At 33.9% G+C, this 58,069-nt stretch overlaps 2 protein-coding genes and 1 long non-coding RNA gene across 4 annotated transcripts; 2 read left to right on the forward strand and 1 right to left on the reverse strand.

The window, feature by feature from the left end:
• The first annotated feature begins 13,971 nt into the window (after positions 1-13,971).
• LOC132744234 (uncharacterized) lies at positions 13,972-25,809 on the forward strand. Its single transcript, XM_060732885.1, has 2 exons — positions 13,972-16,803; positions 17,162-25,809. The coding sequence occupies exon 2, from the start codon at positions 17,168-17,170 to the stop codon at positions 24,947-24,949; it is 7,782 nt and encodes a 2,593-aa protein (XP_060588868.1). The 5' UTR covers positions 13,972-16,803; positions 17,162-17,167; the 3' UTR covers positions 24,950-25,809.
• A 6,609-nt stretch (positions 25,810-32,418) lies between these two features.
• On the reverse strand, positions 32,419-33,588 carry LOC132744235 (uncharacterized). Of its 2 annotated transcripts, XR_009627674.1 has the most exons (3): positions 33,316-33,588; positions 32,920-32,987; positions 32,419-32,618 (listed from the first exon to the last, which is right to left on the reverse strand). It is a non-coding gene; the product is annotated as an uncharacterized LOC132744235 (long non-coding RNA). The 2 variants fall into 2 exon arrangements; XR_009627673.1 differs by having other exon boundaries at positions 32,920-33,588.
• A 4,854-nt stretch (positions 33,589-38,442) lies between these two features.
• LOC132744236 (histone PARylation factor 1-like) lies at positions 38,443-43,339 on the forward strand. The gene is made up of 3 exons (XM_060732886.1): positions 38,443-38,573; positions 40,688-40,929; positions 42,854-43,339. Exons 1-3 carry the CDS (start codon positions 38,464-38,466, stop codon positions 43,153-43,155), a joined length of 654 nt encoding a protein of 217 aa, XP_060588869.1. The 5' UTR covers positions 38,443-38,463; the 3' UTR covers positions 43,156-43,339.
• The last annotated feature ends 14,730 nt before the right edge of the window (positions 43,340-58,069 follow it).

Genomic DNA, 58,069 nt, shown 5'->3' on the forward strand with positions numbered 1-58,069 from the left:
GAAAAAAAAAAACGGAATATAGGATATTCTTTGGACTTGAATTAGATAAGCGGGGAATTTCTAGTTCTTTTTTTGGTTTTTATAAATGCACAAATCCCCCCGGAATCCCTCAGGCCGAAACGACGATTCCCGTTTCCCATTGTTTGGCAAATGAACTATAGTAGGCTTTTCACCTTTCTAAACATTTTTTGATAGGGGAAAATTTTTTTTTTTATATAATTTCTTTTGGTTTTTTGTTTTTGGGTCCCTTAAGTAAGCTTAGATGTTGAATTTTTTTTTTTTTAGGTTTAGTAGGGGGGGGGCAAAGGGGTGGGTGCCCAAACATGATACCCCCTGTTTTCCCCCTCACCATTTTTTTAAATAAATAAAAAAAACCAACACATAATTTTTTTATATCTATCTTTTTTAATTTTTTTTAATATTATTTGATAATATTTTTTTCGTGGTTCGACCCCCGGAGATGCTTTGGTATTTAGGGGCGGGGGGAAGGTATTAGTACGGGTTAACCTCCAAAAACAGGGTTAAAATACCCGCCATATGACTGAAATACGTTGAAAAAAAAAAAGGCGAAAAATGAAACAAACAAAAAAAATAATATTTTTTGGGACAATTTACACATTTCCTCCATGTCTTGCCCATTTTCGACGCCCTTAAGGGATTTTTTGTATCGTCTTTAAAAACCATGTGATTATTGTAAAAAATTTTTAAAATTTTTTAAAAATCTTAACCTTTATAAAGGGGAAAATTTAAAAGCTTTTTTTTCCACTATTCTTTTCATGAAAAAAACCATTTCATTCACCAGGGGCGGCTTTTTTGGAGTGCACTAAACAACGCCATTGTTTGGGCTTTTTAACCCCCAAAAAAAATAAGAAAAATGTACACCAAATACTTTTCTTACAGTACGTTGTTACCCAATATAAAGCATAGACCCACAAAGTATCAACAGTGAAAAAAAGTTTTTTATTATTCAAAATTTTTCATAAAAAAACATAAATATCATAAAGATTTTTGTATTTTTTTACAGTGGTTTATGGTTGCCAGTTGTTTTGCCTCCACTGCTGAAAAAATAAAGGTTGGGAAAAAAAGCACCTTTTCTTTCTTTTTCCAACCTGCAAAAAAAATACATTAGTGGGCAAATAATTAAAAAATGGCAATTCAAATTTATTCCATCCAAATAAGAAAACGTATCCAATTAATTTTTAAAAAACATTCATTCATCGATTAATAAAAGTAAAAAAATACAACACATACAGGGTTGCTTTAGGTAAAAAATGCGCCAAAACACACTATTGGTAATTTTACTGCCATGACTGAGAAAAAAGGGAAAAGAGGGACAACGGGAAGTATTTTGCAGGAAAAAAGACAATAAAGTGAGGGTCAAAAAATTTCATTAATTTAAAACAACTAAAAAACTCTTTTTAATAAGGGGATAAACTAATCTACTTTGGGTCTTACTTTCTACATATTTTACCTAACCCAAATAAGAATCCCCTTTGCTATAGCGTAGTAAAGTAATATTAATCCGCTTATATCAATTGGACTAGAAACATGTTGGAATGTGAAAAAAGAATTATAGAAAAAAAATATTTAATGTATTTATATACAAAAAGGGGGTTAAACCACCAAATCAGCATTTTTCATAAATATAAAATACTGTAAAAAATATACTTTTTTTTTTTTTTTTTTTTTTTTTTTTTTTTTTTTTTTTTTTTTTGGGGGGTTTTTTTTTTTTTTTTTTTTTTTTTTTTTTTTTGTTTTTTTTTTTTTTTTTTGTTTGGGGGGTTTTTTTTTTTTTTTTTTTTTCTCTTCAGGGGGATGAACCCAAGTTTAAGAAAAAAAAAACTGAGACACAGCAAAGGGAAAAGGGAAAAACATTAGTGTTTTTTTTGGGGAAGAAGAAGGAAACACACAGAAAGGTCATGAATTGTGATGAAAGCCAGTTGTGAAAAATGAAACAGACAAGGGGGAATGAATACACATGGTAAGAATATATAAAATGATATGGTGACTTGAGTCTTTATTAATTTTAAATAACACTATTTTGTATATAACGAAAGTTTTCATAGATATAGGGAAAATTTAGGTTTTTTACACTACTATGTTTGTGCATGAAATTTTCCCCAAAACCCGGGGAAAACAAGTGAAATTTTTATGCAAAAACTGAAAGATATAATCGGGAACAAACCTTTTATCTCTCTTTTTGTTTTTTAAAGGATTAAAAATCCCTTTTAAAGGAAATACATAATTTTAAATACAAAAAATTTGGGACAACTGTGCCTGCCCAAAATTGAAACCTTTTTTTAAAAAAACATATTTTGAATAATAGCCAAAAATGATGAAGGGTTTTTTCAGTTAAATTAGGGACATTTTTTTTTCATTTAACTATTAAATATAAAGGTTAATTTAAAATTGTAGATAGGGGTAATGAATCAAAATTAGAAAAGGTTTAAATTTTAAAATTGTAGATAGGGTAAGGAATCCAAAAGACAAAAGAGTGCAAGTAAAAGAATAGATTAGAACCCCCAAAGCATCCCCTTAAAAATTCAAAAAAAATATTAAACAAAAGTTTCGGGGAAATCCAAAAGATTTTTACCTTTTGGGGATTTTGGGAAAAGTCAAAAAGGCTGATAACCCGCGGGTTAAAAAACCTTTTTTCCCCCTTGGGAAAAATTGATGAAGCCACCCATTTTTATAAAATTTTTTTTTTTTTGTGATTCTCCCGGTGTTTGTCTGTAAAACCCATAAGCCCAAGGACTGCCCTTTTGTCACCCCCTGATAAATATGTGCACCAAAAAATTGCCCTTGTTAAATCACCGGGTAAAATTACAACTTGCAAACACTGGTAATTTCTGCCCTCTTATTTTATTTAAGGGCTTTTTAAATTTTTTTTTCCCCCTTAAATTTTAAAAACTTTTTTAAAAACATTTTTATTGGGGCCCCTTTTTAAATTGGGTTTTTCCCGAATATTTAAATTTTATTTACAATCCTACAATTAAAATACAACTAATTCCCCAATTTTGAATAAACATGGGACAAAACCGGGGGGGGTGATAAATTAAAAACAGATAATTTTTTCCTTTCCCGAAATAGCAACTAACCTTTAAACAGTCCCATCTCTTGGTAATTGGGGACAAACGGGGAAACAAATTTTGGTTTTAAAGAATACTTAAACCAAATCAATGATACTTTATTAAGTCTTGAAGGATCTGTTGGCTTTTAAATTTTTGGGGCCCTTTGGGCATCCCCACCCGGGAAGCCCCAAAGGTTTTACCAAAAAATGTCAAAAGGAAAAAAAACCGAATTAAAACCCCTCACGGGCCATAATTAAACCCAAATTCCCAACTGTTATTTAAAACAAACCATTTTATTTGGAAAATTTAGGGAAATTTTTCTGAAATAAAAGTACCAAAAAATTTTAAAACATTTTTTTTGCTTTGAAAAGAACAGTTATTTTGAATTATAATTTTTTTCCCGAAATTTCAAAAAATATATAACCAAATTTTGAATTTTTTCGGGGAAAAGGTTTTATCCTAGAATTTGCAATAAAGGGGTTTTTCAAAAGGAATTCCCCCTACAAACAAATTTTTTCTGTAATAGTTTTAATGTCTACCCTTTTCAATAATAAATTTATCTCGTATCCTTTTTTAAAATTTTTAAAAAACTTCAAATGTAAAAATTTTTTTGTACTTTCTGGATTAACTGGGGAAAAACCCCCAAAAAATTTTTAACCGGGGGAAAGGGTTTTTTTTGCCCTTTTTTTTATCTTAATGGTATTTGCATGTCCTGACTTTTCACCATTACTTTAAAACTTTATCAAATTGTGTATGATATCACCTCAGCTTGCAGGCATAATATCTTGTAAATTTTAAGATGACAGTACTTCTTTTACTACTTTTAATTATGATTTCTGACGACCAAGTTTTTATACACTGTTTAGGATATTCCTTTGAAACCTTAGTGATGATATGACTTCCCCTATTTTTTGAAATATTCCCCTTAAACATTAAAAGAAGAGCGTTGATCATTATTGACCTCTTTGGCCTACAATCCCTAGATTTGGTGTGGAGGTTATTATGACTAGTGCATGACCCTTATTGATTTTGAGGTCAAAGGTTAAAGTCAACATGGCCTTAAACACTAAAAGCTTGTCCAACCATTGAGTAAAGAACGCAACAGCCTACCATCCTAAGAATTGATGTGAAGGTTAGTCATGACTTTCAAAAAAAAAAAAATATTAATTTGAAATTCCCAATATCCAAAACTGATTAATTTGCCCATTTATCCTGGTATTGTAATGCACAAATATTTACATTTATTGAGTCTCAACAATTTGTTGTTGGATTTTTCTTGCATTTTCATTCTAAGATTTCATTTGTTATGCTTCATTTGCAATTTTTGGTGGTTAAAATAAACAAAAGTGCACAATTCAAAATACTGTCAAAAAGGTACATAGACTTTTTTGTACCATACACAGTGGATTAAGAAAATTGAAAATTAAATAGTTTTCTCAATAAGGCAATTTTTGCTCGGACGGGACTAGGTAGTATTTTCCAACTGGCTAGGAAAAGTCCAGAATCATTAGTCGCTACCAATAACCAGAGAGGCTTTGTGGCCTTCAATCTTAATATTTTATGTAGAAGTTAATCATCACTTAAGAATACGCTCTATTGTTGAGGTTTTAGTTGGTTTTAAGTTCAAGGTCATATTTATATAAAATATAAGCTGGCTGTGGACATTCTCATTTTTTCTAATGACTGAAAAAAAATTGAATATAATATTTATATTATTGCATCAAAGTATGAAATAAAAGCATTGGTAGTAATGCATATTTTTATTGCATTTTTGTTGGGGTACAAGAAGACATTAACCAAAAGATACAGCCAATTTTATACAGCACAAGTAACCACACAGAGTGCAGGCACACAGATGGCTGCCCATCTCCTTCCGTTAAATAAAGCAGCATTCCGCACATCCACCCCCAGCAAGGCTGCAACAAATTTTCACCCCTTTGCCAGACGTCATCTCCCATTTCATTTTGCGGTAGTCGTGTTGACTGTCCGGAATATATTTATCACAAATCATCCCCCTATGCAGAAAATTGGGAGCAGTTGGTTTTTTTCATTTGGCATACTTTTTTTTCTTGACAAATTTTACTCCCCCACACTTGACCGAGCAATTTGGGCTATTTTTTTTGAAATATGAGGGATATTCAATAGCGGGGCCTTTAGTTTTGAAGGATTTGTCAATGTCATTATGAATTTGTAAATACTTGAGATATTTTCAAAGGGTTTTTTGGGGACGTCGCCATCTCTTTTCCCAGTAACAAAACATCTTCTAAGACACTTTTCTGCCTGGGGGTTGAAAAGTTTTCCCATCCTTTAAAAGGGGGTTTCAAAAGGGGGTTTTCTCTTAATTTCCCCATGGGAAAAAGGGATACTAGATCCAGTGCAAGAACTCAGCAGACTCGATTTTGAGCCTGGGGGAATAAATTATTAAATTGTTAAACTTGTGTAATACCCTAACCAATACCTGATATCTTTAAATGGACTTGTCTACCTTTTCATCTGAAACAAAACAAAAATTTAAAATAATGTTCTTTACTGAATAGGCAACCAGTATCTGCTTGACTCTTAATCAGAAAGCAAGTAAGTGCAAACTGCACTGGTTTACAGATGTAGAATTAGTTGCAGCTAGCAGGCAAAGAGTTCATTAATGTAAATAATGTATAATTAAGCATTGCTGGCAGTGACATCTTGTGATAGTACAAGCTTTTTTATTAAGTAAACCATCATGAAATGTTAAAAGCTTTAACAATAAATTTGAATAAGAAAATTCTTACTTATACACTCATTGTGCTTTGAACCTTGTACCACTGCTATGGCAAAATTAAGTTTAAATGATAAAAAAAATTGAAAAAAAAAAAAATAAAAAAAAAATTTGATTTCTTTAAAAATAAAATTTTAAATAAATGTTTTACCTAAAGTTTGACTTCTTTTAATCGCTTAATGAAATGTGGCTACACAAAGGCTTTGGACTATAAGAAGTTGTAATGAGGGGTTGGTGAAAAAGCGTTCTAAATTTTCTGTTTGTGGCAATTTTTTTAAAATCGATGCAAAGTTAGAATTGCTTATTATGTTAAAAACTTACAGATTATAAATTTGACTCAGCGATGCTTTACAGTAAATCGTTAAACAGTAATTACGTAGCTTGACTATTTTGTATTTTTGTAAAAATTGAAAATTTATTCTGTTTTTGTTTAGCCTCAGGTTGTGTAGGTCTGCACAGGAAGACTTTCGTTCTCAAAATGTTTTACAATAGAAAGTCAAACTATTATCGCAATAAAAAATGGAAATATTTAAAGTCGATAAGTTGGTTTGTTATATTGAATAATTGACCAAAAGAAAATGAAATATTTCCCCCATTCCACTGACATTCTCCCTGCTAAGTGTAAGCAACGCTTATTCCCCAATTGGGATGGAGGGCGCCTGTAAGCACAGGCATGCAAATATGTCCAGATTTTTACCTTCAGCCCTCATAGCGTATACTCTCTCCTTTTTAAAATGTTGATTTAAAATATTGTGTGCAGCTCACTAATCATTTTCAGGCAATCATGTGTGGATTTAATTTTTTTAAAATCTGGCTATCATTCATAGCAGAGTTATACGGCAGGGACAAACTTGAACCTTATATATGTGTACATACATACAGGGCCTTTACTTGCTTTAGTTGTTTCTAAACCATCTTTTTGGCGGAGCTCATTGCAGTAAACTGTTGGACTTGTGAAAAACTTCGAAAGTAGTATGTGTATGAAAATGTCTATTTCTACAATTAAATTAGAAAACAAACTCTTAAACCGTCCCCCTCTATGGTTTTTCACCAAATTTAGAATTATCTTAGATTTATACTAGGGCAGGTCACTGGTGCAAGGTAAGAGGTTAATATCCTATAGTTTTTGGATAATGTTGAAGTGGTAAAGAAAAATCTATGTCATAAAGAAACCACTATTATGGTAAAAGAGTCATAAAGAAACCATTGTTAGGGTAGTTGAGTCATAAAGAAACCATTGTTAGGGTGGTTTAGTCGTAAAAAATAAACTATTGTTAGGGTAGTTGAGTAGTAAAAGAAAACATTGTTAGGGTGCTTGATGCATAAGGAAACCATTGTTAGAGTAGTTGAGTGGTAAAGAATCATTGTTGTAGTAGTTGACTCGTAAAGAAATACATTGTATAAAAGGCTGTGTTTGAGTCATAAAAAAACAATTGTTGAGTAGTTGAGTGGTGAAGAAACCATTGTTAGAGTGGTTGAGTGTGAAGAAACCATTGTTAGAGTAGTGTTGAGTGGTGAAGAAACCATTGTTAGAGTGGTTGAGTGGGTGAAAGAAACCATTGTTAGAGTAGTTGAGTGGTGAAGAAAACATTGTTAGGGTAGTTGAGTGGTGAAGAAACCATTGTTAGAGGTAGTAGTTGAGTGGTGAAGAAACCATTGTTAGAGTATGTTGAGTGGTGAAGAAACCATTGTTAGAGTAGTTGAGTGGTGAAGAAACCTTGTTAGAAGTAGTTGAGGTGGTGAAGAAACCATTGTTAGAGTGGTTGAGTGGTGAAGAAACCATTGTTAGAGTAGTTGAGTGGTGAAGAAACCATTGTTAGAGTGGTTGAGTGGTGAAGAAACCATTGTTAGAGTAGTTGAGTGGTGAAGAAACCATTGTTAGAGTAGTTGAGTGGTGAAGAAACCATTGTTAGAGTGGTTGAGTGGTGAAGAAACCATTGTTAGGGTAATTTAGTTTATATCACCTTTAGATAAAAGCCTCAATATATAGCTGTTTTCAATGTGACCTTATTCAAAAATATGTCAAATATGAATCTATCTCACCGAGTTTGCTAGATTTTTCTGATAACGAACTGTTGTTGTCTTGCTTATCTTCTGTTAAAAATTAGAAAAATTTTAGATAAGAAGCTTGTACTGAAGTATGAATTGGTTTCATTTGAAATCATTCATGTTAATAAAAGTTCATTTTATATGTAGAATTGATTATGGGCGACCACTGTTTTAGCAAGGGCAGGTCAGTAATACGCTATTTGAGGTTAAGTTATCTTTATCAGCAGAAAATATGGTCATGTAACTGTACACACAGTTAAATTATCTCCCTTCTCATTAATCTATCGCTATGTGGCAGAGTTTGCTATGACAAATAGAGTGGCAAATTGTGGACTATTGGATCAACTTTATTTGTGGCCCTTAGAAGAAAGACAGGCCATTGGACAACTTTTTTTTCTGCTACATTTTCCACCAAACTGCCAGTACTAAGTTTCATATTTTTAGGGGTCCAAGTATGTTTTAGGCCAGTATTTGAACAGCAAAAGTTTGGTCATATTTGTTTACCCAGTATTTGAACAGGATTTTTGTTGCCTGCTAACACTAAAATATTTGAAATTTTTACATTTAATATAATGAGGTGCTTGCATTTTATATGCCCAAAAGAATTTCGGGCATATTGTGTTATATCCCCTGGGGTCCGTTCGTCTGTCCGTCCGCACTACCGAATAGGGAAAGGGGGCCATCTAACTGTAAACAGAACAAAAGAGAACAATAGAGTTCATTCCATAACAATAGAGTAAGGGGCCATTGGCCCTCTATTAAAGATTAGAAAATAACAAAAGATATGGCCCCTTATTCCATTTCAGCCGGATGTCCTTCCGTCATCATTTTGTTATCAGTGAATGATTTACTATGAAGTCCCAAATTACAATTTTCCCGAAGATGGATAAAATTTAAAGGGCCCGGTTTTTTTTTTTTCATAGTAAAATTTCAAAAAAATTTCATTTCTATATTGTACTTCTTTTAAAAAAGAGCAACTAAACAAAAAAAAAAAATTTTTTTTTGAACCCTTTAAAAGGGGTTTCCTAAAAGAATTTGTATTTAGAATTCAGTGTTTGGTTTTTGTTTTATTCACATAGTCTTTGGGCTGAAATAGGGCCCCCATTCACAAAACTGAAAGAGTGTCTTTTCTAAAAATCCTTTATTGTAAAATTGTAGTTTGTGACAAAATTGACAATAAATTTAAAGCATGAAAGACAAATATATTAAACTATAAGAATTTATATTTTAACAATTATGAAATAGCATATATTCACAAAAAAATGGCATTGATTGTGGTGCTAATGTTCAATCCTCAAAGGTCCCCTGAATCCATGTGCAAAAGTGTTGGAGGGAAAAACACTTAAGTCTTGTAGTATATTGTGTCAGAGGGGGCGTCCGTGGCCGAGTGGTTAAGGTCGTTGACTTCAAACCACTTGCCCCTCACCGCTGTGGGTTCAAATCCCTACATGGACTTTGGATTCTTTCATGTGAGGAAGCTATCCAGCTAGCTTACGGAACGTCAGTGGTTCTACTCAGGTGCCCGTTCGTGCCTGAAATAATGCACAGAAGGGCACCTGAGGTCTTCCTCCACCAGTAAAGCTGGAACGTCGCGATATGACCTATACTGTGTCGATGTGACGTAAAACCCAAAACAAAACAAACTAGAACTGTGTCCAAAGGACACGGATGCCCCCACTGACAATTTATATATGGTATATAGTGAAAAAATCAACAAAGGGCCATAATTCTGTTAAATTTGGTCACAGCAAAAATTCCTTCCTTTACTACCATCTACACATTAAGGTTGTTCATCCCTGGAAGTTTAAGCAAACTCTGCCATCCGGTTTAAGAGGAGTTGCGTTCACAAAATTTCTATATGGCATATAGTGAAAAAAATCAACAAAGGGCCATAATTCTGTTAAATTTGGTCGCAGCAAAAATTCCTTCCTTTACTACCATCTACACATTAAGGTTGATCATCCCTGGAAGTTTAAGCAAAATCTGCCATCCGGTTAAAGAGGAGTTGCGTTCACAAAATTTCTATATGGTATATAGTGAAAAAATCAACAAAGGGCCATAATTTAGTTAAATTTGGTGGCAGCAAAAATTCCTTCCTTTACTACCATCTACACATTAAGGTTGATCATCCCTGAAAGTTTAAGCAAAATCTGCCATCCGGTTTAAGAGGAGTTGCGTTCACAAAATTTCTATATGGTATATAGTGAAAAAATCAACAAAGGGCCATAATTCTGTTAAATTTGGTCGCAGCAAAAATTCCTTCCTTTAATACCATCTACACATTAAGGTTGATCATCCCTGGAAGTTTAAGCAAAATCTGCCATCCGGTTTAAGAGGAGTTGCGTTCACAAAATTTCTATATGGTCTATGGTGAAAAAATCAACAAAGGGCCATAATTCTGTTAAATTTGATCGCAGCAAAAATTCCTTCCTTTACTACCATCTACACATTAAGGTTGATCATCCCTGTAAGTTTAAGCAAAATCTGCCATCCGGTTTAAGAGGAGTTGCGTTCACAAGATTTCGGGACGTACGGACGGACGGACAGACGTACGGACGGACAAGTGCAACGCTATATGCTCCCACTCTGTGGGGGCATAACAAAAAAAAATATTGTGTCAGTGATTGTCCACTGATTTTGTTAAAGATCCTGTATGTTTTGTGATTGATATTGTTACTATGTGTATACCACAATTGCAAAAAAAATATATACCAATTAATTACATGCATTCATTTCTAATTGAAAAATTTGACTAAGAATTTATAGAAAATAAATTTCTTATTACCTCCCTTTATTTACATGAAATGTTAAATTTGGTAATATCTTTATAAATAATGCTTATTGGAACTTACAATATTGACAAATCTTAATTTAAGCATCATATTTATGAAATAAAACCATGAAAAAATTGTGTTACAGGATCTTTAACAAACATGATGGACCCTTTGAACGCATCTGAATTGTAATAAGATTTAAAACTATTTCTGAAAAAGTGGTCAATTGAAATACTATTTTGGTTTCCTAGTAAAAATTTGTCATTTCTTTGATATTCCTCCGCCTCTGTATCTTGCTTCCTTATATACATCAGAAACAAACATGTCAAAACTAGTGATAAATATGTTTCCGTACCTTAGTATTTTTCAACAAAATTAATTGTATCCATAATATTTTAAGATTGAAATCGCTCTTCCTTATTATTACATGGTTTTATCATCTCAGGTCCTTTTTTAACCATCAATCATGTTCAAGGTTGCTCTTTGTTGCTTTGTTGGATTACTTCCTACTACAAGGGTTGTCCAAAATAATTGTGCACTGCAGTTATTGTTGTGAGAGTTATTGATAAAAAACATGAATTATGTATCACTTGAAGAAGAAATCTGAAATCTGTCTCAAATAAGAAAACATAAGAAAAAACTTTGTAAGTGGTGTGTCGTGAAAAAGAATTGTCATTAAGTTACCAAAGTAACGTAATACCGGCCCACGACAAAAAAGTGGGATAGTGCATTACTGTGATTGTATTAATTTTTTGTCACTTTTAAAGCGGCATTTGCTTTTTATGACATAATTTGTTTTACTCTCAATAGAGGAATGATTGATGCGAAGTATTTTGTAGGTTTTTTTTGTTCTTATGCAACGTACATCTAACATATTCCACCAGTGCTTGAGTATATTGGACAACCCTTGTCACATGCGCCGGCATTATGGAAGAACATTTGCCTAACAAGTTGTCATCATCTACCTCCTCTCGACCCTCTACAGAGCATTTGTGCCATTCAAAAACCAGACTTCATGACACTGAACTTGTCAGCCTTGCCCTTTTAAATTCTTTGTAGGTACACTGTAGCCTCGATATATCACTCTTCGTTATAACGCTAATCTCAGTATAGCGCTCATAGACCTTGGCTCCCAAGAAAAATTTTTTTTCCAAAAAAATGAAAAAAAGATATTAAGTAGATCTAGATTTATATAACACTATAACACTTGTTCAATTTGTCAGTCAAGTACAATAAACAATTGTAATAGGACATTTATTATCGCCAAAGGTGTGAAAAACATGCCCAGGTAAGCGTTTATCCGCTCTTTTGTTTTTTTACCTATCCATCAGTCAGGCATCCAATTGTTTCCAAAATCTCAAATTCATATCATAACTGTGACATGGGCAACCGGTGGTGAGTATAAATAAACTAAAATTCACACACATATCTTTGACATGTAAACTTCGCTGAATTAAATAACCCACACAAGCCAAAAATCAATTTAAAATCCTGCACTGTAAATAGAGCGGCCAAGACAGGTAGTAATTGGCTCTTGATTAACTAGGGGACACAATTTAAGCTGGACTGTAAAATTTCAGTGTAATTTACAGTCTAGCTTTAGTTGTGTCCCCTAATTAATCAAATGTCATTACAGTAATGGCTAACTGTTTACACAACATTCATGATTTATGTTTTTCTTTCGAAAGTTTTTTGTTTCTTTTAAATATAATTAGTATTATTTGTGAATATAATACCGGTATGTGTTTACATTAGGGATGGCAACGAGTAACCGGTTAACCGAGTACTCGATCGAACGTCCGAATATCGGTTAACAAAATTGATATTCGATTACTCGGAAAAATATATGTTATTTCTACTTTTTGCGATTTTAAGAAAGATTAGTTCAGAAATTCGGAAATGTACACGTATCTGTTGAAATACTTGTTAAATGCAATCAAAACATCCTTGCAGAGGTGTGAAAATGATATGGTAAGTTTAACGAGGCGATCAGCAGTTTGACACGCGTATGGGATTGAACACAGTCCTGTGTTGTTTACGCCAGTCGGCCTCTTATGATATTTAATCACCTTAAAATATTAGACAGTTTGAAGCTGAAACTTGTTTATTATAAAAACGAAAATATATACAGAATATTATGTTGTAGCTTTCTTTTGCTACGAGCAGCGGTGAAAAAAAATGATATCCCGCGAGACCGAAATATCAATTTTCCAACATTGCGAGAAGAAAATTGCATAGGCTCAGAAAGCTACTACAACATAATTTTCCTTTTAATATATACCTTTTCGTTTGAATTATAAATGATTTTCATAATACTACACTTCTATAAGAAATTTCAGAAAATGAAATGTACCTGTCAAAAAATAAATTTATGACCGACGGATGAATACGTAATTTTTGCAAAACCAGCCACGCCTTTTATAATTTTGGTTTCCGTTTCCAAGTGCTACGTTTATACACAGCTAAGATCGGAACCAACGTCAAAAATAGTCCGGCACTTCCATATATGGCTTCGTATTTTCCACTAACATAATACGGAATTTTCTATCCGTTGAAGCGTATTTGCGCTTCAAGTTCATCCTGTATTTTAGGAAGAAAATTTGTATTCATATGTTTATTATATTTATATATGTATTTCTTGCATTCCTATCTATAGTTACGAATTCTATGAATTAAAATAGAAAACGAAAGTAGCATGCAGACGGTGTTGGTATTGTGTGGTAAAATTTTAAAGATCATTGGAAATCATCCGAGTAACCGAGTACTCGATCGGAAAAATGACCGAGTACTCGAGTATTGATTTTGGTATTCGTTGCCATCCCTAGTTTACATCATTGAATTGTTTAAGAAAAAGATAATGTCGATATTCATTTAACAGTAAGTAAAAAACGTCAGCGTTATATATAAATTATATGCGATGGGTGGGGTAATGTGGTAATGAGCGTTCTAATGAGAGCCTCGTAAAAACGCAGTGTTAAGACATTGGACCCCACCATGAGTGTTATAATGAGGCTGTAGTGTATAATTATGTGGGTGTTTTACCAAAACTTGCCCAAAATTTACTGATCGTCTGTATTTCCAGACGTTTAGCGACTGACATTTTCACGTAATTACAGTATTGACGACCACACAGAAATGTTTGTTTACAACCGTTATAATAGGGCAAATGACGTCATATTTTCTATTGATGTTAGGAATACATACACACACTTTTCCCTGAATTTTGACGTTTATATGCAGTGTTTAAAGAATACTGTGATGCATCAAAGTCATGAACTAACCCAATTTTTATGCCCCCACAATGTGGGAGCATATAGCGTTGCACTTGTCCGTCCGTCCGTCAATCCGCACTCACAGGAGAGTAATTATGTGGCTAGAGGGACAATAGGTTCTCTTTGATGTCATTCATTCCATAATGTTTTTATGTGGCTATTTTCTTTTGCGTGGCTAAAAGAACAATAGAGAGAACAATAGAGTAGCCACATAATTACTATCCTGTGAGAACGTCCGTCCGTCCGTCCGTACGTCCCGAAATCTTGTGAATGCAACTCCTCTTAAACCGGATGGCAGATTTTGCTTAAACTTACAGGGATGAACAACCTTAATGTGTAGATGGTAGTAAAGGTAGGAATTTTCGCTGCGACCAAATTTAACAGAATTATGGCCCTTTGTTGATTTTTTCATTAGATACTATGTAGAAATTTTGTGAACGCAACTCCTCTTAAACCGGATGGCAGAATTTGCTTAAACTTACAGGGATGAATAACCTTAATGTGTAGATGGTAGTAAAGGAAGGAATTTTTGCTGCAACCAAATTTAATAGAATTATGGCCCTTTGTTGATTTTTTCACTAGATACTATGTAGAAATTTTGTGAACGCAACTCCTCTTAAACCGGATGGCAGAATTTGCTTAAACTTACAGGGATGAATAACCTTAATGTGTAGATGGTAGTAAAGGAAGGAATTTTTGCTGCAACCAAATTTAATAGAATTATGGCCCTTTGTTGATTTTTTCACTATATACTATGTAAAAATTTTGTGAACGCAACTCCTCTTAAACCGGATGGCAGATTTTGCTTAAACTTACAGGAATGAACAACCTTAATGTGTAGATGGTAGTAAGGGAAGGAATTTTTGCTGCGACCAAATTTAACATAATTATGGCCCTTTTTTAGCTCACCTGTCACAAAGTGACAGGGTGAGCTTTTGTGATCGCTTTTCGTCCGGCGTCCGTCCGTCCGTCCGTCGTCCGTCCGTCGTCCGTAAACTTTTACTTTAAACGACATCTCCTCATAAACCGCTGAGCCAATTTCATTCAAACTTCACAGGAATGTTCCTTTGATGGTCACCTTTAAAAATTGTTCAAAGAATTTAATTCCATGCAGAACTCTGGTTGCCATGGCAACCAAAAGAAAAAACTTCAAAAATCTTCTTTTAAAAAACCAAAGAAGCTACAGCTTAGATATTTGGCATGAACCATCTTCTAGTGAGTGTCTACCAAGTTTGTTGAAATAAAAGCCCTGGGGTCAAAATTGGCCCCGCCCCAGGGGGGGTCATTGTTTTTCCATATATGTATATAGTAAAAACTTTAAAATCTTCTTTTAAAGAACCCAAAGAGCTAGAGCTAAGATATTTTGCATGAACCATCTTCTAGTGAGTGTTTACCAAGTTTGTTGAAATAAAAGCCCTGGGGTCAAAATTGACCTTGCCCCAGGGGGGGGGGGGGTCATTGTTTTTCCATATATGTATATAGTAAAAACTTAAAAATCTTCTTATAAAGAACCAAAATAGCTAGAGCTGTGATATTTGGCATGAAACATCTTCTAGTGAGTGTCTACCAAGTTTATTCAAATAAAAGCCCTGGAGTCAAAATTGGCCCCGCCCCAGGGGGGTCATTGTTTTTCCATATATGTATATAGTAAAAACTTAAAAATCTTCTTTTAAAAAACCCAAAGAGCTAGAGCTACGATATTTAGCATGAAACATGTTCTAATGGATGTCTACCAAGTTTGTTTAAATAAATGTCCTAGGTTTAAAATTGGCCCTGCCCCAGGGGGGTCATTGTTTTTCCATGTATGTATAAAGTAAAAATTTTAAAAATCTTCTTTTAAAAAAATAAAGAGCTAGAGCTTAGATATTTAGCATGAAACATCTTCTAATGGGTGTCTACCAAGTTTGTGTAAATTAATGTCCTAGGGTTAAAGTTTGCCCCGCCGAGGGGCGGGGGGTCATTGATTTCCCTACATGTATGTAGTAAACTCTGTTATTCACCAAAATGAAATGATTTTATTTGATCTTGTTTGTTTTTATATTTGCATAGCGATACAGAACAGTACAGTGATATTGAACGGCATATTTATTAGTGCATATTCCATTAAACTAAATGAAAAGAGACCAACCTTACCAAAAAATGTGCCATTGATGAAATTCTATTTGATAATTATAAATTTCATTTTTATAATCATAAATTTATTCTTACATTATTTGTTTATATTTACTCCTTTCATGCTTAGTTGATCAGATTTGATCCTAAATTATTTCATCAGTGAGTTAAGAGGGTCTCTTACATACTGGAATGTTACCACCTGGCTGACCATGCTTGTGCTTATTTTATCTTTGTTATACAATTTCCTTCTGATTTAAGTAAAAATGTAAAGTAAAATAAATATTTATTACTTTTGCTCCTGTTTTTAGAAAAAAGAGTTTTACATACATGTATGAAGGTGCATTTAAAGGAACAATTGTGATAGATATTATTTAAATAAAGTTTATAAATTGTATATCTTAAACAAGTATCTTGTGTGTCTTCTGTGCCAGGTGGGTATAATATATTATATTTTTCATAGTATCGTCCCATTGGACACAAACATTTATAGAAGAGACTATTTGAAAGATAGCTACAGATAAACAATATTTATTGTGAAATAACATTGTGATATTTAACAGAGACAGCATATTTGTGATTCTGGATTGTGCTTGTGACGTGTAATACATTGTTAACTTAATAGTGCCTGTGACACTTAATAGTGCTTGTGACACTTAATACTTTGTGACATCAAGTTGTGACACTTCAGTGTTTCTGAAACTTTAAAGTGCTTCTGCCACAGCGTTGTTTGAGAACTGCTCCAGTGATAGCCTTCCAGCATAAGAAAGGTATGTCTTGGCATAAATTAATTGTGGTAATCAGTAGCAATGAGTTTCAAGACTGACTTTGCTTGTTATAAAGAAGAAAGTCAAGATGAAGTAGTTTTAGTATTTTATTGATCCTGTTCATTCCAATTTAAATATCATCAACTTAATCAGTATAAGCCAATGTGAATTAAAGCAACTTACATCCAGATTTAATGAAATGCAATATCTTTGTTAACTCATAAACATAAAAATATGTCTTTTGTGCCTGATTTTTTTTTTCATCCAAAAAAAAAAAATTCATGATTTAAACATGTTTTTTTTTGTTGTAAAATATGTTTCAAAGATCTGTATACTATCTCTTGCTTATTTATCGTTTCAGTTAGACATGCCACTTAGTAAAGCATGGAAGAAGGCAAAGGCCAGGAGGGCAGTATTGGTGAATAGGGAGCAGATGTTGGCAGAAGATCCGGATGTAGTCCCTGTCATAAGTCCGGTCATCGTGCCGGCAGACAGGGCCCCATCAGCACCTGTCATAGGTCCGGTCATCGTGCCGGCAGACATGGTCGCTGGGGCAACTGATGTAGGTCCGTTCAATGTGACGGCATTCAGAGCCCAAAAAGCACCTGATGTAGGTCTGGTCAACGCACCAGCATTCAGGGCGCTTGAAAGTCCGTTCATCTGTACGGCAAACGAAAGTCCGTTCATCAGTACGGCAAACACAAACAAAACAAATGCTATATATTCCGAAATGGAACAAATATTATCTCAGAATTCAAATTTGAATCAAAGAGTATGCAATACATCTTCTGCAATGCAAAAAGATCAAGGAAAAATTGTGGGTCAGTCCTGTGAGACCTATTGCACTGGTATGCCCTTCAGTTGCTTGTCCTTAGTATTTGGTTCTTTCAGTCAAGCAAATAATAGATTTTCTATTCAAACTAGAGGTAGTCAATGCACTATTAACTCATTATGTGCTTTAATATATTCAAAATATTCTGATTTGATAACAACAGAAAATATTGATGAGGTACTAAACATTGGAGATATGCTGTACAGGGATGTTGTTAATAATTTAAAACAACTTGGTAAATTTAAGCACCGATTGTTAAGTCTTGACGAAATGCCTGATCAAGTAAATGTTTTGTCCAAAGTGGTAGAAATAAGAAAAGGAAACATTGTATCAGGAATGACAATTCAGCATTTTGGAGATACAGACTTGCCAACTTTACATCAAGCCTTGCATGAAGCATTTCAGAGTGCACACCACGCATTGGTCATGATAGGATCAATTTGTTCTGCTGTGTTTCTTAAAGATGAAGAGTTTTGGCTGTTTGATTCACATTCACATGGAGAATATGGACTGTCAAATGTTGATGGAAAGTCTGTTTTGATGTCCTTTGATAAACTTGAAGACCTTGTGACATTTATGTATGCTATGTATGAAAGTGCAAATATTGATATAATGAGTCAATATGAAATATTGCCTTTGAATTTTAGTGTAGTTAAATGCAATTCACAATATCATAATATGTACATTAAAGATCAGCAGAAAATATCTGATAACAGTAAAACTGAAGCTGATGATCTTTGGCAAACAGTTTCTTACAAAAAGCAAAAGAAATTCAGTAACATTTCTGTCATGCCAAGTAATGAACAATCATGTGAAGTAGTAAAAAAAAGCATTAAGCAACAGTCTGTTTACCATAAAGTAAAAGAAAATACATATAGTTATCCTGCAGTTGGGCTTAAGACAAAAATGAAAAATGATACAATACTTATTGGGAAGTACTTTAAACACCAATACCAAAAACAGCAACAGAAGGATAAAAAAGGAGAAAGTGATAGAAAAGCCTACATGAGACTGTACATGCAAAAGCGAAGGCAAAGTGATCAATTCAAAGTAAAAGATAAAGAATTCACATTAAGGTCAAAACGAAAGGCAAGATTAGATCCACTTAAACTAGAACAAGAGAAAATAGCAAAACAAGAATGTCGAAAATGTCCTGAATTCAAAAATAAAGAAGTTAAGATACAAAATAAATCGAAACGAAAGGCAAGGTCAGACGAAGAATTCAAGCATAAAGAAATAGAGATACAGAATAAGTCCAAAAAAAAGGCGAGGTTTGATCCACTTATACTAGAGCAAGAGAAAAAAGCAAAACAAGAATCTCGAAAATGTCCTGAATTCAAGCATAAAGAAATTGAGATACAAAATAAATCAAAACGAAAGGCAAGGTTAGACGAAGAATTCAAGCATAAAGAAATTGAGATACAAAATAAATCAAAACGAAAGGCAAGGTCAGACGAAGAATTCAAGCATAAAGAAATTGAGATACAAAATAAATCAAAACGAAAGGCAAGGTCAGACGAAGAATTCAAGCATAAAGAAATTGAGATACAAAATAAATCAAAACGAAAGGCAAGGTCAGACGAAGAATTCAAGCATAAAGAAATTGAGATACAAAATAAATCAAAACGAAAGGCAAGGTCAAACGAAGAATTCAAGCATAAAGAAATTGAGATACAAAATAAATCAAAACAAAAGGCCCGATCGAATGAAGCATTCAAACAAAAAGAAACTGATGTACAGAATAAATCAAAACGAAAGGCAAGGTTAAATCCATACATATTAGAAAAAGAAAGAGTTGCTAAGCAACAGCGGAGATTAGATGAAAGAAACAAAAGCAAAGAAAAAATACTAGATTGTAAAAGAAAATCTGAAAAACGTAAAAATCCATTATTTTTAGAAGCAGAAAAGATAACTGCAAAACGAAACAAAAGTGGTAATGATATTGAAGTGTGTATTGCGAAGTTCCATCAAAACATACAAGAAGGTCCCATCTATGTTTGTAGTTCATGCCACCAGACATGGTTTAAGGAATCTGTATCAGATGTTCTTACTTTGACTTCTAAAGACAAAAATAAGTACTTAACTGGTCTAAAGTCAGTAGATGATAAAGAATGGATATGTGCTACATGTAAGCATAATATTAAAAAAGGGAGATTACCTGCATTGTCAGTTTTAAATGGAATGGAGTGGCCAACAAAACCAAAAGAATTGGATCTGTTTCCTCTGGAAGAACGTTTAATAGCCTTGCGCATTCCATTTATGCAAATTAGAGAACTACCAAGGGGGCGTCAGTTATCTATAAAAGGGAATGTTGTTAATGTTCCAGTTGATATCCAACCAGTTGTTAACACTCTACCAAGACCCATGAATGAAAACATTACTGTAGCTGTGAAATTAAAGAAAAAGATGTCTTTTCAGTCTTGTGCATTTTCTGAAAATGTTCGGCCACTTCGAGTACTTGTTGCTTTACATTGGTTGATGAACAAAAGCAATCTTTATAAAAATGCAAATATTAACATTGATGAGCAGTGGATTAAGGATGTAACAGAAAACTGTAATGAAGTCATAAATGAATTTTTTGAGTCAAAAGTAACATCTGAAATTGTGCCGGAGTGTGACACTGATGATAATAGAGATGCATATAATGATTCTCATTGTTCCAGTGATAATGTGTCCAAAACATTGCACAAATATTTTGAGGAAAATATTAAGCTATATAAAACACTGGGCACTGTTGACTTTGAAGACTGTGTTAGTGAAGTTATTGACTGTGCAAAAATAAAAAATACCGAAAATAAAATTTTGCATTCAGTAGTAGAAGATTTATATGACTCTGATGCTGAAGAAGTTTTAAATGAAAATGTTGGAAATATTGACACTCTTTTAGATGATGCAGATATTGAAAACAGACATGCTACTTTTACATTTGCACCTGGTGAGGGTCAGCAACCACTTAGTATTTTCCAAGATAAAGATTCAGAGTATCTGTGTTTTCCTAGCATATTTTGCGGTCAAAGGCGTATTGATAATGAACAAAGAAAAGTACCAGTTCATTATGGTGACATTGCCAAGTGGGAACTTCGAAGTCAAGATAGACGTGCAGCAAACAGTGTGCCTAACATATTTTTTAAATTAAAAAAAATACAGATGAAACAATTAAATGACAAGTCAAATTTAGCTGTTAGAAGAATTCAGACTGGTACAAACAAATTAACTGCTGCCCAGGCAAGAAATGGTGAATGCATGGATACAATTGTAAAAAATGATCAAGGTTACTATTTGTTCAAACAGCTGAGAAACAGTCCAGCTTACTTAGAATCCAGAAAGAAAGATGTTTATGCAATGCTAAGACAGTTAGGTATACCAACTTGGTTTATGTCCTTGTCTTCTGCTGATACCAGATGGACAGATCTTCTTAAAATCCTTGCAAATCTAAATGAAAAAGATAAGTACAGTGATGAACAAATAGAAAACCTCACTTGGGAACAAAAAATAAAATTGATTCAGTCAGATCCAGTTACTTGTTCTAGGTTTTTTGACCATAGAGTTCAGAATTTTATAAATACTGTTCTTAAAAGTGATCATAAACCATTAGGTAAAGTGACAGATTATTTTTATAGAGTTGAATTCCAACAACGTGGATCTCCACATATTCATATGATTGTGTGGGTAGAAAATGCTCCAAAATTAAATGTAGACTCAATTGAAGAGATAGCAGCATATGTGGACCAGTACTTAAAATGTTCAGTTAACAATGAATTTGTAGGGGCCTTGGTAGACATCCAAATCCATAAACATTCAAGAACGTGTAGAAAAAAACAAGATCGTATATGCCGTTTTGGTTATCCATTACCACCTCTGCAAAAAACAATGGTGTTATTTCCACTTGAAAATGACAAGGAGAAATATCTCAAACAATATGAAAAAATTCAGAAAAAAATGAATGATGAGAAACATGGATATAATATGTCTTTTGAGAATTTTTTGTCAGATATTGTACAGATGAATGAGGATGATTACATTAAATGCATTAGAAGTTCATTAAATTCTCCCAAGGTGTTTTTGAAAAGAAATCCAAATGAGATACGTGTAAATTTATACAATGATGTAGTATTGAAAGCATGGAAAGCAAACACTGACATACAATTTGTTTTGGATCCATATGCTTGTGCCATGTATATTGTTTCATATATAAGTAAATCACAACGTGGTATGAGTAATCTTATGTATGCTGCTGCAAAGGAAGCAAGAAATGGCAACCTAGATATAAAAAGGCAAGTAAGACACATTGGCAATGTGTTTTCGAACAGTGTTGAAGTGAGTGCACAGGAAGCTGTCTATCTAGTTTTGCAAATGCCCTTGACCAGAAGTACAAGAGATGTTGTATTCATAAACACTTCTGTACCAAACCAAAGAGTACAATTGTTAAAACCCAAGTCTGATCTTGATGAGTTGCCTGCAGACTCAACTGATATCATGTCAGATAATGTGATAAAAAGATATTCAAAACGTCCAAAGGCTCTAGATAAATATTGCTTAGCTGATTATGTGTCACAATTAGAAGTGGTTTACCCAGATGATAAAAAAGATATAGGTTATTCAGAACAAAATGATGATGAAAATATTGCTGGAATGTCAGATGATGAATATTTTGATGATTGCCAAAACATTTGTATACTGAAAAGTGGTATAAAAATCAGAAGACGCCGTAATTCAAAAATCATAAGGTATGTAAGATTTAATAAAAAAACAGATGAAGAAAACTATTATAGAGAAAAACTACTTCTTTTTTATCCATGGAGAAATGAAGAAAAAGATTTACTTGGACATTTTGCAACATACAAAGAACAGTATGAATCGGTCCAAAATGCTGTAAATGAAAAATGTGCATGTTATGAACATCATATTGATGAGTTAGAATTAGCAAGAAATATGGCTGAAGCAGAATATAATGCATATGATGAAATCGCTCCTGGAACTCAGGAAGAAGAAGCAGAAACTGCTGAAGAAGAACCAGTAGAGTCAGAAACATTTATATATTTCAATCCTGATAGAGTTACTGAACAAAGAGAATATGATATTGGCATAGAAATTGGATGTTCCATTTCATCTGCACAAATCAGTTCTAATGAAAATATTTTACCAGATGAAGAGTACAGAGCTCTTCTGCGTTCGTTGAACTCAAAACAGAAAGAGTTTTACAATCATGTTGTTCACTGGATAAAAACAAAAGATGCACCTTTATATACATTTCTTTCTGGTGGTGCTGGTGTTGGTAAAAGTGTTGTTATAAGAGCATTGTATCAAACACTATATAGAATGCTTAATTTGAAAGAAGGAGAAAATACTGATGATATAAGGGTACTCTTGTGTGCATATACTGGAAAAGCAGCTTTCAATATAAACGGCTCTACTATTTCGTCCGCATTTAAACAGAAATACAAACAGTCTGACCAAACATTAACATGTGACAGCTTAAATACATTCAGATCCAAATATCGAGATTTATCTGTTGTCATAATTGATGAAATTTCAATGGTTAGTAATACTATGATGAGTTTCATAAATCAGAGACTTCAAGAATTAAAAGGTACTCGCAAACCATTTGGAGGTGTAAGCATTATCGCAGTGGGAGATTTATTCCAATTAAAACCTATAAATGGTGGTTGGATATTTAATGATTTAAGTCGTGATGCTGCATCTTTGTCCATGAACTTATGGAAAGAACTGTTTGTTATGTATGAGTTGTCAGAAGTAATGAGACAAAAGGATGATTTACCATTTGCAGACTTATTAAACAGGCTGAGAATTAACTCACTGACAACAGAAGATAAAATGGTCCTTAAAGGTTGTGAAGTTGAATCCAGTGCTAAGAATTATCAAGTTAACTCCCCACATCTATTTGCTGAAAATTATTACATGCATATTTTCAATGACACACTTCTAAACAGTTCAAACAATCAAAAAGTGTCCATTCTTTGTCATGATTCTGTTGTTTCACCAAAATTGTCAAAGGATAAACAAGAAGAGGCTATCAAAAGATTGCCCACAGATCCAAACAGAACTGCTAATCTTCATTGTTCATTGGATATTGTTGTAGGAATGTTGTATGATTTAACAGTCAATACAAATACTGAAGATGGACTTGCAAATGGTGCATCATGTGTTGTAAAGTTCATAGAGTATAAACTGAAGGAAACACAACGTCCTAGTATCATATGGGTACAATTTGTGGATTTGAAAGCTGGTTGTGGAACTAGATTAAAATATAAAAATCGAGGCTTTTATCACACACAAATAAATGAAAATTGGACACCAACATTTGATATCACAAGGACCTTCACATATAACAAAAAAACTTTTGAAAGAATCCAGTTTCCATTACAACCTTCTGCTGGGAGATCAGTTCATAGAGCACAAGGAACAACACTTGATAGTGTTGTGATTGACCTATCCCAAAGAAAAACACGAAAAGTTCCTCACCTTCATTATGTTGCATTAAGTAGAGTAAGGTCTTTAGAAAAGCTTCAAATTCTCAATTTTAATGAACAGGCTTTACAAGTTGATGAACAAGTTAAAACAGAAATGGAGAGATTGCTTAAAGATGCTTCTCTAGAATTGTGTTATGTCCCCTTGGAATCTATACATGTATTTTCAAATATGGATTTTAAAATTGCATTCAACAATTGTAGGTCATTAAACAAGCATTTCATTGATGTGAAACATGACCAGGGATTGTTGTCTTGTGATATTATTGGATTGGCAGAAACTAGATTACATGAAAATGATAATGATTCTTCCTATCAGATACAGGGATACCATTTAATACGCAATGACCAGTGTACTACATCAACATCTGAAAGACCTCCGCATGGGTTACTTATTTATGTCAAAGATGATGTATTAATAAAATCTGCAGACAGCTTTAGCTCCAAGAATTTTGAATTTGTTCTTCTGAATGTTGCAAGAGAATTAAGTGAAATGCAAGTTGTGGTATTGTATAAATCACCAAAAATGTCTGATTCTGCTTTTCGCACTGTGCTGACAGAAAAACTCATTCCACATTTGGTACCTCAAAAGCCTTTGGTTATTCTAGGTGACTTTAATATTGATGTTTTAAAGTATCATAGGGGTGTTTTGCAGTATTTGTATGATAAGCTTAACTGTAGATTACGTCTTAATGAACCTACAACTGATAATCTATCAGCATTAGACTTGATAATAACAAATATTGATGCCACTGTGGGTACAGTAGAAACTTACTGGTCAGATCACAAGATTATCTACTGCCGTACTGAAAGAATCTCTACACAATAAAATCTGTTGCGAGCCTTACTTACCAGTTCTTCTTAAAAAATTTACCACTGGTGCGAGCCCAGAAAACAGCCATTGCATCACTTACCAGTTCTTCTTAAAAAATTTACCCTCTTAAAACTTAAAGATATGTAACGTTATAGTTTAAATTTTAACCTTCACCTTATAACCTACTTCCTGTCAGAAGATGTATTCAGGGCCATCATGACCCTCTTGTTTAATTTTGATTTGCCACATGAACTCACATAACCATTTGTCAACATATTATGACAACAAGAACTAGTGCAGATTTCAAACTAATAGGTCAAATAGGTTCAGAAACTAAGTCACCTGATCAGAGCTTTGGGAAACCTTTTTAAAACTGAGATCACCTTTTACCCACTTCAATTGAATGTAGAATGTCAAAAAGCTAGAGTTTAGATATTAAGCACGAAGCATCTTCTAGTGAGTGTCTACAAAGTTTGTTCAAATAAAAGCCTTGGGGTCAAAATTGGCCCAGCCCTGGTGACATTGATTTTCCTTATATGTGTATAGCAAAAACTTAAAAATCTTCTTTGAAAAAACCCGAATAGCTAGAGTTTAGCTATTAAGCATGAAACATTTTCTAGCAAGTGTCTACAAAGATTGTTCAAATAAAAGCCCTTTGGTGAAAACTGGCCCTGCCCCAGGTGTGTCATTGTTTTTAACTATATGTGTAAAGAAAAAACTTGACCAGCTAGACCTTAGATGTTTAGCATGAAACATCTTCTAATGGGTGTCTACCAAGTTTGTTCAAATAAAAGCCCTGGGGTTTAAACTGGCCCCGCTCCGGGGGCCTTTATACAGGTGAGCGACTTCAGGGCCATCATGGCCCTCTTGTTATTTTTATGCCCCCACAATGTGGGTGCATATAGCGTTGCACTTGTCCGTCCGTCCGTCAGTCCGTCTGTCCGTCCGTCAGTCCGTCCGTACGTCCCGAAATCTTGTGAACGCAACTCCTCTTAAACCGTATGGCAGATTTTGCTTAAACTTACAGGGATGAACAACCTTAATGTGTAGATGGTAGTAAAGGAAGGAATTTTCGCTGCGACTAAATTTAACAGAATTATGGCCCTTTGTTGATTTTTTCACTAGATACTATGTAGAAATTTTGTGAACGCAACTCCTCTTAAACCGGATGGCAGATTTTGCTTAAACTTACAGGAATGAACAACCTTAATGTGTAGATGGTAGTAAAGGAAGGAATTTTTGCTGCAACCAAATTTAACAGAATTATGGCCCTTTGTTGATTTTTTCACTATATACTATGTAGAAATTTTGTGAACGCAACTCCTCTTAAACCAGATGGCAGATTTTGCTTAAACTTACAGGGATGAACAACCTTAAGGTGTAGATGGTAGTTAAGGAAGGAATTTTCGCTGCGACCAAATTTAACAGAATTATGGCCCTTTGTTAATTTTTTCACTATATACTATGTAGAAATTTTGTGAATGCAACTCCTCTTAAACCGGATGGCAGATTTTGCTTAAACTTCCAGGGATGAACAACCTTAATGTGTAGATGGCAGTAAAGGAAGGAATTTTTGCTGCAACCAAATTTAACAGAATTATGGCCCTTTGTTGATTTTTTCATTATATACTATGTAGAAATTTTGTGAACGCAACTCCTCTTAAACCGGATGGCAGATTTTGCTTAAACTTCCAGGGATTAACAACCTTAATGTGTAGATGGTAGTAAAGGAAGGAATTTTTGCTGCGACCAAATTTAACAGAATTATGGCCCTTTGTTGATTTTTAGTTTTCAACTTGTGGCACATGTAGTCCAAAAAATATTTGACCTAGAGTCATAAGATTGACAGAACAGTGGCGTGTGGGGGCATCCGTGTCCTATGGACACATTTCTAGTTTTTATTATATACTATGTTGAAATTTTGTGAACGCAACTCCTCTTAAACCGGATGGCAGATTTTGCTTAAACTTCCAGGGATTAACAACCTTAATGTGTAGATGGTAGTAAAGGAAGGAATTTTTGCTGCGACCAAATTTAACAGAATTATGGCCCTTTGTTGATTTTTAGTTTTCAACTTGTGGCACATGTAGTCCAAAAAATATTTGACCTAGAGTCATAAGATTGACAGAACAGTGGCGTGTGGGGGCATCCGTGTCCTATGGACACATTTCTAGTTTGTCATGCGCCGGTATTACGTTACCAAGGTAACTGTATGATGATTCGTTTTCAAGACACTCCAGTTACACGGCTTTTTCTTTTGTTTTCTTATTTGAGACAGATTTCCCCTTCAAGTGATATAATTCATGTTCTTCTATCAATAACTCTCACAACAATAACTGCAGTGCACAAATTTTTTGGACAACCCTTGTAGTAGGAAGTAATCCAACAAAGGAGTTTTGTGTGGTTGTCATTTATACCCATAAATCACTGCAAGTTAAATATAATTTATCATCGTATAACCTTCGAGTAACTGATTTATCCAATATGCTGGTTAATCAAATTAGTGTAAAATTTCCACAAGACATAAACAATAATATATTGAATCTATTAATTAAAAAGTACGGATACAAAACAATTTTAATAATCTATATCTTTCAAGTTATTTTTACAAGTTAATTTCCTCATTTAGGCTAAAGAGATTGAAACAATTAAATAAAATAATTGTTAAAATAATCGAAACTAAAGTCACACAATAACTTAGAATTTTGCACGATTGTGGAATAAGACTTCCTTTAAAAATGGAAAAAAAGTGTCAAACATTCAGTCTGATAAGCCATGGTATTTTGTCAGGCGGACAAAATATTGTCAGACCAACACATAATTAACAAAATCAAGTTTTTAAGCAACATGAGGGGATTTAAATTTGCCTTTTTCCGTGCCTCCACACATGTAGTTTTAAAAGTGAGCTAGAGTCAACAGACTTTACGGAATGTTGATAAACATGTGAAGCTGTGCACCTGAGGTTAGACATGTGGATTCATTCAGTTTTGTTGAGTTACTGCCCTTGACTTAGTAAAAATTTGCAATTTTTCAATTTTTGTGGTGTGTAGCTCAAATAGTATTTGACCTAGAGTGATGAAACTTTACAGGAATGTTGGTCAGCTAGTAAAGTTATGCACCAGTGGTTTCAGTTGTGGATTTATTCAGTATTTTTTATTGCCCTTGTCAGACTTAGTAAAAACTTACGATTTCCAACTTGTGTAGCTCAGTATTTTACCTGAATCATGCAACTTAATAGGAATGTTGGTCTTTGTTCATTTTTACTCTTTGAACTTTGTCCGGGACATAGCTCTAAAACTATAAGAGATATCAATGTAAAACTTTATAGGTAGATAGATCTCATTGGGTAGATAAGAACCGTAAGTCTGCCTTGCCTAATTTTGGAGTTAATTCCCTTTGGTCATTTATATTATGCCCGAAAGAATTTAGGGCATATTATGTTACGACTTCTGGCGTCTGTCCGTCCATCCATCAGTTAGCATTTTGGTTTCCACAGTTCCATTTGACCCACAATATTCAAACATCATAGGATGATTGTCCATATTGGGTAGAAGACCCCTATTGATTTTGGTTTCACAAGGTCAAAGGTCAAGGTCACTATATAACCTTAAGACTGAAAACGGTTTTCGCTCAATAACTTAAGTATTGATCAACCTACAGCTGTAAAATTTTATAGGATGAGCAGCCATGTCCAATGCATGACCCCTATCGATTTTAGGGTTATAAGATCAAAGGTCAGGGTCACAATGACCTTAACACTGAATATTGTGCTTTCTTGAGCATAACACAAGTTCCATTTGCCTTTTTGGCCCAAAGTGTTCAAACTTCATAGGATGATTGCCTATATTGATTCTATATTGGGGTCATAAGGTCAAAAGTCAATATCAAATGACCTTAATATTGATAACAGTTTTACAACTGTCAAACTTCATAAGATGATCACTTTTATTGAGTATATTGATTATATGCCTATATTATGTTATACCTCTGGCGTCTTTCCCTCCATCTGTTGTAGCATTTTTAGCTCGACTTTTCTATGAAAAGGGGAGCTATCCTACTCGCCCCGGCGTCGGCGTCGGCGTTGGCGTCACACCTTGGTTAAGTTTTTCGTACCACCCCACTTTATTTCAGAAGTAATTACAAGTATGGCTTTGAAACTTACCATACTTGTTCACCATCATAACCTCCATCTACAGACAAGAGTACATAACTCTGTCAAGGTTTTTTGACAGAATTATGGCCCTTTTTTGACTTAGAAAGTGTATTGAGCTTGGTTAAGTTTTTTTTGTACCACCTCACTTTATTTCAAAACCATTGGAGGTATTGCTTTGAAACTGACCATACTTGTTTACCATCACGACCTTCATCAACAGACAAGAGGACATAACTCTGTCAAGGTTTTTGACAGAATTATGCCCCTTTTTGACTTAGAAAATACATTGAATATGGGTAAAATCCACTTATTGCCTTAACCCTTTGAGATATTGCTTTGAAACTTTTAATGCTATTTCACATCATTACCCCCATCTGTACGCAAGAGAAGGTAACTCTGTCAAGGATTTGTTTTAAAAATTAAGGCCTTTTATCGACTTAGAATCTTGGTTAAGTTTTTAGTACCAGTCCACTTTTTGACTGAACTGTTTGAGATATTAATTTGAAAGTTGGAATACTTGTTTACAATCATGATTCCCAAACATGTCCAGGAGAAGGTAATTCTGTCAGAGATTCTTGTATTGCCTTTTACTGCAAAAACTTTTTTTATTGGCAAGCAATAAAAAAGTCGAGCGCGCTGTCTTACGGACAGCTCTTGTTACTTACAAGATAACAACTTGATGGTGGTGCTTTAGAAACAGGAACTGTATATATATGAAGGTTCTTCAGCTTATAATAAAGGAGGATTTAATTCCCATGTCGTACAAATGCTTCAATTCCTTACTAAAAAAAACAAACAAAAACACTTTTGGGGCATATAATGCTCCGCCTAGTGGTGCTCTTGTTACACTTGAACTTTGTGTGGGGCATAACTCTAAAACTATAATGAATTATAATAGAGGTGCAACGATACCTTTCGATGCATTGAAAACCGGTTTTATGAGCGCCGGTTTGATTCCCGATACCAACTGTAACATTTTCGATTTGTTTCCCCACCCAAAAGTAAACATGGAAAAAAGTGAGAGTTTTAGTCTTTCCCTTTGCGCTTTATCACGTTACATACGATTGGCCAGTTAAAACTCGGTCATCCAATCATTGGGTGCGTAATGTTTTATTTTCGACAAGTCAAAATGGCTACCAAAATCAATGTTGATAAAATAAAATAAAAAAATTCTCCTAAAAAATTAAAATCAAAGGTTTGGGAACACTTTGGGTTTCGGGAAGGCCAGGACACGGATAAAGCTACTTGCAAAATATGCTTTACCAACGTGTCATATCCAAAGTCCGGCAGTACGTCTAATTTAATGCAACATATGAAACGAAAACACGATGTGGACTTGTTTGGTGTTGCCTAATATAGTTTCACACAATTATGACAGTTGGTTGCTTAAAAGTGTTACAAGTTCGAATCAAACTTTATGTGACATTTTAGTGTTACTATCTGAGAGTCTGAGAACAGTCATCATCAATTCATAATTTTAAGAACATTTTAATTTTTTGTATGTTGAGTACTACAGTAAGTAGGCATATTTGACATTGGGATTTATTAATAATGTCAAGTGTGAAAACAAAATTCATTTTTTCTGTATTGTTTACTAGACTAAGTATTGTGTGGCAACACTGACATTAGGATTGATTATTCATTTTACATATGGGAATTATAAACAAAATATCTGAATATCAGTTCTGACATTGTGACCTTGTGAAACTTTGTTCATTATTATTTACTTTACAATTTACATACTTTGTTAAATTCCTAGTCAGCAGAAGGTATCTTTGATAGTCATGCTACTGAGATTAATGATTATTTGCCTGATTAAAATTATTTTCCAAATAGACAAGAGCTTTTTAGCTCGACTATTCGAAGAATATGAGAGCTATTGTAGACGCCCCGGCGTCAGCGTCCGCGTCGGCGTCTGCGTTGGTTAAAGTTTTTTGTAAAGTCAAATATCTCAATTATTGCTTGAGATATTCAATTGAAACTTACAATACTTATTTACAGTAACAAGGTTCATCAGATTGACAAGTTGGATAACTCTGTCTACAATATTGACAGAATTATGCCCCTTTTTAACTTAGAAATTTTGGTTAAAGTTTTTTGTAAAGTCAAATATCTCAATTATTGCTTGAGATATTCAATTGAAATTTAAAATACTTTTTAAAGTAACAATGTACATCAGTTTGCAAAATTGCATAACTCTGCCTGCAATATTTGCAGAACTATTTGCCCCTTAAATTTGAAACTTAGAAAATTTTGGTTAAAGGTCTTCAAAGATATTTACTTGAAACTTTACACATGTACTTAGGGTCATAATTTGAAGGTTATAATTGTATGTCACTGACCAAGTTCCATAACTCTATCCTGCATTAAGGCTGATTCATATCCCCTTTTCTACTTAGTCTCTTGGTTAATGTTTACATGCAAGTTTTACATATCTCAATAACTATTAAAGATATTTATTTAAAACTTCACATATGCATTAAGGGTCATAATTGTAGGTCACTGACAAAGATCCATAATTCTATCTTGCATTTAGGCTGATTTTTCTCCCCTTTTTCAACTTAGAAATTCATGGTAAAGTTTTGCTTGTAAGCTGTTATCTCTATAATTACTGAAGGGTTTGTGCTTTTTTTGGGACAATTATATGCATTCATAATAATAAAGCAGTGATTTACTTGATAAAAACATCTTAATAACAAGCCTTTGTACCTTTTCTGTCAATTTTATGTATTCATAGGTAGTTAGTATTATTATACTCAATAAAACACCCTTGTGACATTACCTTCCGAATAGTCTAGCCAATACTGTATAATTAGACTGCCTCTAAGACCTATAACATGAATTTATAAAAAAAAATTAGCCCTTTTGTGAACTTAGAAAATTTAACATTATCAAAGCTCTAACCCTTACGGAATTCACTTATAAGTCACTTATAGGCTATTTTATATGTAGATTATACTTCACTTAGTCAATTCACCTATAAGTGAAGTATATGTATTTTAAATGCAAATAAGATGTAAGTGCAGTATATGTCTGGCATTTTGACATATAAGTGAAGTATAAGTTATATATAAGTCACAAATATGTGACATGTAAGTCAAAGATATGCTCAACTTATAAGTAAGTCACATGTAAGTCGCATATATGTTTCTTGATGTCAAAAAAGCTTGAAATAAAATAAAAGTTTAGTGATTTAATTTCAAAAATGTTTATTAATTTATATTCATAGTCATATAAATGAGCAAAATACAAAATTCAACATACATATCCTTCAGTTCAATCATCTTACATTCACTATAACAAAAACAAAATAATTATTTCTAGCAGCAAGTTTTTGTTTTTTACTGGTTTTCTTGGAATCAAACACTTTATTTATACAATTATTTTGCTGGAAGTCTGTCGGTGAGGAACTGTTCAAATCATAAATTTGATCAAATGTTTCTGATTATTCAAACTACTATTTCTTTTATTGATGTCTGTTTCAGTGCTCTGCTTCTATTTCCTCGGAGAACTTCATGTGGCTGTGTTCACCTTTAAAGATAAAATTCATAATTAATTAAAAAAGATGTGGAATAAATTCAGACCATTGTATATGCAGTTATATTTCATATTTTTTATATCATCAAACTATATTAGCTATTTATGCTTATGCATATACAAATATACTAAGTTACACAGTATCTCATTTTAGTGCACAAGTCAACAGTGTTGTTTAAGAATTGCTAAAAGTCTCTATAAGAATTGATTAACTGCACTATTTGCAACAACATTTATTATGCTCTTTTCTGTGAAAGATTTAGAGCAGTAAGTATAGAGATTAAAAAAAATATACCTTTTCAGGCTCAATACTGCATATCATTATTCACCTGGCATCTCAAAGTAAGAACTGGTCCCACTAGCCTGCAATGTATGTAAAATGTAATATCAGATTTCTCCATTGAAAACAACAATAAAATGATAAATGATTATGATAACCCTGTCTTATTCAGCTGCATAAAACTACTGATTGTACTATTTAGTTCTAAAAATTCAATTAATTTAACTATTAAATCTAGATTTAAATCAATTACAAGTATTAGTAAATCTAATGGTATGAAGCTTAGAAATAAAAACAACCTTGATCTCTCAAGTTACAAATTTTAGTTTGCTGCCATCTTACTTTGATTGTTTAATACAAATGTATATAACCTGTATCAATTCTGCATAAATGTAACTCAAAGGTATTTACCTGATTTTGTTGTATATCTTCTTGTCCAAGGTGATTCTTCTTGTCATTCTTATTTACCATAACTATACTTAAACATCTTAAACAAAACAATATCTCTAAAATTCCTAAAACATCAAGTAGATTCTCTGTGATTTCCACCAGCTTGCTAACCTAAATGTTTCAGACTTACAACTGTGTACCTGGGCAGGTCCAATGTTATGTAAAACAGGGTAAATCCAAAAATCAAAGCACTCATCAGTTCTATCTTACAATCATTGAATGTGAAAAAAAATCAAATAAGTAATAGATATGTAAAGTTTAAAAATCATTATACATTTTTGAAAAAGAAAATGCAATGTCCTTTTTTACAAATTCAGGATAGGAAATGTTATCTTTCCCCAAAATAATCACATGGAACAGTCTGATTTGTAGGAATGACCAGTCAAAAAATTAGTCATGCACATATGGTGGCAAAGGCAGGTGGCCAGTTTTATCAGACCTCTGATCTATGTGGTGTATCAGTGGATGTAGAAAATATAAGCAATCTTCAGGCATATTGGTTCCTTGATTTTATATAGATTAAAAGGGCAATATAAACTGTTTATTTCAAGCACTGTTTTGTTTTTTGTTTAAATATCTAAAATACACTAGGCCTAAATGTCTTAAAAATAACACTTGTATATTAAAAAAAAATACACCTCTTTTTCTTGTTAGAATATCTTACTTCCCCGAAATTAGGTCTGTAAGAAGTACAGTTGGTAAAAACATATAGATTTCAATGTCTGTTTCAAGTTAGAAAAAAAAACAAGAGTAGAATTATGCCTTGGGTGACTTTTATGTGAAATATTTTCCTTGTGAGAAGAAATGACATGGAATTTCATTTCTGTCCATGGTAGCCTAGAAATCACTGATTGAATGCCATTTCTGTCCCAATTCCGCACAGAATATGTACCAAAATTTTTTACAGGTAATATACTTAATTGATAATCATTTTTCCTATTATCTTATTTAAAAACCCCCAGCTGTGTTCAAAAATTAATAAGCAACATTTAAAAAAAATCTTAATTGTTTGTGATTAAGGTCTAAGATTATAGTATTTTAAATTCTGAGTATTTTGATACCCATTGTGTTAAAGCAAAGAATTACAAATCAACTTCAATAAATTTTATCAATTTTTTTCATGTTTTTGTACTTAGTAATTTTTTCAGCTTTGCTCAGTAATAAAAAGTCTCGCAAAAGTTCTAAGTTTTCACTTATATCTAACATAGAAACTGGTTACTTCAAACTTTACCAGTATAAGGCACTTATAGGTGACTTGTATGTGACTTATATGTTGGGGAAAAAATGGCCAAAAGTGACTTATATGTAGCATATACCTATAACTGACTTAGACAGGTTTTTAGGTGATTTATAAGTGACTTATATGTAACTTATAGTTCTCTTATAGGTCAAGTATAAGTTGCATATAAGAAACATATAAGTCACTTAAAGTCATTTTGGTAAGGGAAATTTTACATTATCAAGGCTCTTTTACTATCAAGCACTTAGAATAGTTGAGCGTGCTGTCCTACCGACAGCTCTTGTTATTCTCATAAACATAATTATTAAGTCAAATAAGTTTATATAAAAGTTATATTACAACAGAAAAGCAAAGCACTTGTTTGAAGGCCACTTACTTTTGGAGCAGACAAGCAGAATTATATACCAAAGATAAATTAGTAATCAGAAATGTATCCAATCGAAAAAAATCGAATCAGAGTGTCTAAAATCGTTGCAGCCCTAAATTATAATAACATAATAAATATACAGAAAAAAAAATATAATAAACAAAAAAATATAATTATTTTTATGGAGGGGGGAGAGCCAATGTATATGAGCGTTAACTGTGGTTAGTGTTATAACAGGATCGCAGTGTATTTAATGGGTTTTCTGGTTGAATGATTTTTGGCTGAATTATCACCCTTGAAAAAAAACAACCAGCATTTTGGCCTGTAATGATTTTTAGCTCACCTGAGCATGCTCAGGGTGAGCTTTTAGGATCGATGATTGTCTGTCGTCCGTCATCCGTCCACATTTAGTTTGTTAACACTCTAGCAGTCACATTTATACCTCAATCATCATGAAACTTTGTCAGAATATCTCAATAATATCTCGGATGAGTTTGATCATGGGTGACCTCCGATGAAAAACTAGGTCACAGGAGCTTAAAAAATTGCAATTTTGATCCAAATATTCTAGAAATTTGTCAGGAAGGTTGTTTTGATGATTTCTAGGTCAAGTTCGAAGATGGGTCATCTCCGGTCAAAAACTAGGTCACAGGAGCTAAAAATAGAAAAAGCTTGTTAACACTAGTGGCTGCAGTTTTGATTCAAATATTCTGGAAATTTGTCAGGAAGGTTGTTTTGATGATTTCTAGGTCAAGTTTGAAGATTGGTTATCTCCGGTCAAAAACTAGGCCACAGGAGCTAAAAATAGAAAAAAAAATTTAACACTAGTGGCTGCAGTTTTGAACCAAATATTCTGGAAATTTGTCAGGAAGGTTGTTTTGATGATTTCTAGGTCAAGTTCGAAGATTGGTCATGTCCGGTCAAAAACTAGGTCACAGGAGCTAAAAGTAGAAAAATCTTTTTAACACTAGTGGCTGCAGTTTTGATCCAAATTACCTGGAAAATGGTCAGGAAGGTTGTTTTGATGATTTCTAGGTCAAGTTTGAATATAGGTCTCCGGTCAAAAATTAGGTCACATTGCCCAAATATAGAAAAACCTTTTTAACACACTAGAGGTCACATGTTTGACTCAGTTGTCATCAAACTTGGCCAGGATGCTTGTCTAAGACATTGCTTGGATGCGGTTAGTGGGTCAGGGGAGCGATCCAGGGCCATCATGGCCCTCTTGTTTGTCTTCTGCTACACAGCAGTTGTAACATGCTTCAAGTAGCTTTAAGGAATAAACTGGTAAATCACCACTCAATGCTAACTAGTCTGACAGGTTAACCACTCAAACTAAATATATTTCAATTTTTATGCTCCTTGAAAAATTTCTGGGGATCATATAGTCGCTGGGTTGTCCCTCTGTACGTCCCTCATTCGTGCCCAGCCCATAACTTTGTTATTTGAACTCGGATTTTACAACTATTTCACAGAAATAATCACCATGTTGAGACGACGTGTTGCATGCAAATTTGGGTCGCTACCTTGAAGGTCAAGCTCACAGCATCACCTTACAGCAAAGTTGTGTCTGGCCGATAACTTAGTTATTTGAAGTCGGATTTTACAACTATTTTACAGAAATGATCACCAAATTGAGACAACATGTAGTGGCAACATTTGGGTTGCTACCTTGAAGGTCAAGGTCACAGCATGGCCTTGCAGCAAAATCATGTATGGCCCATAACTTCGTTATTTGAAGTCTGTTTTTACAAATATTTTAAGAAATGATCACCATATTGAGACAATGTGTCGTGAGCAACATTTTGGTCGCTACCTTGAAGGTCAAGGTCACAGCATGACCTTGCAGCAAAATCGTGTCCGGCCCATAACTTTTTTATTTGAAGTCGGATTTTACCACTATTTTACAGAAATGATCACCATATTGAGAAGAGGTGTCTCGCGCAAGTAGGTAGATAGATCTGTGCAGTGCAAAGAACAGTAACTCTGCCTTGCCTAAGTTTGGAATTATCGTACTTTGAACTTTGTCTTTGACATAACTCTGAAACTACAAAAGATATACTTTTCTGTGTCCAAAAAAACCTAGTCGTTGAGTATCAACTGGTTCAACCGGCTCTTGTTTATCATAAATATAATGATACAAGTTGAAAATATGTCGCATAAAATACCATATGAAATAGTTTCAAACGGGGAAAAAAGTGTAACTGAAAATGGATATTGAATTTCTTATCTGTTCACTTAAAAAAATACCCAGAAATTGTGCATTTTTTATATTTATAAAAAATATTTTATATGGTCTTTTTGTCCTTAATTCTGGGCAATTTAAGCTCGACTTTTAGAAAAAAGTTCAAATATTTCTGCATTCATGTTATTCATTCTACAACAATTACAGTCCAGAAACTTTAACATTGGTCATAAATTTTATGCCCCAAAGGGCGGCATATTAAAATTGCACTGTCTGTCCATCTGTCTGTCTGTGCATCCCAACTTTTGTGTCCGGACTGTATCCTTGTTATGCATTGAAGGAATTTTAAATAAATTTCTACCACATCATGATGATGTGTAACATGTAAGACCCATGTCCCTACCTCAAAGGTCACATACTGTTAGAGTTTAAAGGTGCATGCATTTGTGTCAAAACTGTAACTTTGTCATGCATGGAAGAATTTTTAAATAACCTAGCATATATGTATACCACATCAAGACAACATGTGTCAAACACCTATGTTTCTAGTCACACTTACAGTTTGAAGGAACTTATTCTCATAAGAAGAGTCTGTAGCTTTGCCATGCATTGAAGGATTTGTAAATAACTTGGTATAAATGTCTACTACATCAAGACAACATGTTGTGTCTAAGGCCCATGTCACTACCTTAAAGGTCAAGGTCACACTAAGGTTGAAGGTACAAATTTGTGTACTGACCTTAACTTTGTCATGCACTGTGGGAGTTTTAAATAACTTGGTACAAATGTCTACCACATCAAGAAGACATGTTACATCCAAGAGCCATGTCCCTACCTCCAAGGTCAAGGTGGTAATTCTGCTATGAATAGCACTTTATTTCACAGGAACAATATTAAGCTTTTATTTACTTTTATTCTGTTTACTTTCCATAATATTTTTCTGCAATACTTGTGAAACCTTTTTTGGGGCATCCACCACTATTGCATGACAACTTTTGTTTTATTTCTAAATGAATTGTCTTTACTTCAATATTCTTCTCTGATGTGTTTGGCTTCTGAAATAAGAAAAAGTCGAGCATACTCGACCCTGCCTGGTGGTGGCTCTTGTAAACTTATTCATTTTCAAACCAGTTTCAAATAACAAGAAAAATTACTGCTTTAGGGATCATTATTTTAAATGTCAAAACAAAGTTATCCAGACTTTTCAATTAGAGATATTTTTATGTACAAATCATTGGTATTTGAGATCATGTAAATTAATTGGCACAATGAATGTGACACTACACTAAATGTCACTTTAATAAAAAGTATTTTGCTATGCTTTTCAGGGATGATCCTAAAGAAATGCCAGCATTAGTGGGAGCTAACTCAGCAAAGACTGACTGTATTATTACTATCAAGGGAGACAATTTGTTTGCAGCTGTAAGGTATTTTATTTCTCTCTTTGCAGACGAGGACAGGAATGATTCTTAGCATTACCTTACAGTTCTCTCCAACAATTTTGTAAATCATGCCCTTTGAGACAAAATTGACTCAGCCCTGAAGGTCACTTGTTTACTATGACTTGAGTCTTATGTGGAAATACATGCTTTAATCTCCTTGTATGAAACCACATGACCTTGTGTTTAAATAAATGGCATGTGGCATACAAAAGTTAAATAGAATTATACCGCTCAAGATAAAAAATGGCCATGCCTTGATTATTTTATCCGATTGCCAAATGCCAAGTGGATATTAGAAATGTCCAAACATCTGTGATTCCGTCCTAATTTTGTCTGGAGCATAACAGCGATTTTCTTCAAAGTTCATACAATGACATAGCACATTGGGAGAAAGTGCAGTGTTTAAGAATGATAACTCTACCTTGTCCAGTTTTAGAAATACTCCCCTTTATTAGATTTACTTGGCAAACTTTGTCAAAACTATAACTCCATGAAGTGCTTGAGAGATTTTCTTTAAACTTCATACACAGACATCACACATTAGTTTGAAAGGCAACATGCAAGAACAATAACTATACCTTGCCTACATTTAGAGTTGTTTCCCTTTATCAAAATTGTAAAACTTTGTCTGGAGCATAACTCCAAAAATACTTGAGGGTTTTTCCTCAAATTTCATACACTGACAGAGCACATTTGGTGGAAATGCAGAGTGTGAGTACAATAACTCTACCTTGCTTTCTTTTAGAGTTACTCCCCTTTATTTGATTTAATTGAAAAACTGTTTGAAGCATAACTGTTAAAAGTACTTGAGTGATGTTCTTCAAACTTAATGCCCTGACAGCATATTAGTAGGAAGTGCAGAGTGCAGCATATTGATAGGAAGTGCAGTATGAAGAACAGTTACTCTATCTTGCCTAATTTGAGAGTTATTCCCCATAAGATTCTTTCATGTGAGGAAACTATCCAGCTAGGGTATAGGTGGTCAGTGGTTCTACTTGGATGCCCTTTTTCCAAAGCTGCAAAGTCACCATATATATATGTGACTCAGGGACACTATAGATGTGACTTGGTGCCCATCAGAACAAAATGCACCAGGGTTAATCTAGAACAGAGATTTTGTATGGAAGTCACCACTTTGTTTACATTTCCCTTCACTTATATCAAATTATTTCACATTTAGTGCAATTATAGGCAAACATGCTCTAAATCCATGATTATAATAGTATAAGACACAATCATGTTTATTGTTTCTAAAGAAGAAAAATGGATGCATTCCAGATGTACCTTCTTGCTGTCTGTATGACTTACAAAGTAATGAACGGCAGTCTTAAAGTTTAAAATCACTATGATATATGACTTAACCATAAGTCTTCTGGTAGTAACTGAATCTGCCCATGCAAAACAATTCAATTAATATTTAAGGGCATCTGTGGCAGAGTTGTTAAGGTAATTGGCCTCAAACCACATGCTCCTCATGGCTGTGGGTTTGGTTCCCGATTTTCTTGCTAAGGACTTTGGATTTAAATATGTAAGGAAGATATCCAGCCAGCTTAGGAACATTGATGGTTCTTAAGTCAGGTGCCCATCCTTGCCTGTAATAGTGTACGGATGGGCAGCTGCCAGTTAAGCTGGAAAATTGTCAAATGACCTCAGATTATTCCCCCCCCCCCCACACACACACACACAGACACACCCACTCTCACACATACACCTAGAAATAACAAGAACAACATAAAAACTACATATGAATGCTTATCATACCTGCTTTAAAGGTTTTTATAGACTACATAAATCATAAATTTGTTGTAAAATATTAGTAGATTCATTCTTGGAATGCTTGATTAGGAATGATTTATTTATCCAGTCCATATAGGCATAAAAGAAGTTTAATTTACAGAATAAAACCACATAATGTCAGAAAATAGCTAAAAAAAAGTTTTAAAAAAATAGTCAATATAAGCAAAATTGAAACTTATTTCAGAATGGAAAAAATAAAAAAAATAAAAAGAGCAATATTTATATTTATTGCTGTTGATATGTTGGCATATAGATGATATACAAACTGTATATCTATAAATCATTTTGTTCTCCGATTTCAGTGCCTACATTGATGATAAACTTAAATCTAAAGAAGTCAGTGCGAGCAATAAAACTAAGTTGAAAGAATTATCAGAGAGACTTCAATCATGTGCCAAGAAGAATAAGCAAACATTAGAATTGAAATCTAAGCGAATAAAGGAACGAGAGAAGAAAGTTGTGTGTAAAAGTTTTCACAAATGTGGCATTGTCGTGCCAGTGGACGAAAATGAAGTTGGTTATCGAGAAGTACCGGAAACACCTGGTAAGATAGATGGAGGTGATCAGGAATGAATCTCTTTTTCCTTTTTGAGGTCATCTGAGTAAACTCAGGTGACCTATGGCTATCCATTTTTAGCTTAACTATTTTGCTGAATATTCGAGCTAATGCAGTCACCAATTTGTCGGCATCCCTGTGGTTAAGTTTGTGAGTGTAAGCTGGTATCTCCAAAACTACTGAAGGGAATGGATTCAAACTTCACACACTACTTTTCTGTGATTATTTAACATGATTGGCACTAGCAACTCGATTTGCTTTTTTCCATAATTATGTCTCTCTTTCGACTTAAAAATTTTTGGTTGTAATTTTGCTTGTAAGCTGGAATCTCCATTACTATTGAAGGGTTTGTGCCTTTTTTTTGACAATTTTATGCATTCATAATAATCAAGCAGTGATTTAATACTCGATAAAACGTCTTCATAATTAGCCTTTGTACCTTTTTGGAGCAATTTAAAACTTTAAAAATTAATGCAATCTTTGAAAATCTTCTTTACTCCTGGGCATCAAGCAGTCAAACTGTTGACATGATTGTAATAAGCATTAAGCCCCCTACTAAAAATTGTGAAATTCATGACCCCAGGGTCAGGGGTTCTGGTGCTAGGGCGGGGCTGAGACTGTTGAATATATAGTGAAAGTACATTGTTTCATAAAAAATCTTGTCTGCTCCTGGTTTAGGAAACCAAGTAAATGCATAGTTATGATGAGAGAGAAATAGAATATTAAGGACTAAATTTTAAAGAATGAGCATAGTCACCTTTCACTGCTTCATTCTGCAGACCTTTCTGGTCCTGCATTAATTTTATGACAAAAGCCTGATAGGCTTTCAATTGCTGTCCTTAGCCATGATTGTTAAGGAGGTACATATATACATTTAAATCTTAATAAAGGAGCTCCAGAGAAATTCCAGGGGTATTTTTTTTACTTAATACAATAGAGGCCTTCCCAGATAAAAATTTTTTAAACTTTAAATAGAGCAACTTGGAAACTTAAAATGAAAAAAATAAAAAAAGACAAAATAGAAAAAAAGGTGCCATTTATCCTGATTTGAGTTTTAAGCATTGACAAGCTTTTTCTGTAAAAAACTAAGTGAGAGAATGATCTGAAATTTTGCACACAAATTATTGGTATAGACCAACATCAATGGTATAAATGTCTCAAAAAATAATTTGTAGTCCCTTCATATCAAAAACCTTCAATGAGGCTACCATGCATTTAGATGATGAATTAAATTTTGTTGAACAGTGCTACTTTTCTAGTTAAATGAAAATCATTGCTGAAACAGTGAGCTCCTGGAACAGTCTCTCATCAACTTATTATGTTTTATTGTTTTGCAGCATGTTATTCGATTGGTTTGATCTGCACTACCAAATAGGGATATGGGGCTTTCTAACTGTAAACGGAACCAAAGAGAACAATAGAGTTCATTCTGTAACAATAGAGGAAGGGGTCAATGGCCCTCTAGTAAATAAAATAAAATGAAATAACAATAGTAAAGTCCTTTTATCCCAATTTGGTCACATGTCCATCCGTCCCACATAGTTCCTGATTACTAAATCGTGAAAAGCATTGGCCCATTACCCTAAAGCTTCATAGACCGGTGTTTTGATCTTCACCAGTAGATGACACCTATTGATTTTTGGGCAGAGGGTTCAGAGGTCAAGGTCACATGGCAAAACAGTTTCTGAGCAACATTGTATGCAACTTCCTGACATGCTGAAGAAGATGATAGGCATATTTTAGCAACATTTCTTGTTGCTATTTAATCAGTACTGGTGTAAAATGTTGTGAAAAAGAAATAAGGATGCCAGGCTGAGTTCATTTTATAAGCAAACTTTTTTTTTGCAAATCTATATGTTTACACAAAACCTCCTTTTCCTAACACTTAGTCTCGTTTTCTTTCCGATTTCAGCCGATCTGAAAAGAATGTTTAAAAAGATTGCGGATAGTAAAACCGATGCAGAGCGGGACAAAAACTTTGAGCCACTACAGGAGATAATAACACTTATTCAATTCGCTAATGATGAGTGTGACTATGGTGAAGGTCTCGAACTTGGGATTGATTTATTCTGTTACGGCGGGGAAACTTTCCATACCACAATTCGGCAGTTGCTGTCACTAGCGTACGATCTGTTAAATAGAGAAGAGTATGGACGAATTATTGAAGCTCATTTAAAACATCGGAAACGGGGAGATGATTTGAGCCAGTTATGATTTGTTGTGATTTTTCAAACAGTCTGATTTAGTCTGGCTGCAGAATTTGAAATTAAATATTCTTTATCGCCTGCCTTTGAAGCAACTGTTGGTTATGTTCGGCATAGAAAAAGTAGTTCAGTAGAGTAGTTGTATTGTTAACTTGTAGAAGGTTCTAAGGATAAATATATAACTATGTTTTGACCAGTATATGATGCTAATTTACCAGTATATAAAAAAATGAATCTATTTTGAACCAATGAAAATTTGTGTATCATATTCTTATATGTATAGTATTAAATAGGATCTAGATGTGTAGAAAATATAATTTTTAACCCTGTATTCAAAGATAGCAATCAAAATAAGTTATTTTTATGTAAATGTAGTGTTGGTAAAGAATTGTCCAGTTCTATTTATAATAAATGTGACTTGAAAATGAATGATAAAATTATATGTGAAATTCAATTTCTTGCTTTCCTTTAAACCAATGACTTGATATTAACCAAACTACACTGTAATAATTCTTGTGTGGTCACCTGTCAAGTTGGATACATCTTTAAGCTCTATCTATACGAGTGGCTTCAAAAATTCCTCACTGGGGCATATAGTGTTACCCTGTTCTTTCATTCCGTCATCATCAGTTTCCGTTCATTATCTTAGTAACGGTTGCACACATTCAACTCAAATTTGGCATATGGATATGTCATGAGAAAATACGGGTCAAGTTTGAATTTGGTCATGGTTCGATGATTTTTAACATAGTAATACCCCTTTTACTTTGAAAATGATATGGAATTTTCAGTTTACGTTCATTATCTCCCCAACGGTATTACACATTCAACTCAAACTTCACATATGGATAGGTCATAAGGAAATACAGGTCAAGTTTGAATTTGGTCATGGTTCAATAATTTTTTGCAGAGTTATGCCCCTTTAACTTTGAAAATAATATGAAATTTTCAGTTTCCATTCATTATCTCCCCAACAGTATTACATATTCAACTCAAACTTAAAATATGGATATGTCATGAGAAAATACAGATCAAGCTCGAATTTTGTCATGGTTCGATGATTTTTGGCAGAGTTATGCCCCTTATACTTTGAAAATAATATGAAATTTTCAGTTTCCGTTCATTATCTCTCCAACAGTATTGCACATTCAACTCAAACTTTACATATGGATACGTGAAAGGAATGAGCAGGTCAAGTTTGATTTTGGTCATGGTTCAGTGAGTTTTAGCAGAGTTATGCCAACTTTGAAAATGATATGAAATTTTCAGTTTCTGTTCATTATCTCCCCCAACAGTATAACATGTTCAACTCAAATTTGACATATGGATACGTTAAAAGAATGCTCAGGCCAAGTTTGAATTTGGTCATGGTTCAATGATTTTTTGCAGAGAAATGCCCCTTTCAACTTGAAAATAATATGAAATTTTCAGTTTCTGTTCATTATCTCCCAAACAGTGTTACATATTCAACTCAAATTTTAAATATGAATATGTCAAAGGAATGAGCAGGTTAAGTTCGAATTTGGTCATGGTTCAATAAATTTTGGCAGAGTTATGTCCCTTTCACTATGAAAATAATATGAAATCTCCTCTAGGGTATTACACATTCAACTAAAATTTGACATGGATATGTCAAATCAATGCGCAGGTCAAATTCGAATTTTGTCATGGTTTGATGATTTTTGGCAGAGTTATGCCCCTTTAACTTTGAAAATTGAGGAAATTTTCAGTTCACATTCAATATTTCCCCAACAGTTGTACATATTCAACTCAAATTTTAAATATGGATACGTCATAAGAATACATTGGTCAATTTAGAGTTTGGTCATAGTTTGATGATAGCTCTCTTGAACTTTGAAAAAAAAATCAGAAATTTTGAGTTTCCGTTCATTATCTCCCCAATGGTTGTACACATTCAACTCAAATTTGACATATAGATACATCTTAGGAATAAGCAGTTCGAGTTTGAATTTGGTCATAGCTCAATATAAATAAATAAATGTTTACACTTTTCCAGGTGAAACCTTTATCTACAAATGTCATTTATATTTTATAGAGCATAACTGGAGAAGTCTTCTACCTTTAGATGGAGTTAACTTAGAGGTCAGTTGGGTCAACAGTGCTTCTAATAGATTTTTTAACATATTTGCTCGTACAGCCTTTATTTATTGATAGATGTATTTGATATTTGGTATGAACATAATTTGCATGGTATTCTTCCTTTGGATTGAATTAGGGGCCAAGGTCATGGGTGCCAATAAAAGATTCCTACACATTGCTCATACAGCATTTATTTATTGACTGATGTCTTTCATATTTGGTAGGAATATAACTTGCATGGTCTTCTTCATTTGGATTGTGTTCGGATTCAGTAGGTCAAGGGTGCCAAAAATGACTTCTACACATTTGCTTATACAGTATTTATTGACTGATAATTTCATATTTTGAGAAAACATTCATTGGATGGTCCAGTGTTGGGAGTCACAAGTCAAGGTCATCTGTACTAACAGTAGACATTTAATAAGCCCGTTTGAAAAATGGGACAAATTATAGATTCCCTCCTTGCAGGTGGGTGGCATCCCATTTTTGTCCGACACACATTGAGGGATTTAAACAATACTTCATAGGAATGTTCACCACTATGAGAAGCTGTGTCGTGCACATGAACTAGGTCTCTCAGTCAAAGGTCAAGGTCATACTTAGAGGTCATTGAAAAACGCTTGTCCAGAACAATACGTTTGATACCATGAAGTCAATTTCAGAAAAATAACAAAAATGTTTTGATAAACAAAATGCCCCAACCCACATTATAGTCAGTGACAAAAACAAGTTTATGTATTCACTCAGTTATGAAAAGAAAAACTGCCAAAAAAAATGTAAACAGTTATATAACTCGACAGAGTAATGACATTTTGTTATTGTGAAAAAATGTAAAATTTTTGTGGTATCAGATGTGTAGACCCAATATGTTGAATTTTGAACTGTAAATTACAAAATGAAATCCTAAGTTCTTGGCATTTATATAATTCTACACCATAGCAAAAATGTTTATGTGTGTGTCTACCTATTTATCAGTTTTCATCAATTGTTATTTTAGTGATCTTGTTATGACCTTAGGTTTTTTTAGCAGATTGTTTGTGGCATCAAATGGAAAAACTTATCATAAAATAATGTTTGATATAGATTTGAATTACCATTTATAAGTTATAAAAAATATTCTTAGTTTTATGACAATATTATTTTAGTGCAAACAGTTAAAATAACTGACTGTAAAATCATAGTGATCATGGACGGCTAATTATTGAAAGTACATGGCAGGTATTGGCTACCCTTTAAAATTTAACTGAGTACAACACCCTCATGGTATGTTATTGTGACCAGCTGTACCTGTCTGGTGTTGTGCGTTGTCAACTTCTGTTTCAAACAATTTCTCATTCTAAACCATTGAGCCAATGTTGTTGAAGCAAGGCAGGATTCTTGTTTGCATAAAACTTTTTCAAAATTGTTCGAAGAAATGACAATGGAAAGAGAAAAAAACCTTGAAAAATTTAAGCTTAGATTTTTTATACTGGTTGTCTACCAAGTTCAAATTATAGCCATGGGACCAAAATAATCTCTGCCTTTAGGGGTCATGTACTTGTATATAGTCAAAAAATAATCTGCTAAAACCAGAAAGGCTAGAGTTTAGAAATATGTATAGTAGAAAGTTTTTAATGGTATTACGACCGTAATGGGCACTATAAGGAACTAAAATATTGACATCATAGGTCAGATATATGCCTTAAAGTACACCTGTATGCACAATTTAAACAAAGTTTACAGAAAGGAAATCAAGTTATGGCCACTTTTCTGAACTCAAGGTAGGATGTTATGAGGGTCCTTTTTTAGAAATGAGGAACCTTTAAATAATCTGCAATAACATTCTAATAAAAACTGTTTTCCCATTAATTCTTGGTAAGAAACAAATAGTACGATTCAGCTAACAATTTACATAAGCAAAATTATGGTTTCTACTTGAAGTTTATGAAATCTGTATAAAAATGTTACCCTACCCCACCCATTTTACCACTTGTCTAATTTAAAAAAAATCCTTAAAATTTACCCAAATGAGTGCCTGTTTTCAAAGTTTCCCTAAATTTTAAAAGAAGTATATTGGTTGATCTTGTAAAATATGAAATACTTTTACCGTCTAGTTTTGATTTTATTACACTTTGAAAATATCAGGAACCATATTTATTACTAGATTTAGCATAATTTAGCCAATAAATACCTATATAAATTAAAAAATCAAAATTAAACAATTTTTTCTTTCCAAATGGGACATGAGATAAATTTAAAAAATATATATTTAAATGGAGAGCCGCTAGAAGAGATAGAATCATTCACATACCTTGGCAGTATAGTGGACAAGCAAGGAGGTACAGATGCTGATGTCAAGACCAGAATCGGCAAAGCAAGAGGAGCATTTATCCAGCTAAGAAACATCTGGAATTCAGGAGTCATAAGCAGGAACACCAAGCTTCGACTGTTTAACTCTAATGTCAAATCAGTCCTCCTGTATGGTGCAGAAACCTGGAGATTTACCAAAGCCACCAACCATAAGATCCAGACATTAGTCAACCAATGTCTTCGTCGAATCCTTTCCATCCGCTGGCCTTAAACCATCAGTAATAAGGAGTTATGGAGAAGGACCAACCAGTGTCCAGTTGAAGAAGAGATTCGGAGAAGAAAGTGGGGTTGGCTAGGACATACCCTACGGAAGCCGAGAAGTAACATCACAAGGCAGGCACTAACATGGACACCCCAAGGAAAAAGAAAACGGGGACGACCAAGAAACACCTGGAGAAGGGACCTGGAATCTGATGTCAAGCTGACAGGACAGACATGGGGAAAACTTGAACTAATAGCAACAAACAGGCAGCGCTGGAGAACTATCGTCGATGGCCTATGCACCAAGAGGAGCAAAGGGCTAAAGTAAAGTAAAGTAAGGGACATGAGAGATACATAAATAATGTTAAAAGAAAAAAAGAAAGAAAAAAAAAATGACCCTTCTGGGGATTGAACCCGCGGCCCTCATTTTCAATGTAGTTAACAGTAGTTCTATCCTATTTATGTTAAAGTTATGACTGTTTAACTGAATTTTCTGAACTACAACAACAACAAATTTTGATTGAAAAAGCGTTCTAAAAGCACTTTTTCAGAAATGTTTCAATTTAATCCTATGCATTTCATATGAATTGATCTAGTTTAGATAAATTAAACATATATTTGTAAGAAAAAATTGGTTTAAAACAAGTTTTAATGATTTTTACTGCTTTAATGATGATAACTATAACCACTGGTTAAGGGCATTATCCGGTGGCCATAGGACTGGTTAAAGTTAACCACTGGATAACAAATTTTATCCGTTGGATAAGTTTTGAGCAACAAAATTTATCCAACAGACAAAATTTAACCAGCGGATAATGAATTCAACCACTGGTTAACACTAACCAATGTTTTGAACAACCGGATCCAGACGTCAATGTTCCGCTGGTTTCCTGTACTTACCCGTGCTTAGTTTTAGGGCCGAGTTGACCCTGATTCTTTACTTTCCGTGGTGTTAATATGCCTTTTCAATTACACTTGAGCATAATGTGATGCGTTGATAGTTTGAATTATGTTTCGGCGACTCCCTGGCCATTGCGGGGATAGAGGAGGAACACAGTTGAGTCTCCATACATGCGCAAAAATGGGATTTGTCTAACATGTCACCAGGGAGCATTTTGAGGGAATCGTGCGCCCTCTCTCTGTTCCCAAGGGGTGGGGTGATGGGGGTGGGCGGGGATCATGCAAACGCCAACAACACTCAACACTGTCTGCAGATTTGAAATCTGTGATACGGATAACAGTGTAGCAATACAACGTGACTTTGGCGTCATTTTCTGCATCATTTCCAAGACAAATATTGCTAGATTCGAAAAAGAAAATAGCCGTAAGTTTTTTATTTCTGTACCAATTTCTTAGGGATATGCACCAGTCTACGAGTAAACATATCTGCTTGCCACCCTTCAGTTTATGAGCCGTTTTATCTAACACTGCAATACCTAGGAAGTTGCGAGTATTGAGCGAACTTCAGTTGCAAACTATTTCGTTCTCTTGCATTATCTGGCGTAAATCTTACATTTGTCTTCAATTGTCAAAGAGAGACATTTTTGTTAAAAAAAATCTACTTGATTTAAATTTTTTCAAACCATAAAGTACGTTGTAAAAATATTCCATTCACTTCCTCACAATATGTATTAGTGAGCTATCTGAAAAAGCTGGGTGACTGCTAAAGCCAAACTTGTCAGATATGCTGTTTATCTACTTTGATAAATAGTGTTCTGAAGGGAACGAAGTTCTATCCAGTTCACGAAAGACTGTTACCTTGGTAATGAAAAAAGGATATAAAAAATAAATTTTCATCAACGAGTGTCACTGTGTTAAAAAGCTGAGTCTATCAAACTAAGACAGTGCTGCCGGTTCTTTACCTATAGTAGCCTATATGTGTAGTTATACGTATAAGTCACTCTTCACAAAAGACTAACGTTTGGCTCTTAATAACTGTCGCGTTAAGGCGTAACCCTTTACACAGCATAAAAAATTGACGTGTTCCTGAATGTGCACGTTTATGGTTCTCCGATTTCTTCCATACAATATTTAAATTTTGCCCGGAAATGAGAAAACAGATAAAAACACATGTCTCCTTGATTTCACCCAGTCTGAATTAGAATAAAACTCGTTTTACAACAAAGGATATGACGACTTGGTTCTTAGGGGCGGGGCGTGGACGGTAACTTGCGTTTTCCCCAGAGCCTGCAACATTTTCAATCTGCCGTTTAGGTCGTTATTTAGGGATTATGTTCTCTCTGATTTGAAGTCCACGATTAGTATTACTTCATGTCACTAAAAGATTTTTTTCACGATCATTACCGTGAAAGAACAATAATTTAAGAGCAAATAAATGTCTACAAAATACAGACAGCAAATTAACGACTTTCAAAACGAGTAAAAATCATCTGTGCATGCGTTTTTGTATTTGCAGGAAATACAATGCTGACATTCAATCTCTGGCACAGAATTTCACGACAAACCTAACAACAAGTAGTACATAAAACAACTTAAAACTAGCGATGTAAAAGAAAGAATTTTTTTTGTTACAAGTATCCAACAAATTACAACGCATTCAAAGTTTAAAAGTAGCCTTGGATTATAGAATTGTCAATAAATGCACAATCACAAATTACGCGGATGAATATCATTTTAATCAATGAAAATGCTATTTTAGCGATGTCGATTACCGAATACTTCAGAGCGTAGTACACAAATAAATCTGACTGTCGAGTAGTGGAATATATACATGTCGGACTGTTTTGGCAAGAAGATTTTCGCTAAATTATTTACATCAGTGGTAAACAACAGGTTTATCGTTTACAAACCCGACATGGAAATTATAAATTTAGAATTATTTAATTGCTCAGCGCCAACAGGCGCGGAGCTTTTTGTGTTTACTATTTTTTTTGTCCATGGACCCGATTTTTATCAATTAATCCCTTCGATTTACAGCTAAAAATAAATTCGGAAGCACAATCACGGGGGTGGAACCCCATATGTATCTCAAAAATGAGCATCGGTAAAAATTATATGTGAATTTCCGCTGCACCAGATGATGTGACTGTAAAAATAGGTCAATCGCAGGATAAGTTTTCATCTTTTTAAACATTTATTTAAAATTCAATTCTTTTTTCAAGAAAATCTAAATGTGATTCTACCCTCCTGACTCTCCTCTTACCCATTTTTGTTTTGGATTTCTATGCAGTCCTCATCGAGATATTCTTTCCGTCGTGGGTTCTGGTATGTCCAAAACATGCAATGTGAATGAAGAAAATGTCACTAAACTGACTAAAAAACAGAGATTTTACAAAATCTCACTACAGACCGATGCTTAACATTCAGACAAATCCTGAATTAAACATTTATTGAGATTTGGCTTATTTACATGTGGATTTTAATATTTCCTACAATGATGAGTTGTTGATATTTGTAGAAAGTGAGTAGCATTATAGGTGAAAATGTACATGTTTTGTTTTGATATTTTTATCATCTAATATTACTGACTGAAGTAATGACACAAACAGAACAATGTTGCACTACTGTCATGTCACATAAGTCTTGTTTGTATTGGAATTACTTTCCTTACCAGATAGGCATCAGTGAAAGCATTTTTTTTTAATTTAATATCTGGCCCCTCTGTCATGGACATTGCATGCGATAGGTATAATTATGAAAATTTAAATGATTTACAAAACATCCGGAATAATGACTAGTCCTTAATCCAAATAGAAATTGACTTGTGCGCAGGAATAATTTGGTAAACCTGATACAGGTTTACCAAATTATGTAATGAGCGCATTTTTTTTTTTTGCGCGGAGCTTCTCAATTGCTGCCTGCATTGCACATTTACATGACAGCCACACTTTATCCTTGCATATCGTGGCTACTTTCTAAAAAAAGGACACTTAAAAAATAGTTGCCTCTACTGCGATTTGAACCCCAGACCTCTCACACCGTAAACGAGCGCGTTACCCATGTACCACGGTGAAGTTATACGAAGAAAGCCTGAATAAAACAAGTACGCGCACCTGCTGAATGCTCCCACTCAGACCATTTTTTTTGCAGAAAATCCGTCGACTCGAATGTAAAATACAATTTTATTATAAGAAATAGAAATCTAGATCTAGTAAGAGAGTATCAAAAAATAATGTAGCGCACCAAAGAATGGCTATAGTACTCGAGATAATTTTAAAAAAGGGTTAATAGATTTATTGCCTGGTTTAGGCCTGAAAACGGGATAAGTGTTTTTTCTCTGAATGCTCCCACTCGGACTTTTCCCGAAACCTATAAGAAAAAGGTTAAAAACCTTCTTGAAAATTATTTTTAACGTACCGGAACATAAACCGAGTCATGTTCTTTAGTTCAGCAGGTGCGCTATGACGTAGTATCCAACCTTTCTTTTCCGAATCGAGCATTATATGTCTTGGAATGACGTCATAGTCACTTGGTATTGTTACAACGGATAAATAACAAGGAGGTACGTGTCTTTTTTATTGATAAAATTTAATGCGTTATAAAGTAAATAAGATCTAGAGGATATTTGTTTGTTTTGCATGCGCATGTAAGATTGAAATATAATTTCACTGAGTGAACACCAGATGCAAATATTTTCACGCGTGGCGTAGCGGTGATCACGAATGAAATATATTTCAATCTTATATGTAAAACAAATAAATTTTCTTTTTATTTCATGCTTTTTAAGTGATTTTAAGTATTTTTTTACTGATTTTGCCGCGTAACGTCGCGCATTCTCCTTTGTGACGTCATCACATCATGACGTCACATCATTATCCTGGCTTCTTATATTTTCGACGGTGTAAGGACATTTCGTGTCGGCAAAAATGTAAACAGGAAATAAATGCATATTTTATATTACCACCAACTAAAATTATCTTTTTCCTTACTAATTTGAAAATTTCAATACAAAAACATAAAAATTTACCTTTTTACACTAGTTTTATGGAGGCAGCCATTTTGGTTTCTGAGAAAAATGACGTCTTATATTTTCGACGATTTTCATTGGTCGAGGAAATTCAGGTACAGGGTGGTCAAAAAAGTTTTTCACACAGTAAAATACTATCAGTCCCAGAAGAAAGTAACTTATTCCAAACAATGTAGAACAATTTTTGAAAATAATGGTAGTGTCCAACAACATAAAAAACGTTAACTGTTGAAGTTTTTTTTTCATTTCAATTTTTTTTTCTTTTTTTTATATAAAATAACTTAACAGATAAGTCTATTGTTCATTAGAGCAAGAAGGGCACAGAAAAGTGTCATTCCTTCTTAGAACTCTAACTGGACTGCAAAACCTCAGGTGAACCCACCCATCACACCTGTCACAACATCCCCAGTTAACGATAGTTAAATATGGCAATTTGTCAATGTCTTTTACATTGTGACGCCTGCAAACAATACATTTGTCAGAATCTAGAATGTCATTTTCTTCAACATCCGAGTCAGTATTAGCAACAACATAGTCTTTTGACTTTTTTTTGTTTGGAATACCAGATGTACTAGCAACAGAGGTGTTGATACGCTTGGACTTATTTGACTTTTGGTCTGAAATATGTGTTTTAACTGCATCAAACACTTGGTCTTCAGTTACCGCTTTCCCTCCAACAACCTTACTTAAAGTCTTTCTTGTTTTAGCAAGTGGAACATTTTGCAACACTTTACTACCTCTATTTTCTAGAAATGACCTAGCATCTGATGCAATTGATACCTCATCTTGGCCTTTTTTACTACCATCAACAATTTCAGATGAATTAGTGATTTCAGTTTGAAAACTTAAAGAAGGTGCAATAGAAGCATCACTTACAACATCAGAGTTAAATGGGTAAATACCACACAACGTTTGAAGGCAGACTGTATATTGACAGGTGTGAGGGTTGCTGTGTATACTTTGCTTGCTATTTTACCAACTTCATAGCGCGTTACTACACGACCACCAGATTCTCTCAGGTATTGATGACACGCTGCATTCCATCCTACCTCAAAAGGTGCAAAACATGAAACATCCATAGGTTGTAATAGATGTGAACAATGTGGTGGAAGTACGAAAAGAATGATGTGCTGTGATCTTGCCCACTCAAATAAGACCTAGAGAAACATGACTTTTATGACCATCGTACAACACCAGAACTTGGTTTTCTTTAGTGCGACTTGGCAGTAATGGCTCTAAATGCTGAATCATGTAATTAGTAAATATTTCTGTATTTGACCACCCTGACTCTGACACATCACCCTTGAGACCCTGGTGTAGCACCTTCCAATAAAGCTGGCAACATTCTTGCTCCAGGAAAAAATTAAAATATGGTGGAATCTGGTGTCCTACAGCATTGGCTCCACCTATAACAGTTACTGTTTTTTAGATCTTCCAGCTGTGACAGCTTGAGCCTTGTAGTGTGCACCTGCAACTATTTTAGGAGGCTTGTGCTCAAGATTTAATCCTTTCTCGTCAATATTATAAATACGAGAGGGCTCATCCTTCAGATTGTATTTTTAAGAACTGTATCAAGTTCTTTGAAATACCTTGTTATTGTTGTACGAGTAGCAGACTTTGCTCTGGCAATTTCAAGGCTACGTGGTTTTTTCACTTTAAGTTCAGGCCATCTATCAAGAAAGCTATATAACCATGTTATACTTAATGGTTTACATTTGTCTTTGATACCTAAATGCACAGCATAGTCTGAGGCAAGATTTATTGTCTCCTGTCTTGAGTAGCCATAACCAATTTCTGCCATAGTTTTCAAATGTTCAGTTAAGAAAGCTTCCTGCTCTTGACTAAATATAGTTTGGGGACCTGATTTTACAGTGTTCAATATCAACTCTCCCCTTAACTCTATCTTTAAGGGTTGTGACAGGCCACATTAAACCTTTTGGCAACTCTCTCTACAGGCAATCTTTCTTCTATTACTGTCCTGTAAGCTTCATTTAGGTCACTTGCTGTGTAGGACCTATACTTGCCCCCGATGTGGGTCTTGATCTGAAAAAAAATGATGAAGAAGAAATTAATTTAGTAGTCTGAACCCCTAAGCATACATTGTGTAATCAATGAACTTTTGGGAAACCAACCCTGTACATTAAAAATTTGACATATCACGTGACCTTTGGGAGAATTGAAGATCATAGCAGACGTATTGAAACACATTTTAATTTTTTTAGGCGATAATATTTATATTATTGTGTTTCTTAGCAACAGATTTTTAGGAAATAAGAAAATACACGTGTTGACCATTAGAAACATTGTGATAAAAGGTTTACCTGTCTAATTTCCATGTTATGCTACTTTGACTTTTAGCGGCATTCCAGCATCATTTTGTTTACATCCGGAAGGGGTGGAGTTACAAAATTCTCGCGAGATCATAACATATTCGGATAGAAATGGCTACCGTCGAAAATATAAGAACGTCGAAAATATAATACGCCACGATAATTTTGAAATAGATAGTTCTGTTAAATTTTTCTAATTTTGTTACATTTTTAACATGATGTATGGTGACATCGACTTTCTTTTCCTAAAAAAGCAAAATTTACGCATGACAGCATTTATTTCTGCCTGTTATTCCATTTAGTTATGATTTTCTTTTCATCCGCATTCAGATTTAGTCCGGCTACTGTACAGTACAGTGAAAATTATATTTTATAAATTTCACTAGTGGTTTATCAGAATATAATCATCCGATATATTACAATAAAACAATGGAAAGCATGAAATAAAAGAAGATACGTTGCTTACTGGTAACACAAAAATAAATTCACTATATTATAAGATCACTATGTCCACCATGTATGTTTCATACGATATGCATTAGGCCCTATTTACTAAAATCTTTGCTTAATAAATGCGCTTGAAATCACAGACGCTTGGGGTCAGATTCTTCCCCCAACGTGATACGCCCCTGTAACACGGTGCATATCCATAATCGGTACCCTCTACGAAATCTGCTCAAACGGTACCCTCTTTGAACATGCACAGGTCATTCTCTGCTAAAAACAGCGGCACGGGCTACCTCTCTTCATATCACAGGTACCCTCTCATTTTTTTAACACATAGCAGTGTTTTTTTTCACCAAAATATTCGGCGAAATTCTCCCTATTCCCCCCTCAAAATAGTATGTTTTTTTCCCCCCTCAAAGCTGAAATTTCCCCCTATAATATGGCAGCCCAAATCTGCCTGCAATGAATATCATTTTTTTGCAACTAACTGCCAAAAAATGCTTTATTTTATGCCTGTAAGACTTACTGTTAAGCAAGGTTTTTCATATAGGTAAGGGGAGCTACTCCTGGTATCCCAACAAGTTTATCATGTGACACAACAATATTTTAGATCCGTATAAAAATCCCCCTCCTATTGCATTTTTCCCCCTCCAATGGGCACCGACCCCCTTCCCCAAAAATTGAAAAAAAACACTGCATAGGTACCCTCAAAGCACGACATATGCTTTTATGTGCGTTAATCGCTAAGTATGTAATATGTACATGAAAGTAAGAAATATTACATATATACTTTACATATATTTACGCACATAAAAGCATATGTCGCGCTTTGAGGGTACCTATGTGTTAAAAAAATGTGAGGGTACCTCTGATATAAAAATTCAAATGAAGAGAGGTAGCCCGTGCCGCTGCAAAACCGAAAGTAGGGTGTTTTTATGAATTTTTCATTTATTTTTGACAATATACTGCCATTTGTCCGAAGATGATATGTATATGAACATATTAAATATGTATGATGCATAGAGTCACCGTACCAGTGCTCAACGAGTTTTTCACAAAATGACATAAAAACTCTTTCAGAACAAAAAGTTTCCTGGGAAACTTATTTTTGTTACAAAGCTGGCCCTTTCAAACTCACAATAAGCTAAAGGGTTTTAACTACACAAATCAGGATACAATTTACTACGGAGTTGTATAATAGGGTATAAAACCACTATATTTTTCAGGCAACCAAACCAGTGCTCAACCAGGTGGTTTTATCTCTATCAGAACTTTTTTTTTTTAATAGATATGACTTTTTATGTTCAACAATTCTGTTTCAAAAATGTTTTGAAACATTTATGTTTTAGTGTCTATAGATGTAAATATGAGAGCAAATATGATACGAGGGTAATGCTATACATTGACAAATAAAGTGTACATAAGAGTTTTGGAATTTACATATACTGGGGTGTTTGAGATAACTTATTCTCATTTCTATTTTACTTAAATCACTCTGCAAACATAGTTAAGTGTGATAATTGGTGTAATATACAAATGGTCTACGCTTTTAGTGGTGTGTTCCCGATTTGTTTCCGTACAGCTGCCTTATTAATTTTGTTTACATGTTCATAGCCGCTGCCTTTTATGGAAATCAGGGTTTTGATGGTTTTTAGGCACCTTTCCTATGGAAATCAATTGGAATCATAAAAGTAAAAGGCAAATTAACAAAGTATTGTCCACATTTGTCCTAAATTATCATTATTTCAGTGTTTTAAAAGTTTTTACTGCTACTATGTATTTTTGTACTGTTTAATATTGTCTGCAAAATGGCCAATCTTCTAACAAACTTGGGTTACTTGTACATGGTGTAGAGGTTACAGGTCAGGTACAAATAGCACACACAAACTCCCAGGATTTTTCCACTTTAATGCATAAATCGTACACAAATAGAAGTATTGGTCGAGCACTGGGCTGGTCGAGCACATATATAATCAAGCCACAGGTTCATTTCAGCCCGAAAAATATGTCGAGGTGATGGGCGAAGCAAGACATGTCGATTTTTTGTAGCTTATTGTGAAGTCGTAGTACATGAAAATCGGGCACATGACAAATCAGCACATAAATAAAACATTCTAGTGTTCCGTGGTATACATCTTTTCTACATGTCATACCTCTTTTCCTTATTACAATAAAATTTTGCTGGATTGTTATCCATCGCCGGTTTGTTTTTAGCAGAGAATGACCCGTGCATGTTCAAAGAGAGTACCGTTTGGGCAGATTTCGCAAAGAGGGTACCGATATGGATATGCACCGTCACTCTATTAAAAATATTTTAATATTTAAACACGAACGGGACATGGTCATCTGCTACAACGATAAAACTGGTTTTCAAACAATTTTTACATAGATCTATATGAAAAATACCTTATATCTATATTACTATACCATCATGGCTCTCGCTATTTTCTGGAGATATGGACGGGGTAAAGTGACTAGTACTGTAGTAGAACATTACAGACAAGCGCGAGACTACTAAAGACGAATTTTAAATGACAGAATTCGTGTTTTTGGTTGTTGTGTTTGTTTTG

This window comes from Ruditapes philippinarum, unplaced genomic scaffold (genome assembly GCF_026571515.1).
Source record: "Ruditapes philippinarum isolate M1 unplaced genomic scaffold, ASM2657151v2 ctg5566_1_1_1_1, whole genome shotgun sequence".
NCBI classification, from domain to species: Eukaryota; Metazoa; Mollusca; class Bivalvia; order Venerida; family Veneridae; genus Ruditapes; species Ruditapes philippinarum.

What these genes read in the sequence shown, in the direction of transcription:
- LOC132744234 (XM_060732885.1), top strand. Translation starts at nt 17,168, where the DNA reads ATGCCACTTAGTAAAGCATGGAAGAAGGCAAAGGCCAGGAGGGCAGTA.
- LOC132744236 (XM_060732886.1), top strand. Translation starts at nt 38,464, where the DNA reads ATGCTTTTCAGGGATGATCCTAAAGAAATGCCAGCATTAGTGGGAGCT. An exon ending in AATTTGTTTGCAGCTGTAAG is followed by an intron (nt 38,574 to 40,687) that starts GTATTTTATTTC and finishes CTCCGATTTCAG; the next exon opens with TGCCTACATTGATGATAAAC. An exon ending in AGAAGTACCGGAAACACCTG is followed by an intron (nt 40,930 to 42,853) that starts GTAAGATAGATG and finishes TTCCGATTTCAG; the next exon opens with CCGATCTGAAAAGAATGTTT.